The sequence below is a fragment of the Ixodes scapularis genome, unplaced genomic scaffold, assembly GCF_016920785.2.
Source record: "Ixodes scapularis isolate PalLabHiFi unplaced genomic scaffold, ASM1692078v2 ptg001518l_1__unscaffolded, whole genome shotgun sequence".
Classification (NCBI taxonomy): Eukaryota; Metazoa; Arthropoda; class Arachnida; order Ixodida; family Ixodidae; genus Ixodes; species Ixodes scapularis.
Window position 1 is genome coordinate 291,539 of NW_024610158.1, and position 72,089 is coordinate 363,627.

Consider the following 72,089-nt stretch of genomic DNA (forward strand, 5'->3'; position numbering starts at 1 on the left):
AAGGACGTGACCATGATTAACATCGAAGAGAACATCATTAGTCAAAGCAGAAGGACGGGGGACAGCGGCAAAGCTTCGGGTTTCACGGGGAAACTACTTTGCCACGAAGCGGGTACCTTAAAGAGTGTTCCTGCTCTGTTAGCCCAACTGTCCGTTGTCGCACAATGACTAAGGAACTTGTGGTTAATTTATTTCGAACTTCCTGATACGCTTCGCTTCGTCAATAGCCCAGGTGTCGACACCGGGCCTGAAGGTCATGTTGTGTGCCCACATGCCGCATAATTCACGGAGACCGGTATATAAGCGGACGGTGGCCACGCGAGTGGCCACAAAGGAATCCTCCGATACGTGGAATAACCTATCGTTGTTAGTTTCATAGTTTGAGACCTTAGAGTCAGCGACCCCAACCGTCATGATGAGGCAGCTTCTGGTCGTGATTCTTCTTGGATCTTCCCTTACGATTCTGGTTGACGGCAACGGTAAGTATACGATCTTTCAATTTTGAGTTTCGGACTTGCGACTTGCTGTGCCAGTTCCCGTACTTGGGTTACATCGCCTACACTAACTTAACTTAATTTTGACTAACGAGAAATTTAGATCGTCATACGCGACAGAAAAAAGCATAAAAATAATCGAAACTGCTAAAAAAAAAAGAACTTAGAAAATGATTTTTGTTTTCAGAACTGCAGCACACGTTTCAGTACTAGGCTTGAAGAAGCTAAGAACCACAGCGAGGCATCTGCTGTCGTACTTAGACTTACCAAAAGTTCGTTTTCAACTTACCTTATCCTAACCTAACATACTCAACAATACCCAATTCTCCCGACCTTATTTAACCAGTCTCTCTCAATGACTTTTTAATCCGATGGTTTTGTACCATACGTCGCCAATTACAAGAATGCAATTCGAATATAGGGTGGAAACGAGGTGGAAGTGAAATTCAGTTTCTTGAAAGAAACACATCACCGCACAGCTAGTGTCTCGTCTTTGAAAACCACTTTCTCCCTTTCCCTTTTTTCCTTCCGTCTTAAAATATCTCATGTATGCATGTTATACAAAATTTATAATCCTAGAGCCTCACTATGAAGTAAATAATTCCTGAACATCTCACATATTTCTGCACGAGTTGATCTTAATTCTAAAGTCGGCACACCCCATTTTCAAACGTCAGCATACACCGGCTCCTTCATACCAAGAACGTCATCTGATTGGAAACGCCCTCCAGCACCTCTGGTAGACATACCATCAATTGAGCGATTTTAAGAGACCTAACTAACCATCTTTGCTAACACGCCGGTCTAATTATTCCCCAGCAAAATTGCTTACTTTGGTTGTAATCTTATCGTGTTAATGTTTTCATATGAATTTGTATGCCTTCCCCGTCATTAATGCTCGATGGGCCCTCAGGGTATTAAATAAAACATATATTAAAATAAATAAATAATCCTAGACCAATCTGTAATAGACTTTTTCTGTTTTATTAACACTTTTAAAAGATTAATCCAGTGGATAATGTTAGCGTGATTGATTGCTTTGTCTTTTTACTGGTCTTTATGCGTTTTTTCCTGTTCATATGCAAGTGTAAGACTCTTTAGGCTTAGTGCTCTTTGCACCCAGTGCAAAACAAAGATAAAGATAAGGTAATCTACTCTAACTTTTAAACTAACACCGAAATATACATGACGAAAGCAACGGTGTCGATCCCAAACAAAATGAACATGCAATAACAACAGTTTAGGTTTATTTTACGAAATGTTGGAGTGAGGAACGAACAGTCACATAAAATATTAAGGATCACTCGCATGTAACTTTAAAAAAAATGCCCTGTAAATTCTTATTTTCTAAAATAATATAAAAAATAGCCTCTGGCTCTCAATTACTAAAATAATCTGAAGAGTGGCTGAATGCCTAGCTGTACAAGAAAAAAAAAAAGTTTATTTAAAAATACTGAAATATTTGTATGGTGTCCTTGGCACCTGCAAATCTAAGCAATTTGCAGGCTTCAAACATTTTGTTTTCCTCTTTGCTGTATGGGTGAATAGTTGACTTACAGTTTGCTAGCGTCGTTTTTTGTGCTAATTTTTCGAGTTTTGCCATCTTCTGTGCCATGTTTGAGCAGATATAAAGAGAGATGTGGGTTGTTTTGTCACTTCAGGGGCATGCTGCCTGGTTTTCATTTCCTTGATTTCGTCTTTTTATGCCGAGTTTATTTATTGTTGATGTTCATTTTAATGTTTTGTTTGCTCCGGCCATGTGAGTTTCCTTCCTCTGTTGAACATCCCTTTTGTCTGTGCTGGCTGAATGGTTTTACCGGGAAGGGGGCGGGGAAGGGGTGAGAAGAAGGGGGTTGTCGGGGCTTTGTCAGGCATTTCGTTGCGTCTTGTGACGTCCCCTTAGGCAGCTGTACTACCCGTCGGCTCTCTGGATAAAACTTTCATTGAATTTGAAGTTACACGAAAAGACGGAAACCTCATAAAAAAAGAAAAACAAAAAAAAAAAAAGGATTAGAGAGGGGAGAGGGAAAATAGTAAAGGAGAAGGGAGTGGTGGTGTACAAAAAAATAGGCGAATAAAACAATAAAAGCTTAAAGCAGCAAAATAAGATACAGATAAATAAGACAAAGAGTAGAAGCATGAGTTAAAACATCTAACATATGTAGACACGACTGAATACTTAAAGAACACATGCATAGGGAAAAAAACATTTTTTAAGTGGTGGTTTTCGCGTACGCCAAGTACAAATTCGTTTTGCTCCGTAAATATATCTCTAATTTTTTTTTGTTTCGTTGTAAATTCATATTTTGACATCCTTTTCCTATCCAGGTTGTTTTTACAATATTTTTGTCTGGCTTTGCATATGTCCTTTAAAAAAGAGCAATCTAGCAAACAAAAAACAAATAAAAAATAAAGCAAAGCGATTCTTTTTTTTATTTGCTTTGCCGGTTTATTTTGTAGGGAAAGGAGATAAAGACGCGGTAAATCCCTAAAAGTTATTTTACGACCAGATTTTTTTTAGTGTAGCTACATATACTGGACACAACAAATCTACAAAACAAATCAAAGCAAAAAGAAAGCAAACAGGAAGCACATTCATTCGGTTGAAAACCCCATAAATAAACGTTACTGAATATTACACACATACAAGTCCTGAAAGTATACAACAGCGAGGATGAGGACGGGAACAGGAATATTAGTCGTGTTACAAGTATTTAAATGTAAATCAATTATAAAAATTGCACATTTCATGAAGTTACGAAAACAACAACAACAGCAACACTGGAATGTAATAAATCTCACTATCACAACTGTCGAGTGATTCCTGAAAGATATCTCAACCCAGGGACACAATTGAACTGGTGTAACACTTTAAAAAATTAGGAGTAGAATATAGTCATATAGCTACGACATGCGAACAGCAGCATATAGAGATAAAATTACAATGAAAATATTCTTCAAAATAGGCTACGTACAGTGACTATATCAGCTCTACAATATATACTACACACGTGAAAATGCAAGTTCTTTGTCAGTTAAGAACCTCCGGGTATTGTTATAAAAATAGAATATTGAAGTCACTGTTTATATCTGTTCTATTTAACGTTTGGGTCACTAGAAAAGTTAAGGATTGTCGACCAAAGTTGGCTCTTATGATCGACATCCTTGGCATCGGGCTTCAAAACCCGTATGCTCTCAAGATGTCTGTAGAGTCTTTTTTATGTATCCATTGCAAGTCTGAAATAGTCAACTTAGGCTCATTTTCTATTCTTAAAAAAAGAAGCAATACAAATTTAAATACATACCATGAACAGAATTCATAGCCAGTGGCTAGTGACGGATTCTTTCCAGCAAATACAAAACTAAAGCGATAAATCAAAGCATGCACGAGTAAGCATATTTTCAGAATATTATTTACACTAATCAAGCACATGGTTTATAAAATATGCATCGTCTAGTTCCACGATAACTAGAACATAAAACATAAGGAACATCCTAATAAATTAGGACTTCTATTTTGTAGCTTATTGCGCATTAGTAAACCGTAAAGAATTTTTTTCAATATTTTTATGAATGATGAATATTATCTATAAACTCACATCATCCTACCCCTTAGGTACAATTTATTATGTCAAACTATAAAGATCCGCTGTAAGCATTTTGCATTTGATAAAAAGTGGTGTTGCCCATAAATTTCTTAAATTGCCTTTATAAGGTACCTAATATTTTTGTCCTCAAGATAATTAGTTTCTTATACTTCGTAGTTGTCGTCGTTCTCCAGACCAAAATACCATAACTATAGTCTTAAAAAAAATAAGGAAGAATATAACGTGTGTTTGACCCAGGTAGCGGTTAAGCTTAGCATTTTAGAAACACTTCCTCTTTCTGGGGATAAATCAGCCTTTTAGTCTTTTTATATCACAACTTTGTAAAATGTCGTCAGCAAACCACACACCCACAAATATTTGTTCTGCCACTTGCTTCGGGGGTGTACGTTCAAACGTTATAATTATAAAACCATGGTGTCAGTTCTGCTTGTATTCAAATGTACACAGTTTTTTTTTGTTGTGGTCTTCAATAATTTCAAAAGATGTGTATCATTAATATGCAATTAAATGCAAAGGTGCAAGCGTCATGTGTATCAGCCGGCTTTTCTACGTTATTTTTGTTACACAAGCAAAAACAAATTCCCATATTCTGCGTACAATATAATATTAACTGAGGGAAACTGTTATTGCCTTTCTACTATTAACACACACAAGGAATAACAGAGGCCATAAAATGAAGCCTGACGAACGTCATTTTTTTATTTTCGGTTTATTAGACGCATGCACATTCATAAATATGTGTTGATAACGACCTGCAAAATCTTTTATAATCTTATCGCAACTCTAGCATATAGTTTAGGTAAAAAAACAAAATAGAACACCGTAAGGAACAGTAGAAAACACTTTCCATAAATCCGAATATAAACATAAACCAAAACCAAGAAAAACGTCTTAAAAAAAAAAAAAAAAAAGGTCTTAATTTGTAAAGCACTTGGAGCACCTATCACCGATCTTTTAGAAATCCATTAAGCCTATGAGAAAGACGACCTGTTCGATGTTCGAATGGTTATGTGAAGGGGGGGGGGGGGGGGGATGAGGACGCCCTTTTGCGCTGGCCGCTGCACGGTTTGTAGAGCAAACTCGTGCGATATCAGAAATAATCAAATTACTCGTAAACGATTACTTCTTGGGGGAATCTTGCAATCATTCGAATGCAATTATTAGGGATTAATTACCACAGTGATCTGATCACTTCTGAAACTATGAAGATTACTTGTAACAGTTACAATATTCCCCTCCCTTTCTTAACGGCGTCCTTGGTTTCTACAAGTTTCTTACCAAAAAATCCTCGACCCAAGCCTCCGCAAGGAGGGTGGTTTCAGAAAATGAATATATTAAGAAGATGAGCGGCGTATAATTCGGTGGTTATATTCAAAAAATGGAAAGTACGAAAGACTTGTCTTCAAATCGGCAGAAAAAATCGTTATTTTTGAATATCTTAAGTAATAAGAAAAGTAACGATTACGTTTTCAAGTAACGACCGATTAGTTTTCTTCTCAATTCATCGAGTAATTTAATGCAATACCTTTTAACCGAGAGTGTTTTTAATTGTATTCGATCACATTTTTAGACTTACGTGTATGGGCCTGCTGGAGAGTGATACCCCTCAGCAGCGGCGTACGCAGGGTTTCCTATTTCCTTTCCGGGGTTGTGGTACTGATATAATAAATCTGGCCTTGACAAATATACTCACATTTTTTTTTTGTGTCAAAACTTCCGAATCATTAAGCTAACTTCCCACACTGAATTTCGATTAATAAATGGAAAAGATGTACCCTGGTATTTATAACATGGCTATCATTTTCATTTTTACAGTATACATCGTACTAATGTCTCGAATGTGTAGGCCTCGCATCATCCGCTTAGGAGCCCCTTTCGACGTCTTCCATAATCGGTAACCACAAGACCGCCACTAATACGGCACATATGCCATTCCACGAATAATGATAGTGATCAAAGTGGCCAGACTGAATTTCAAAAAGGGTCTATTCCACCAGACTTTATCGTACACTAAAATTAGCAGGAAAAAAAAAAAAAAGAACCAGGAGAAATTACGCGTTTGTATTTTCATTACCTACTTTACGATGTCTGACAGCCTAACAAACGCAGGGCATGGCGAGGGACATCGTAATATCGGTTCAAAGCCTGCTGAATAGGCCGATAAGAACGCCGAAAAACGAATCACTGATCGGGGTAAAAGGTGTGAACGTATATTAAAGCACGCCCGGCGTCGTTTCCTGAACTGTCGGAGTCTATAGGATGTAGTCAAATTAGCCCAATCAATTTCAGAACAGGCACGTAGCCAGGGGGGTGGGGCATGGGGCCCAGGCGCCCCCCCCCCCCCCCCCCCCCCGAAATCTTCCACGTTGCTGGGGCCTCCTCGCCCCCTCCCCCTCATACAACATTTTGTCATGGGCGGGCGCCCCCCGAAACAAAATCCTGGCTACGTGCCTGCTTCAGACACATGTGCACAGTGCTCAACTATACACGAGGGGACAGTGAAACGAAACGGACCATTGCAGCGGAGCGCTAGTGCCACCCTTCTCGTTGCAATAGTGAGTTTTAGAATTTAGTACGCGAGCAAACTCAAGCACTGCTCGCTTGCGTTAGCGTTGCGTGTTATACACTGCGCCTGGGCGGTGCCCAAACTGCGGCGGCCGAGCGCGCTCCTTCCTGGCGTGCGGGCCGGAGCGCCAGGAAGAGGGCTTCTCTGCGGGGTGGCGTTCCTTGGAACTATGCGCGTCCTCGCAGTCAATGGCTGTATATACTCCGTGCTCCTAGTTGTAACTTATGTGCAGTGCAGGGGAAGGCGACGCCAGGCGAAGAGAGAAAGGGCGAGCACTAGGAACTCGGGGTGGGAGAGGAGGGCGATCTAGGGAAAAAGAGCACATGAAACGCTAGAGAGGAAAGAAGGTTTCTCCCTTCCACCCCAGCCCTCCTAGTGCTTTTCCTTTGTCCCCTCGCCTCGCGTTGCCTTCGCCTGTACTGCACGCAACTATAGTGACACAGGGTATTAGCCCCGAGAGCGAACACAAGCGTCGCTGCGGTCGCCGCGTCCTGATTGGGTGAGGTGTACTGTGACGTCAGGGGTATGACTCCGCTCCACGATCTCGCTTCGGCTCGCTTGCCAGCACCGGTTTCCCGGTTTGACGTCGTGTGCCGCCAGCTCTTCGAGGAGCTGGACTTCGTTTACCCGGAGTACAAGACGTGGACTTAGGCCGATATTGACGTGCTTCCGTACATTTTATAAGCCTGCTCGTCCCTTTTACATTTAAAATTGGGTTACAAATCCCGAAAGCTAACGGCGGAGGCAATTCCGCCGATGAACCTCCCCGTCCGTCCATACGACACAAGGCAATTTTGCGATGGATCGTTGAAGCGGTGGCGCAAGTGTTTCAGACGCTGGAATTCTGTTCCTTGCATGTTCGTGATTTAGGACGATATTACATCCCGCTTTCAAGGCATTTGAAGTGGCATTTATATCATGGGCCTTTGGATGGTCGGCAAATTAGCTCGCGACCCGACTTTGCGCTGCCACTGTGTATGCGCTGGTTCGCAGATGTTTTAAAGGCTCTGTGTCTGATTATCTTTGAAGTGCTCGTGGAACAGGGTTGTTTTACATAAATTTAGCTTCTTTGTGAATTAATTATATAGTTTATACACGCATGCCGGCATATTTCTTAGAAGATGCACAATTACTGGAAATTAGTTTGTATGGTAGCAGCAAAGACGGCCGAATTGCCCCTAGTTGCCTGTATGATATGTATTGAACTGCTCAAAATATGCACAGCATTAGTGCTGTAATTTGGAATGTTTATACTTTTTCATCGTTTAGTCTGAATTGTCATTTCCAATTAAAAGAGACACTTCTGCAGGTCTCCAAAAGCTTCCTCAGCCTCCAAACTCCCTACAGCTGGACTCTCTGACAACAGAGGAAAACAGGGGTAAAAGCAAGCATTCGAACGTCTGTCCAGTGGTAGATGCAGCACTAGTAGCAGAAAATGTGGATTCTGTGAAGGGCGACACTCTGCGTGAAAAAAGCTGCGGGTATTTTAGCTTCAGGACAATTCGATTTAAGTAAAATCTCAATTTTAGGGCTTAAGGGACTAATAACGAGCTAGACATCTTTGCTTACGTTTGTTATAGATTACTTGAGGGTTGATATAAACAAATCCACAGATACCACCCGTGTAGTTCATTGAAATACTATCCGAATCCAGCAAAGGTCAAATGCGAGCAATGTTTACAATAAATGTTCCTTGTTTTTTTTTTTACTTTGCCCCTGCACTTGGGCTGTCTTACTCGGGATTCTCTCCCCATGGCCCAGACTGTATTTAGCATGTTGCTCGAGCAGCATGCAGCTTTCCTGCTTCGGCGATCTTGTTTAAAAACAGAGATACAAAAAAGAATAGTATACATAACCCGCCAATTCATTCAGACCAGCAGCAGCAGCGTTTATTGTGCGAGATGTAAATCTGTAGTGATGCTCCTGCAATTGTGGCCGTATTTCTTTATTTTCATTAACCAGCTCCGCTTCATGCGTTGCCTGCCCTGTCAACCATGCTCAAAATGTTGGTTGAAGTTTCGCCTGTAGCTACAGACCATACCTGAATAAAGGCACATATAAAAATTTACACTTCCTACAAAAAACACGCAAAAAAAATTTAAATAGAAAGGAGCGCGCCGACAGCTAGCGTCGTCACAGCCTCCGCAGGGCGAGCGGGGCGAGTCGGGGAAAAATTCTCTCCTCGCCGTGACGTCACCTCGGTTTGCCGTAAGGGGGCGCCACGCGAACTTCTCGGGGCTAATAGGAGCCGTGCTTACAGCGGTTACAGACGCCGCCGGCTCCTCACGAATTGTTCGTGGTTACAGACGCCGCCGGCTCCGCTCCATGGGACAGTTAATGTTTTAGCATAAAAAAGTCTGGACCAGTGCACCCTATATGAGTTACGATATGCCCGTCGCTTTCTCTCCAAGAGTTGTCCAGGCCCGATGCTTCACGCAACGTTACTAAAACGCTCAGTTGGGAAACTCCCATAAAGACAGCTTTGAAAAAGTGGCCCCAATCTGTCTCACGAGCATCGAGCTAATGACGAACACAACGCCACCATTTCTCCCGCAGCGGCCACTCGAGGAACTGCACGTTACTGCTATTTCGGCTTTAAGAACAGATGCAGCGGAAGAGGTTACAGGGGTGCCACCCCCGTCTCGGCGGCGGACGCGCCCCGTCGGAGTACCCAAGTTAAAATGCACCTAGGTCAGGACGCGCTACCTGAAAGGACCGCTGAGGCATGGTTGTATAAAAACAATATTAATTGTGCCGCAAAACCCTGCAAACTAAAGACTTTAAAAACATAACGCGCCCCTCTTTTTGTACGAAACTCCAATAAATTTCATACAAAAAGAGTCTTTTTCGTTTGTTTTTACGCAAAAACAGGTTTTCAAAAAGCTCAAGGTGACCACAGTACAGACAAACGATAAAGAGTGGCGCTGTTGTCGCATTTAGCTCGGTCTCGGTGGACGCCAGCAGCCCAGGTTTCGACGGCGAGTTTCCCAACTGAGTGTTTTAGTAACGTTGGCTTCACGTCACAACATGCACGAACGGCTAGGTTGCGCCGTCAAGCGGCTGTTTTTTTACTATTTATTTTTCTACCATGTATCATTTAGATTAGGATCGAAGATATATCGTATATATATATATACTTTTTTAACAACATCTGGACCGTTTTTCTGGATGTGACCAACCCGATTCAAAAGAGTTTCGGTTATATAAAATACCGAAACTACGAAACAAGCACGGCCAGGCGCCGCTTGTGCAGCACGAACGTGGAGAACGCTTGGCCGTCTGCTTCGGCGGTGTGGGGCCTTTGGTGGTCACCGTTATTCGAGCGCTCAGAAATGGTTAGCGCCGACTCGTTTGTTAATGAATGATAAAGAAAGAATAAGAAAAAAAAATATTCCGCTGAATACCGCGGGCTAGTCCCGAGCTCAAAGTCTCGTTCACAAGTTACGTCGACCCCGTTGCGCTGCGTTGCGTCCTGCGCAGGGAAACGCAACGCAGCGCCTAGGCGTTTGTGCTGAACGCCTAGAAGGCTCCACCGCGCATCAGCTACGTGTACTGTTTGCCCTCTTCCTTCCACTTGCCACTGCTCGGAGCCGACAGTCATTGTGTAACTGTGTAGGAGGCGCTGTCTGGACCCTTAATAAGAACATCCTGTATAACAGATGCGTGCCTGAAACCTCACCGGTTACAAGCCAGGCATCGAACGCGAAAGTGCGCAGCGTTCGCGTCGAAATGCTATCGAATTTAATACATAGTTGAATGAATAACTGAGTAACGTTTTTTTGGTGGTGGTGTCTTGGCGTGCTGCGACCAGTGGACACCATTCTGGAGACGGTGAGGAACCTGATCCGCCAGATGGTCCCGAACCCGGAGATGCAGCAGCAGTTCCTGGCCAAAGTGGACGAGGCCAAGGAGTGCCTCGACATGGCCAAGGGAATAAACCCCGACGTTGTGAAGAAGGTAAATACGTTCAGCGACCGTGTATAAGCAAATGCTTCTCTATACTTCGTTTCACCCTCCTGGCAAAACGCGAAGGCTACGGTCCCGGTGAGCCACTCAGAGCGTCAGAGGGAGACACTGCTCCATGTCACTAGTTTGCGCAGTTCAGTCGAAGTTACAGGCGGGAGAGAGAGAAATGCCATTTTTCTACGAGTTTTGAGCGACAGGCTGAGCTTCTAGGGGTAAAATAGCGACGTCTGCGACGCACAAAAGAAAGTTCGGGCTAAGAGGGGAGTTCCTCCTTTCCCTCCTCTTCAACTGCTTGGGTTACGCCCTCATCCCTACACCTTTGATAAGAGCTGTCTCATGCTTTGCCTCGCTCTGATTGACTCTATGGGCAGTAGCATTTTCTTTTTGCCAAGTTTATTCATTTATTTGTACATAGTGCGACCTCATTCGAGCTCATTGCAGGAGGGGGTTACAACTGCTCATCGTAACATAGAACAAAATAACATAAACAACAACGCATCATAGAAAATAACAATTCACCGATTAAGACACACAAAGATGCACAATCGTTGAAATTAAGTCATACTCTGCAGGCATGCGCGTCGGGCCGTCGACGATGTTCGACAGCTCAACCGTACGTTAGTTACGGTGAAATTCCGCATATAGGAAGCGATGGGAAAACCCTTCATCCGAAAGAAGGCATGGGCACTTTTCACGCTGTCGCTCTTTCGCGCTGCACTAGGGAGAGGGCTGCCGCCGGCACACCGAGATACCGAAAGCCCAGGCGGCTGTCTCCGCTGCCTCGACGGGCATCCACGGCGATAGTCGGCGGTAGCCAACAATCCCCTATCAAAGGGGAATACTCCGAGGGTGCGCGCGTCCAGTCGATCTAACTGCGCAAAAGCTGTCGGCGTCAAGGCCTTTAGATTTTCGCGGAGTAAGAGGCGTTTCTTTGTAAAGTGTCTGGTATAAACCCGTTACGGGTCGGGCGAGGGTACTGAGAACGCCAGAGAATGTTTTAAGAAGGTTAAACATAAGGTGTGGAATTTGGTATTCTGCTGGCAAAAATAATATTGGCAGCTATAGGAACTATAGTCACTTGGGATCATCCCATAGTCATACATGCCCGTTCGTGTTTGCGTTGTCATCCCCTCTTTGATGACACAAAAATCCTGGGGGGGGGGGGGCATGACAGCAGGTTCGGCAGGGAAATCATAGAATCATTCGCCATGACCACAGCAAAAAACAACGTGTCAAACCCTTCCGTCCTGCTGACGAAAACTGAGGTTGAATTTTTAAAATCCGAGATAACCCTACCACCCTGACTTGCACTTCGCGTTTCTTATCTTTCCTTCTCTCCCCCTTCTCTCCCCTACTCCTACTGGGTATAGTCGGCTGCTCGCTTTTGAAAGTTTACTCGTCTGTTGCTAGTTGAAAGATGTGGTTGTGTTGTCGCTGTTTTAATTGTTTTATTCTTTCTTCATCCATGACTTAAACCAACACCGCTCTTCTCCCAAGCATAATAAACTACACCCGCGTTTTTTAATTCTTTGCTGCCCAGCGTTTTCGAGGAGCAAAAACTCAACTAGGATTTATTTTTTCCCGGGCCACGTGCGCTTCAATAAATTTAGCGCCCCATGTCGCATGGGCGAGGATATTTGCATTAGCAGTGGACGATCAAAATGCATCCCCAAAACATATCATTCGTCCTTCAAAACCGAAAGTCAGAACCAATTACGACAAGAAACAATTTGACAATCAAGTTTCCTCATTGTTAAATAAAATTGAAGGCGAGGTAAACTTTCAGTGTTTCTTTCTTATTTTCAAGAGAAATAGTAAAAAACTCCTGATTGCGAGAGATATAATTTATAAATGAAGATGCAAATGTGAAAAAGCAATTTAGGCGTAACTAATATTATTTTTAATCGCGTTTAACCTCGCACGAGTGTTTTTTTTTTCTAAAATTAATTCGCTTGGTTCTGCATCTGCATTTGCACATGTCCTGTTTAGTGCTGTACTTTAAGGGTGAACCACTGGCCTCAAGACTGCGAGAAGAAAGATCGGCGCCAATATTAAAATTCGGTTATACTTTTCTCTACTGTGCAAAATTCAAAATGCGTCTGGGTCTTCTCACATGTCGGAACTGCTTTCATTCGTTCAACGTGAAGTATGGATGGATGGTAATGGCTGTACCTCTTGTAACGGGCGGCAGCTTGCTCCACCTAGCCTAACAATTCGTCATTCCTTCTTTTTTAAAATTTGTATAAGTTTTGTTCTCACACAGCCCTCCACCCCCCCCCCCCCCCTTTTAAGGTGTTTCCATTGCTTATTTTACCTGCACTTTTACCCCTCCCTAGATCTTTTCCACCAATCTTCCAATCTCCTCTTAGTTCTTAACTAGTTAGTTAGATAGTTAGTTAGATAGGTAATTCTTCCCCTATCCATTCGTCCATCTATGTCTGCGAATCCCAGTGCCCCCTCCAAATCCGCAGTCACCCCCCGAAGAGGGTGGGACGAAGCCCCGAGCACCTTAAAATCCCATGTTCTATAGTTTTTCTTTCGCGTTTGCATATGTCTAGAGTGTCTATTTCCAGGAATTCAGCCCTATAAGTTTTCGTTCTTAGCGCCCCCTTTCTAGCTTCAAGCAGCAATGAGCTCCCCAATGAATTGTCATACAACTGTTCCTTCTTTATTTCTTGATTTTGTGCCCTGTATATTGTTAAAGCTGATTTCCACTGCATTCTCCCTTCCCACAATTTCCTCTCTGATTTTTTTACTCCCTTTTCACCTGATATGCTCTGTTCGGCTCCATCTGAATGAATGTATTTAAATCTCAGCTTGCGGGTTCGCTTTGTCCAATTAGTGTTTAGACTTTTCATATATAGATACTTGTACACTTTCGCTGCCCACCGTGTATCCTCAATTTCAGCTAGTCTTTGTTCAAATTTTACTTTACTGTTCGCTTCTCTACTCTCGAAAGATGCCCAACCCATATCCTCCTGTACTCCCTCATTTGGTGTATTCCCATGTGCACGCAATGCCAATCTACCTACACTCATTTGCTGTATCTCTAAGCCTGCCTGGATTTCTGGCCTGATACGCAATTACGCATTCCGAAATGACACTCCCGGCACCATGACTCCATTCCATACACCCCTAACGACTTCATATCTATTATAGTTCCAGAGCGCTGTGTGTTTCATAAAAGCTGAATCTCGCTTCCCTTTCTTTATTGCAATATCTTCATGTTCTTTCAGATACTTTCCTCACTCACTTAACCATACTCCCAGATATTTGTACTTTTCGACGTCTTCTATCACTGTGTCCTGTATCTCCAGGAGTTCCCACGTCTCGTCGCTGAAAATTTTTATTCCCGTCTTGTCCCTACTGAAGTTTAGGCCTAAACTGTCCCTTTCTCTGCTGCAAATCTTAACCAGTTCCTGTATTGTCTCACTACTTTCTAAGCATTCGCGGCCCAGTAGTGCCGCGAATGCCCAATGTTGCCCACGAGCAACGTTTCGAAAATATGCTTATATATAAAAAAAAAAGTAATTTGTTTTTTCGAGAACAGATTTCTGTTATTGTGTGTATTCTAAAACCATACCAGGGTTTGTAGGTCTCTAGTATTCCAAGTAAAGCTTTGGGAATGAAAGGGTTAAGCTGCCAGTAACATTTCAATACTCACCCTTTGGGCGCTTCTACTGCGGGTTCTGCGCAAGGTACCGGGAAAGGTATCTTGCGCATTCTGAGCAAGCGCAATACCTTTCGTCTGCCGAATATCGAACGCCTCGCATGGGTTCGCAGCCAAATGACTCAGTATCTTTTACCTGGGCGATGAGCGTTTGTAAAGATGCATATGCGCCAGTACTCTGAAGTGCGCGCGATTCTCTTTCAGCTCGTGGACGGTATCATTCCCACCGCTGCCAGCTGCGCAGCCCAGACTGTGGGTGTCTCCGACATGGACAAAAGGAAGGAACTCGTGAGTGCCTCTAGCATTACACATGATGGACAAGAGTATTAGAATAGCGGGCCCCAAACGCTTTGGGTGCCCCAAACTTATCCAAAGCGTTGGGGCCCCTTATTTTAGAGCTCCCTAATAATTTACACCGACAATCGACGATTGTTCCGGTACACGCATTTGCGTTTGACCATGCACTCTAAAAAAATGTCTGTCCGTAAGACAATTATAAGAGGTTTTTCGGCTTGTCTATATTTTCCACCCTAAAACCTTCTTTTAAGCAACCCCTAAAACTGTTTTTTTTTTGTAAACAACCTATAAGGGGTTTTTCTAAGCTCCTTTTTTGATGCGAAATAGTTCTTCATCGCCCAGTTGCCTTTCTAGTGGGCCGAAGGGCGATAGTGAGTGAGGCGAAACCGTTCTTCACGAGCTGAAAGAGTTCTTAGGGTGTCGAACCTTTCAAGTACGGATATATATATATATATATATATATTAGAGTGTACGACTGACTGTTTTACATTCGCTTGTGACAGTTTACGACGAGACAACATAAGGGCGCCGTCTATAGGGTAGATCAGGAACATTTCACATCGGTGTATATTAGCGAGGTTTAGAATAGGGGGTTTCAAAGCTTTGAATGCTGCAACCAACTTGGGTGTCCCGCCGTGCCGCCGCAGAAATTCTGCGCATGTGCAGTGTGGTGCCCCCAGCTGTTTGAGGGACCCGAAAGCGTGGGGGCCCCCTACTCTAAAGCACCCTAGTAACGAGTTTTAGAGTAGCGTACCAAAAAACTTCGCGTACGAAAAAAATAAATAAAAAAGGAGCTTTGTCGTTGTGCGGTTATTTAAAGACGCGGTTTGGGTTCGGGGTATGCGAAGTGGCGACGACACTATTTCTTTGCGTGCACGGAGCTTCTGGGTACGCTATTCTTGAAATTCCTATTTTACGCGCCATTCTTTCATCGTGAGTGTGAAATAAATCTGGAAATGTTACAAGGAACCGTTTCTCAGAAATAGCACAAAAGTTTGACCTCGCAATTGCCGGAAAAACCTTCAGTCTAGTTCTACTAGTATGCAAATATAAAGGGTTCTAAGTCCATACCTGCGCCAACGTGTGTGTCCTCTTGGTGTATAGTGTCGCATACGGTCGTATTGCCATATTGTCACGGGTGGTGACTAATAAACAAGAAATAAACAGGAATAAATAAACGTTTAATGTGGCGAACTTGTGCCAAAAATAAAGAAGGAGACAGAAGAAAGCAGAGCGTCGCGGGCGTCGAAGTCGGCGTGTCAGCAGAATCGAGCGCTAGGGCGAGACTGACTCGACAATCCCGCGAGCGGCGTCTTATCTAGAGTGAGTCACTATCTCGAAGATTCGGCGGAGAAGGTTCGAGCGTAGCGCGCTCGGGGCGAGAATGAACACGCACTTTCTAGAACAACATAAGCAGGGATAAACGACAGAAGTTATGTACGGAGCAAGAATAAACAAGAAAGTTCTAGAAGTCCGTGACCCTGCGCGCGGCAATATATCGCACTCAAACGCAATTGTGTGCACCAACCTTAAGTTGTCATCGCGAGTAAAAACAAAATATAGCATCGTTAAAGAAACATAAAAAAACGTGCTTTTTATTTTATTTTGGGCTGCGACCAAATGAGATGTAAAGGAATTTAGGATCAGCTTTGCATCTCTTCGGGTATCCGTCGATCTCGGCGCCCTCGCACTTAGCGAGGTACCACCTTCGTGACAATTGTTTCCTAAATTGAATTGATGCATAACAATACAAGAATTCAAGTTTCCGTGCTGTATTTAACGGGATACAATAAACGGGAAAACGTTTCCCGCTGACCTTAGCGGGGAAAACTAATTTGGCGTTCTCTGACGATTTCCCGCCACATTCAACTGCAGTCTTAAAAAAGCCCGTGCGTCTACTTTCCTGCACAACCCTCGGAGAGCCAATCACCGTAGCTTACGGACGCCGCTCAGCGAATGACGATGCCGAAACATATGTTTAGACCAAAGAACGTAGTCTGAGTTGTGACATTAAGCAATGCAAAACGTCACGCTTGCATTGCTTTATGACAAACCCAGACTGCGTTTTTGGTCTAAACATATGTTTCGGCATCGTCATTCGCTCAGCTGCCTCTATTCGCGACTCCAGCAAAACGGACGCCGCCAAGCGGGAAAACCGGGAACCAGCCGGTCCAGGTCGCTCCGCGCCCCTCCGCGTCTCTGATGGCTTTCGCGGAGACGTGTTGTCGGCGCGGTGGCGAACGATGTAATTTGACGAAGGTCCGAATATTTCTTGAGTTTGCCTGAATGTTCGTTAGCGTGGTAAAGCCTCAGTAGATTGTTTTCTTCTATTACGTGTTTGAAAGCCCGTTTACTCCACAGCACACGGTCGCGTGCTTTCGATTTCTTGGATGGGGAGGAATCACGGGAAAACGTTCTGATTTCTTGTCTGTCTCGAATCACATTCAAAGTGACGACTGCTTGGTAACTGATACTGGAGGAAACACCAATTCTGCAGTCAAATGAATGGGAAGGTTCGATAGCTGTTTTTCTTGAGTTTGGTTGCGTTCGGTTGGCTTCAAGTTTTAGCCACCTACGCCGGTCTGTGGGTTGGCTATTCATCTTGGCTGCTTTTCGCCGAAAAAGCCTCTGGACCACACTGAAGGAGTTGGGCTGATTTCGCAATTACTTGATTTGGGAAAACCTGCTCGCTGCATACGATTAATCAGGGAAATTATCCGTTTTCAAAAGGTGGGGGACGAGTTTCGCGACGTTAGAAGCTGTCATGGCATTTTGATCTATTGCGCCTCCCAATATTTAGATTATACCCCCGTCAAAACCAACAACAATATCCGTTTACAATGCTCAGGTTGATCGGCCACAAAAAATACTCATTTTCTCCGTTCAGGATTCGAAGCAAAGTTCAATGCAGAGAGGTTCTGCGTGAATTTCCGATGAAGACTCTCTTCACTTTGTCTTCGTGCTGCCGGCTAGAACTATATGGCTGAGTTTAGGTAGTATCTCTCTGTCTGTCAACTATACCTTTATCCAGCAGTTCACCTTATAGCTAGTCGACTAAGCTCATATTTCAACCCGAAGAATATACTAATATCGCTTTAGTGGGACATAGTACGTAATAACCCGCTCGTCAAAATGACTTCTTGATTGCTACTAAAACCTGAATTGAAATACGAGTATCAGCTGCTTAGTGGGGCGCCGGCGAGTTAACATGGTCCTTGGCTCAAGAAGCGGTTGCTTAATTTTCGTAATTTTCCTGCAGCCTGTGTTGTTGGCCGAGCAGACTGGAGCTGTTTTGTAAACGCGGATACGCACAAAAGCTCGATTTCGCGGACAGATAAGTCGCAATGGTCGAGGCATGCGAGTTAGCTGTAAAGTTACTCTCTGTGGAACAATTCTATAGTCATCGCCGCTTTCCTTAGATGATCAAAACTGATTAGTATATTACCGTCTCTCCGGAGCCCATAGTTTCGGTTTTGAACGAAATCTCCGAAACGAAAGTTCGACAAGAAAAGAACAAAAAAACACCGGCAAAACAAAACTATGCTTTGCAAGTTTATCTGCACCGGCTACATTTAACCGTCTCAGTTCCAATACCTATAAAATTGGGCATTAAACAAAAGAAAATCTGTTAAATTGAACGCGCCACCTGTTCAGGCGGCCTGGCCGAGCCGCCGCGACCTGGACTCAGCCGCCATGTTTGTTTGGTGGGGGCGCCCCCTATAGGTCGCTGGAGTCGCGAATAAGTTGCGATGATTGGCTCTCCAAGTGTTGTGAGGAAAAACAGACACACGGGCCTTTTTTAGTGTTTGTAAAGCCGGAATGAATGGACGCACATAATTTCATGGCCATAAACATTCCATCGCATTTAAAAATTACAACGAGAAACAATACATTAGGTAAACTTAAATCGGGTGAAGCGGAAAATATTTTTTTTTGGTTTTCTGTGGTTGAAGATCAGAAAAAAACGTAGACAATGCGAACTTTTTGAGATATTCATGTCGTCTCCGCTTTTTGTATTAGAATTTTCCACCCAATACGCAAGGTTAGTGTTAATTGTTTAAACCTTTTTTTTCTTTCCTGCGTTCATCAGTCTTAGGATGCGGTAAATAGTACTATTATTATTAGAGTAATTTAATAGTGAGTTTACCGAAGATGTATTCTGCTTAAAAGTTTGCTTGATCTAAACAAAGTACTGTAGCGACGCGTCATACGTTTAGAAACAAGTCTACAATTAGGTATAATTGCCCATCTTAAAAAGAGCGCGCCATACCTAGCAGCTGCTAGGGTAATTATGAGAGTCCGCCATTGTTTGGACACGTATTCTGAGCATATATTGGACACGAGGGTTGCGTCAGCGCTCGGCGGAGACTCGGGTCCAACCCACACGCTTCGTGCTCTAGAAATGGCAACGGCCAATGTTGCTCGATCAACTTTCAAAAACGGTCTCTTGACGTTAGCTTCCACTGGCGGTGCGTATTTCAAGTTCCGGGAACGGAGTATAGCCGCAGTCAACATTATTTGTTCATACTTCGTCTCATCGTACGATGGACTAAAAATCAAAGCCACGGGCGGTCAGGTCCAATCACGTTCCACGCTAAGCCAGGACACGCTTAACGTTGACTAGCGGCGGACGAATAATGCTCCGAATAAAAAAGCGCCGCATCATTTCTATAGGTACGAGACAGCAAAGACCCTGTCTGTCCTGGCTTTCTTTGCAATGTAAAATCAATGAATCAATTCCGTGCTATTCGATTCGAAGCACTGTACGCCCATCCCCATCTGTGATCCGAGACGCGTGCACCGATACGTGCGCGTAAGCGAAATACCACGCAATTTCAAAGTGGCTCGTGATTGGATCTCGCGGTTCGTAGCTTTTGCCTTTAGTCCATCGCAGGGTGAGACGAAGTATAGCATACTGGATGAGCTCAATTACGGGACCGCTAAAAAACGCTGCTTGCACGAGCAGTACCCCCCCCCCCCCCCCCCCCTTCCTGCCGCCATGCTTCACCTCCCGTCGTTCGAAGCGGCTGACGGCTGTATGCTAACTACCGTGTGTCCTATGAAATACGTACGTTTCCAAGCACAACGTCTTGATGACGTTGCACCGTCCTATATAAAGCACCCAGTTTTGAAACGAAAATCTAGACGGCGCTTCGAACGACGGAAGGCGGACCGAAGTGACCGAGGCGGGGAACTACCCTCTGCGGGAGTTCCACAAATGAGTAACGTTGGCCGCAGCTACGCGCTATCCTTCTGAGAGAACGAAAGCAACTACTAAAAGAATAATACATCAACCGAAAAAAAAAATCGCGTCTTAATATTATTTTATGTTTGACCTTTTGATGCACTACAACGAATGCGACGAGCCAGCTTCGTCAATACAGTGCTCTATTCGTGTCGCGTGACTCAATCGCTCCTCCCAATTGAGAGGCCACGTGACAGGCTCCAAGCGTACGCTAGGGTATATCGTGAGGGGAAACGAAACAGAGACAGTATAGCGATCATGCAGGCTAAAACCCACAGTCTCACTGCTTATACATCATACAAAAGGCACGGTCTTCTCTTTAGACATGATGGCATAACTATCTGCACGTGCTTCAAGTGCATGCTCATAGCATGTTTGCTCTGTACATGCTTCAGAAATGCCTGCAGACAGTTTTTCGTGACCAATGCGAAAAATCGTCGTACAAGGAAGAAACACGGCTTGGACCGTAGAGAGTTTTAGTATACCGTTTTCGCCCATCCGATAAGGTAAGATTTGCCCTCCGGTACGCACTGCGCATATGTAAGTCTTTTTTGGTTGCGCATGCGCAGTTCGTACCGGAGGATCATCGTACCGTATCGGATGCGCAGAAACGATTTTCTAAAACTCTCTGGTGTCCGCGAACTGACATTTGTGTTATGTATTGGAAGTATGTCCGGGGTTTCGGGAATAAAACGGGAAACATTAGAAAAAAAGGAATACAAAAACACTCTGAACGAACGGCGTAACGAAAATAGTTCACTATCCGTATAATTTGAGTTGAGTTTATTGAGTTGGTTTCACTAGGCTCTTTGGAGCCTAGTGAAACCAACTCAATAAACGCCCACTTCTTTGTGCGCGCAGCCCAATGCACAGTAAAAAAAAAAAAAAAAAAAAATATTTTTTTTTAACTATGTGAATTTTTGTTGGCAGCGTGCGGTGTCATTACGTGTGACTTAAGGAGTTTAAACGTACAAAAAATAAGGTGGTTGGTCTGTGGCATAATTTGAAGTTGCGCGGAATGTGAGACGAAATGTTTTGATGCTTGTTTCGTCTACATTGATTTGTTTGTCAACAATTTGGCGAGAAGAGTTTCCCCGTTAAATTTAGCGGTGAAAGGCCCCCTCCCCTTTGAATTCGTAATTTTTGGCAGAAAATTTTGAGTTCAATTTCTCCGCTAAATTTGCCACGACGTAATTACGTGTTAACCCTTTGACATTAGACTTTCGGGGCAAAGTTTTATTTTATAAAACCTTAGCTCCGAACGCATTCTGTATAAAGAGAACCTGGCTGGTGACCAAACTAATATCCATAAAACCGTATATGCACGAACAATCGCCTTGAAAAGGTGACAAACAGCCTGCGTTTGTCTGTACCATTTTCTATGTAATCCAGGTACTCAGGTTTCTATAATTTATTTATTTTCGAAGGCAGCTACTCCGTTTAACACGAAGTCTGACCGCAGCCGTCGCCCAGGATCCAATACAGCCAGTCGAGCCGCGCCAAAAGTGCCTCGCCATTGCACTCATCGTCTTTGTGCGCTTGCTAGGACCAGCTAGACCAATTACGTACAAAAAAAATGAACACGATCATGGTAAATTCGCTCTGCGTGATTGTCTCAGCCGGGGATACCAAACGCACAAAGACGGCCAAGGCCGTTTGAGTGGCTCTATATCGCATCTCAGCGTCGGCTGCAGTTTTTGGACGAGAAGGTTTGCGACGTTCTTGTTTTGTTTTTCGTCAATATTTATTTTGTACGTGAGCATACTTTCCTACGACCCACCGACACTACAGCGGACAAACTAACGCGACTGAATGTTGTTTCAGATGAAAGCTTGCTTCAAGGAAAAAGCAGAGGATTTCAAGGTAACGTTGCCTATCTTTTTTTTTTTTTTTTGCTAATTTCTATGAATGCCGACGTTGCTTTGAGACCTACGTGAATGCGCTATGGATAAGTGAACTTGCACGAGGAAACCAATTCTGCAAAGACGCCGATATAAGCATCGGTGAATTAGTGCTCGTTCGCGAGCTTTTGCTGACAAGCGCCGATGTCAGGGACCGTTACGGTCCTGCAGATTATCTAATGCTAGTTTAGGAAGGAGAGGGAAAGCTATCGGAAGAATGAACTTGGTTCGTGTTACGAGGGTCGTTTGAGGTTTAATTGAAATATCCGAAGATCTGTAGCGTGGAGGAAGTCAAAGTGATCCTTCTTAAATATGCAACGCTCGGAACGACGTATTTGAAGCATGCGCAGCAATTCCAGTTATCATAGTGTGGGCGATTTGTGTGTGTAGCCGTGTGTAGCGAATCGTAACGAAATGTCGGGTGAAGGCGAAGGTTAAACCAGCCTAAATTTTGAAAAAAAAATTCCAAGCACAGTATGAGGAACAAACGATGTTACGAACAAAAGTGCACGAGTGGTGTGAACAGTTTTGCGAAGGACTACAGCCGTTGACAAGGGAGCAACAAGGACATGGTCATCCAGCTGCAGTCACTCAATCAAGTTATTTCAAATCCAAATGAATTAAGTAACTGTCGAAACGATGGCAGGAATGCCTGGAGACCCCACGGGGATACATTGAGTTTGAAAAGTTGATATAGTTTAAGACTTGTCGGATTGTTGAGTTTTTCCCGTAGGAATAAAAGTCCCGGTCAGCCTCGAATGACCCTCGCATGAGGACCGCAATAGTCACTCATAGGACGACAAAGGCGGAACGTTTTTCAGTTGTTCCGCCTCCAGCGCAAGCTTCCTGTTCACCAACACAGTAATCGCCTTCTGCTTGCTGACGTCTTTGTTTGCTGAGCTGTGAAACGCGTTTAGATCATTCGCTGTAGGTGGGCTCTTCGAAATACCAGATGCCGCGCGTGCGTCCGTCCACAGCCCACTGGCTGGGCACCTTTTTCCCTAGTGGTAAACTCTACAAAGCTGCAAAGTCACTAAGAACCTAAGAAAGGGGAAAAAAAAAAAGCAGGGTGAGGGAGCTCCCCGAGCATCTTACTATGGCTCACCAGGATATGAGATCGCCCCATATAGAGCGCCGACAAAGAAATCGCGAAGCAATAAGCTTAAAAAAAGCCATTCTCTGCGTCTTGTGAGGCTTGAGCGTGCAAATGCAGCCAAAGCACGACGGAGGCAACAAGCATGCGCTGGAGGCTAGGCACCCGCAAAAGATGCCCTGCGATTTTCGTTCCAAAACTGCAAAAAACTGTATGTTTTCGATACTATAATGAGAGTCGGCGTGACGTTAGAATGCGGAGAGCAAGTCGTCTACTTCTTGTGCAGGAGTTACGGTGACGTCAGAAGGGTGCCGAGCTCTGATTGGCTTTGATTGAAAGGATAGTGTTATAAACCTCAATGCTAGATACCTTGAGCTTAGCACACTATTTTTGTCAATCAGCCAACAAGAGCTTGGCGTCCTGACATTATCGTAACCCCCCTGCAACAAGCAGACGAACTTGCGTTCTCCATTAGAATAGTTTGGTCTAACGAGTTTTTTTTATTACCTATAGAAGTCAAGCGGCATGACCGATGAGGAACTCGCCAAGTTTGAGATGGCTGGGGTAAGTTACGCTCTGTTTGTCTCTCTGCTGAAACTATGAGGCATGGAACGTGCCTCCAGCTGGTGCATCTACCGCCCTGTAAAAGGTGGTCCCTCGGTTATCTATCTCATGACGTCATAGAAGTGTCATGTCACCGGCTGCGATCCTGACGTTGTCAAATCAGCGATAGTGGAAGTGGCAGGCACTTGTTCTTTTGCAGGTTGCTCTCCAGTTTGACAGTACACTGAAACGTCGGCAACCATGAGTTGGGACGCTGCCACGACAGCAAAACACGCGTCGGCTCGTACTTTTTTTCCGGGACCCCTGTCATCAACCGCCAGGATCGCGACAACCGACTGCATGACACTCCGGCTTGTGTGACGTCATTTGTTGCCACCACGGGAACACTTTTGATGTATGGGCGGGATAGACCGCTAAACACTCCATTCGAAGACTCGTTTCAGGCAGCGTAGCTGAGGCACTGAACGTAATAATAATAGTTTCTTCATTTTCGAACAAAATCAGCGTTGGTAGAGGCAAGGAGATAAGCTGTCGGATACAACTGGATTTTCCCCAAGCCCCAAGGATATAACTGCAGTAGAGGATGCATAAAGTGTCGTGGTATACATTTACAAGTAACCATAAAAGCACATCGGCGAACTTTACTTATAGAAACATATACACTGCATACGCATATCGAATGAAGGGCAACGCAAGTTCGACATAACAAGTGACTGAAATTAGAAGTTTTGGACATATATATTTTATTCCGTAAGATGCTTACCGTTATATTATCGATTTCAGTGTTTCCTGCGCTTCGCCCTCTTCATAATTGTTAGAAAATTATATGATACTGCATAATGATAATAAATTGTTCTAACAAATGGTATTTACCGAGGTTCCATACTTGGTTAGATTCTTTTGTTTAGCTAGTTGGCAGACACTCGTGATGTGTTTGCTTGAACTTACACAAACAGAATCTTGAACTTCCATACTTCTTGTGGATAATAACTCAAACTTTAGGCATATTCTTGTGCAGTATGCATAAGAACTTATAAAATGGAGATGGTTTTCTATCTCCCTGGTCGTCTAAAATCCGTAACTGCACTTTCTGCGGTTGTGGCAATGCGCCTTGGCTGCATGCGGCAAGCTTAGAGTCACGTTAATTAATGTATATATATATATGAACGAATATGTGCAGATGAATGAACCGTACTTAATCCAATGAATTAAAGAATCCAAGTTTTCAGGAACCCGCCGAAAGCCAAAAAATGGCGAGCCAGGATTTGAACTCTGGGCCTCCCAATGTCCGGTCGGGTGTGCTAACCACTACACCACTCCACCATTAATTCATCTGCACATATTCGTTCATATCCTCCTCGGAGACCACGTACGATGACGTGAAGTGCCCGTGTTGTATATATATATATATATATATATATATATATATATATTTAATATGGCAGGTTCATCTTTTTCTTGTGGTGCGATTGTATCTAATTTATTATTATTGTTGTTTCACTTCTTTTACAGAAATGTTTGGAGGAGAAGGTTCAAGCTTAAACATTGACGGCTTGGTTTCTGCCAAATGCTGTGAAATCTTGTAGAAGCAAGCGTTGGCAACAATAAAGCAGCAATAAATATTTAAGACGACTTCACGATCTCTAATGCCAGAGTTTATGTTTCCCATGGAAGCAGACGAGGGAACCATGTACCTTCGAGTATATATCCTATTATGGTGCAAGGTTTCTTTTTTGTCAGCCTAAAAAATCAAACCTCGAGATAATTTGGGTTTCTGTTTGTATAAATTATAACAAGTATGTTTTGGGTGTCTGCTATCGCCCTCCCACAAAGAGCGCCAATTTTGTTGCCGAGCTTCACGATGTCGTTAACGCGGTCCATGTACGCTTCCCAAATGTTCCTGTAATACTCTTGGGAGACTTCAATTACCCAAACATTGTATGGACAAGCGACAGCCCTTTCCTTAACCCATTTTCTACAGAGAGTAATGATTTTTTAAACTTCTGTACCGATTTTAGCTTTTCGCAGACAGTAGTGCAGCCTACACGGGTTACTAATTCTACAGCCACTATATTAGATCTAGTGTTAACCACGTCAAGTGAACTTATTTCCCCTCTCACTTATTTACCCGGTCTTAGTGATCATTCTTTGTTGCTATTCTCCTTAAATATCCCAAAGTGTAAATCGTCGAAAAGTGTTAAACGCATATTTGACTATGCTCATGCTGATTTTACAGCCATCAACAACGATATGGGTTCGTTTTTGGCGGAATATCTGTGCAACTTTTCCGAGCGTTCCGTCGAGGCTAATTGGTGTTTATTTAAAGACAAAGTGAATTCCCTTACGAACATGTACATTCCTGTGCGAACTATTCGTTCTTCCACTCGATCCCCATGGTTCAATGGAGCGCTCAGAAGGCTTTCAAACAAAAAGAAACGGTTGTTTCGCTCTGCGAAGTTATCCGCTTCATCAATTGCTGATGTACGCTGGGCGGCATATCGCTCCGTCGCTGCTTTATATAAAACTACCGTCAGTGAAGCCAAACAGCATTTCTTCGGAAGTACTTTGCCAGCAATGTTGCTCAACAATCCTCGTCAGTTTTGGAATGTTGTGAACCCCTGTGAAAAACCTGGTGTAAGGCTTACCAACTCGGACGGGGAAGAGATACCAGAGAGGGAGTGTGCATCCGCGCTAAATGAAATGTTCGTCGACTCCTTTTCCAGCCCCAACGTTCTTGACTACCCTGATTTGCTCCCATCAAACTTTTGCACTATGGATTCCATTACTATAGAGTGTGGTGGCATTGTCAAAATTATTGATGGCCTTAAACTATCCTCATCATCTGGCACTGACAATATAAACTCAAAATTTTTAAAAAACACTAAAATGTACTCTTCTGTTATTCTAACTAAGTTTTTCCAGCAATCTCTCAATCTTGGTACTCTTCCCGAGGACTGGAAGGTGGGGAAGGTGATTCCGGTCCATAAAAGTGGCGATAAATCTAGCCTGAGTAATTATCGTCCGATTTCATTAACGAGCATCCCCTGCAAACTTCTGGAACACATAATTTATTCTCATCTTGTTGCTTTCCTTAATTCTAAGTCTTTTTTCACCCCGGCTCAACATGGATTTAGGAAACTATTTTCGTGCGAATCTCAATTGTTAACACTTACTCACAATCTTCATGTCGCTCTTGATCGTTCTTCCGCGGTAGATTGTGTATTTTTAGACTTCTCAAAAGCATTCGACAAAGTTTCACACCGGCTTCTTCTTCATAAACTCACTGTCCTTAACATAGAACCCCATATTCTTGCTTGGATTGAGTCTTTTTTAACTAACCGCTCACAATTTGTTCATGTTAATGGCTGCAACTCAGATCATTCACCAGTAAGTTCAGGCGTTCCCCAAGGTTCCGTACTAGGTCCTCTTTTATTTCTTATTTATATTAATGATTTACCTACTCATGTTTCTTCATCCATTGGCTTATTTGCAGATGACTGTGTCATCTACAGGGAAATAACCAATGATTCTGATATTCATTCTCTTCAGTCAGACCTTGACAGCATTTCCCGGTGGTGTGACTCATGGAATATGAAACTTAACATTAACAAATGCAAATCCATGAGAGTATCACATCAAATGAACACATGCCATTCTTACAATATTAGCGGCGTTGTCCTTGATTCTGTCTTATCATATAAATATCTCGGTGTGCATATAACAAATAACCTCTCCTGGGATACTCACATTCAATACGTAATCAACAATGCAAACCGCATGTTAGGCTATCTTAAAAGAAACTTCTCTCTTGCTTCCACCTCTTTAAAACTACTTCTTTACAAGTCTTTGGTTCGAAGTAAACTTGAATACGCCGCAGCTATATGGGACCCTGGTATAACACTTGCGTCATCACTTGAAGCCATTCAAAACCGTTCTGCTCGATTCATACTGCATAACTATCACCGTACATCCAGCGTATCAGCAATGAAATTCAATCTCTGCTTACCTGATCTCTCTCTTCGCAGGAAAGTGTCACGCTTGTGCTTATTTCACAAGATCCATTATCTTAACACGTCAATGCGCCAGCTTTTGTTAATACAACCGTCTTATATCTCATCGCGCGTCGACCATCGATATAAAGTTGGCATTGCTCACTGTCACACATCACGTTTTTTTCAGTCTTTTTTGCCCAAAACGTCACTGGACTGGAATCGCCTTCCCGCAGCTGTAGTCGAGATTGCCGAGAGCTCTGATTTTCGAATTGCTGTCTACAATTATTTTTTGCATCCTCTATAACTCCCTTGTTAAGTGAATTTGTTTGTGTATATATTGTTTCAAATTATATTTTTGTCCTGTTTAACTCACTAGTTAGGTATATTTCTTTTGTTTGTATATTGTTGCTATGCCCACCCCCCTTCTGTAATGCCTTCGGGCCCTGAAGGGTATCAATAAATAAATAAATAAATAAATAATACGGACATTAGTGAAGAGCTAGGAGCACGAGCGGGCAGCTGAAGTATGGCTGGTCTCATCACATGAACCAGACCTTCAGTCATGGCAGGTTTAAAAGCAAAACGTTTAAAATCATAGCATTCATTAGCTTCGGGCTAGGTTAAGCTTTTTGAGGCACATTTGGGTGGGAAAAAGGGGTTGAAGGGGTGCAGCTCGCACGCCAGGCGTGGGACTACACCGCCAACCTCGTTTGTACTAACTGCGCGTAACAAAGATTAAAAAAAAAAAATATCAGCGCCCTCGAAAGCTCTACTGCATGCAACACCATCCTTGATGGTGCTGACTACGTAGAAGGAAGGACTAAAGCCATGGAGTAGGAAGCTTCTGGAAGCGGCATGACACCACCAAAGGAGAAGCCAGAAGTGTGGAGGGACACGCTTCCAACGATGACCAAAACCAAGAGACGCTATTGGACGAAAAGGAGAAGTGATTTGGTGCCAACAGCTCTTTTGGTCAACCTTGAGAGTGTTCCCACCGACCGCGCGTTCTACTTCAGGATTGTCTTGTTTGGCTGGCTTGAGCCGGTATGTCGCCTTCCCTTATGTCTACCTCCGTGGCTGAAGCACGAATAAAAACAACAACAAAAAACATAAAAAAATCAGACAAACATCGGAACATGGGAAAATCATTTCACGCTATTTTCGAGAAAGTAGTGTTTGGGTTGCACGCAAACTACATATATAGGTTTGTTAAAAGTATATTCCCAATTTTTGCACCGCAAATTTCCCAATGTTTTTGTAAAGGAAAAAAAAATTACTCTCACTGTGAAAGTTGCAACGGTTTTTTGGTCAAAATGTCAAACGAGAAAAAAATCACATGGGGTAAAAATGTCTAATAGGCCACGTGACACCCGTGTCAAAATGTTCATCGAGACAAAAATGTCCAATTGGGTCCAAATGTCCCTTGAGTCAAAATGTCCATCCAGGCGAAATGTTCAATCATGTCAAAATGTCCATCAAGTCAAATTGTCTATTGAGACGAAATGTCCAATCGGGTCCAAATGTCCAACAAAACAAGATTTCCAACGAGACAAAATGTCCCACCACGTAAAAATGGCGACGTCAAAGTGCTCAATCCTGTTTGAATGACCACCCACCCCCTCTGTAGTCCCTTCAGCCTCCCCGTTTAAAACAAAAAGGCGCTAAATTTTTTCGTTTTCTTTTTTTGTCGGCCAACGTCAGTAGAGGCACAATTTTCTTCCAACGATTAATTTTCACTCCACAGTCAGGTACAGTAGGTCCGATCGGCCGGTGACCCCGTTTAACAGAAAATGAAAAAGACCCCGTTTAACAGTACGACAAGATTCGACTGGTTTGCGCACGGTCTGGCACGTTTGTTGAGGTTCACAATTACATCGACCGAGTTACCAGCATTGGTGCGCTCCAAGACTCACATTGAGCTTACCAATGGCGCTTAAAAAGCCGTCACTATTTTTGCATGCGTTAAGGGGTACTCCACCGATTTTTTGAGCTACCTCAACTAACTGTATTTTCTGACTCCCCGGCCTTAACTCTCTCCGCTATGCTATTTAGAATCGCGAAATTCATAACAGGTATTGTGAAATCGGCAAATGAAAATGATGCAAAAACCAACATTCAAATATACGCGCACTTTTCAGTGCCGTGACGTCAGTGGCAGGCAGGCTTGCCAGTCGAGCAAGCAACCAAAAAATAGAATATGCCAATCATTTGTTCCGTGCTGGAGCGCGGGTACTGCAGCGAGCTTCCCAAGCATTCATTTGACACCATGAAACTGCTTCGAATCAGTTTAAAACGAAATCTACAGCCCAAAGAGTGAACTCCTGCCTTCGACTGACGTCACTTTCTCATTGTTGCCAGTAGAAACTTCGAGCTTGAAAAACACGGTGACGACCAAAACTGTAAATTCAATAACTTCGCGAAAAAACAATATTTTGACCTAATATTTGGGACACTATTTTCGCGATGTTTGTTGGTTAGTTTAGCAAAATTTCAAGCAAATCGGAGACAATGAAAAAACCTGTGGAGTACCCCTTTAAATAAAGAGATTTGTATTGAACCATATGTCATTTTCAGTCCGTTCCATGCTGCATACACGCAGTACGGTGTGCTGTTCGCGTTAAAAACACTTATTACCAAAGCTCTTGCAAACCTGTATAATCTTGCTTATATCAGGTATGATCGAGTCAGGTATGAATGGCAACGCGCGCAAAAATGCGTGAGGCACAGAATGCGCCGACCCCTGTCCCACACCTTCTGACAAGAGTGACTTTAACTCTGACGGGAGCGCAGCCATCTGTCCTTTTTAGTGAGGGTGGGAAGTTAGGGTGGCAGTGTACAAACTATGCGGTGCCATATCTGAAGCATGCTGGGTCTCTTCGTACACACTGAATATGCTCGCCCTGTCCGGGGGAAAGATTCGGAGTGGACTATTAAAATTAAGTGATGACGAATTCACATGCAATTAGTAGAACATGGCCGTTTTTTTTTGTCGTTTGTGTCTTTTTGCGTTTTGAATTTCCTTTGGGTGTGAACCAACTCGTTTATCCCAAGTTTTAGTGAACGCTATTTGATCTTTGCTTCGACCACCTTATCCTAATTACAAAATGTATTATTGCATTTGCTGCCGTTATTCATCACTTTTAATTATATTACCTAAAGTGGTCACCTAATTTACAGGGTCTTAAAACCTCGTTCTAAGCATCGTAATAATAACCTTCCTATTGCGGTGAGCCTTAACCTCGTGATAATATAACTCCAGTGGCTGAAGCAAGGAACCCAAGTCTTCAGAACATAACGTTGCCTGATTCATTTAAGGCAATGCTCGGAAATGCTAAGCGGTGAAATAGTGGCCAACAGAGCCCGCGGATAAATGAAAATGAATAGCGTACGTTAACGGAAACAAACCCCTATTGCTTATTTTAAAAAAAATAATAAAATAATTTCAATTTATTAGCCAGAGCACCAATCTTGAATTTGGCACTTTCTGCTAACCACTAGACCTACATTTTCGCGGGATTTCAGCGGTTGCAACGTATATATTGGATTTTTTAAATTTTTCAGAGCATAGAAAATCTTTTTTGTTCTCCCCAAAACAAGAGTTAGTAATATTTTCGCAAGTGGTTAGATTACTACCGTTTTAACTCAACGGGAACTTGCCATGGAATAAGAGTAGTTAAGTACTTCTAATAAAATGTCTAATAGGTCCTAAAATTTATTCGAAATATTTTTTATATATAAGGGAAATTCAGAACCAAATTCGTATACAACTTTGTTCCTACCCCACAGGTTTTTACTCCTTTATATTAATTACTATATTTTTAAGATATATTTTTGTCATTGCGTTGAATATGCCGAATGTATGCTATGCACGGCATCGACTGGCCCTCTTTCTTGATTTGTAAATAGTTTCTAAAGATCTGCATTTTTTTAGATAAAAGAATCATTAAATATATTGCACACGAAAATAACGTCATTGTTACAAAAAGCTTTGAGAACCGTATCACCTCTACTTTGCCTTCTTTTTAATCACTTCATTTGATTGATTCCCACATTTTTTGAATGGGTTGTATTGAAATTTCTGTAATTTATTAGTGTAACAGTATTTTTGGCCAGTCTTAATCTTGCAGTAAACAAAGTACGTAGCTTTCGAAATTTACCTCTTTTTGACGCATCATGCTTTTTAGTTCTACTTTTCTTTTCCATTAGCCGTCGTTTTCGTGAGATAGTGTCATTACCTCTTTATTTATTGACCTATGCATGCGTATGCTTGTTTTCTTTGTCAGTTTTACTTTCTTCGAGCATTATTTTTATATAAACTTCTCTTTGTTAACAAAATAATTGTTGATAACAGTATGATCATAAATGAGCAAAGACCGCCAATTAGACTTTCTTATAATTTTGTGAATCCTACTGTGTTAAAGATGCTCTTAAACTCAACCCGCTCCGATTCCCAGAAACTCAATCCCATTATAATCAGAGCTACAAAATAATGATTAGTTACCTTTCGTTTAATCACCCATGAGATTGAGTTCAGATCACGTCCTCTATAACTAATCTGGTCAACACAAGTATTCGTTATTCAGCACCCTAAACGTTCGTCCTCGTATAAGCCTTAATTTCATTTTCTAATCCCTAACCTCCAGTAAATTCTGGTGATCGGAAACACCATGCTTGTTTTTTATTTCTTATATCAATGTTCAAGTCAATGTCGATGACCAAATATTTATTACTATTGAGTTTATTTAGGAGTTCAGTTAATTCATCGATAAACAGAGGTACATTTGCACTGGGCGGTTTATATATTGCGCACAGCGGCACACGAGAAATGACGCGTCTAGACTAGACACATGAATCCTCCAAAATCTCAGCGTGTTTCAAGATACGTACTACTCGATAAAATATCCAGTTATCTCTTATGAATATGAGAACATCCGCGCCTCGCCTACCATTTCTGCAAACGGAATGTGATTGGTAACCAACAAAATCGAAAGAACTAACAATCGTTGTATCAACATTTATTTTTGTTAAAATTAATATATCTAGACATGATTTTAACTATGCTAGTAATCATATTATTGGTCCCAATTTTTCTGCAAACTTCTGATATTGATATATAAGGGATTGAGACAAATTCTACTGATCTTTGCGTTAGCTAGCACTCTCTGAGCATTTGTTTCCTAGTCATTGAATAGTGGATACGAACTGCTTATCTGCGATAATAATAATAATAATAAATTTTATTTCCATCGATTGTGATGGTGGGACCCGTGGAAAAAAGCAGCGATATGCAGCTTGACTGGTCCTCGGGTCCCTACAATGGTCAGCAGCAACGGAACGGAAATAAAAATGAAAAAAAATACACACAAAAACTAACAATAGAAAGATACATAACTACGCAATTGCCTGTTTTTTTGAAGCAAATAGACAAACATAAAAAGCAACTATTAAAATTTACAAAACTATACACTCTTGCCTAATAATGGAGCAAAATAAAACAGAAAAATAAAAATCAGGTACAAATCAGGAGCAAAAATACAAACGCAATTCTTTAGAAGTTTTAGAGTCAAAATCTACACCATCAATATAAAAATTATTTAGCAAGCGTGGCAGGGCAAATTTAAGCATTTGGAGACCATAGTTCGTTCGCTGAGTGACCATCTTCAACTTCTCCGCTCCGCGAGTGGGGTATGCTGGTGAATTTTCCTGTAAACCTGCAAGGTTTACTAAAAAACATGAGCCCCTTATTTTTTCCCTCCTGAAACTAGCACATAGTCTATAGTCGTATAATTTGTAAATAGTAATTATCTTAAAATTTCTAAATATTTCAGAAGTGTGAGCATCATAAGGGACATTACATACGCTTCTTAATATTTTTTTTGTAACAAAAACAGTTTTTCCATATTGGTTAGTGTCGACGAGCCCCATACTAGATGGCAGTATATTAAGTGAGAGTAAAATAGAGAGTTGTAAACTAGCAATTTAACATTCGTGGGCAAAAAAGAACGGTTGCGATTTAAGATCCCAATTACTCGGCATAATTTTGGAATAAGATAATTTATATGACAATCCCAGGACATGTTCTCATTAAAAAATACGCCAAGAGTTTTGAAGGAACTAACTATTTCAATTGGACAAGAATTTAAACTCAGTGATCTAGATAAAACCACAGACTTGTTTTTCGGACGAAAAATTATTGCTTTTGTTTTATTAATGTTTACCTTTAAAGAATTACAATCGCTCCAGGATTTTATCTTTGATAAAGTGTGGTTGGCCATATCTATTAAGTCATCACCTGTTTCGGAAGAAAAAAATATGCTATTATCATCCGCGTAGTTAACAAATTTTGCTTCCCTGTTAACGTTAACAATATCGTTTACGTATAAGTTAAAAAGAAAAGGTCCCAAAATACTTCCTTGCGGAACACCTAAGGTGATGGGTTTTACCGTAGATGAGTTACTATTGATGCATACGAATTGTTTACGATATTGCAAGTAGGACTGCAAAAGCAACAGTGCCTGTCCACGGATACCATACATTTCAAGTTTTCTTAAATAAGGCATGATGACTTAGGCAGTCAAATGCTTTCGTGAAATCTAAAAATAACCCTAGCACTATTTTTTTGTTTTCAAAATTTTTCAAAATGAATTCTTTTTGGGTAAGTAACGCTGTTTCAGTAGATCAGTCCTTCCGGAAACCAAATTGAGAAGAGGTAATGAGATTATGTTTGTTTGAAAAGTTTACTAAACGATGATAGATTAATTTCTCTAAAGCTTTAGAAAAAACGGGCAATATAGAAATGGGCCTATAATTGCCTAGCTCATTTTTATCATCTTTCTTATATAAAACAGACACCTTTGCTATCTGCATTCGTGTAGGAAATACACCAGTTTCAAAAGAAAGATTAAATATATACGTTAGCACGGGAGCAATTATATCAATGACATATTTAATTGGACGAATTTGCATTTCATCAACATCACAACTTGCACTATTTTTTAGCTGCATTATCACATTTCTAACTTCTGTGCTGGTAATTGGCTCTAAAAAAATAGAATTGCAGTTCCTTTGCTGAATATATTTGCAGGAGTCGGAACCATCGACAGTGCTACCTAGATTTACAAAATGATCATTAAATACATTTGCTAAGTCTTTACCGGTTACGTAAACACCTTTGTACGGTAACGTTTCAATGGTGTTTGACACAGGAGCACCTTTTACCAAAGAACCTAAATGCTTCCACATAACATCGGTGCGGCCACTTGATGCTGAAAAAAGGGAAGAGTAATAACGTTTTTTTGCATTCTTAAGTTCTTTATTTAGGTTGTTTCGATAAGTCTTGAAAACATGAAGAGCGTCTGGATCGCGGTTTTTAATAAATCGATTATATAGAGCATCTTTTCTGCGAATCATTTTGAACATGGCGCAGGTTATCCACGGCTTTCGAATCTTTTTGGATTGTCTTATGTATTTATAAGGAAAGTGATGTCTATACAATTGAAGAACCAGTTCTAGAAATGTGTTATAAGCATCATCGGCAGTACTTTGCTCAAGCACGGCGTCCCAATTTATAGCTGCTACGTCCCGTCTAAAGGCGTCGAGGCTGTGGATTTCTACTCTAACGCAGTTTCGACAAATCATGTTACTTTTTCACGTAGATACCAGCCGACCCATCTTTTTTGCGCATTACAATTTTTCCATTGCCAATCCATACAACTTTGTGTGCCATTTCTCTTGCTCATTGTTAAGTTCACAAAAGTTGTCTTAGCAGAGTAAAGTTTTCAATCATGAATTTTTGTTCATTTTTTAATGACCATATTTGAGACATCCAGAGGTCTCTGACTGCTGAATTAACGGTGACTCAGGTCGGTCAGCACCAATTTCGGAATATACCTATATACATGAAGGTAAGATCTATTCAGTTTATCAACGAAGCAATAATCAGGTCTGAGTGCTCTCTCCGTGAATCGAACAATGATGGGTGAAGTTTTACCTTCATTTAAACCAAATCTGTGCACTCCCTTAATGCTGTCAGGTCATGAGACGAGTAGTTGCAGTTTAGCATGAAGAATCTGGATGGTTTCTAACTGGTTTTCTTTATCTTCTTTTTAGACAGCGTGCATTTCAATGTTCTTTTTGCTTGAGTACTGCTCAGCCGCATCTACGGCGGTTTTCATCTTCTGAATTTCCAGTTCTTTTTCGGAAACCATCCTTTCTGGCTGGACAGGTTTCTTGTTTAGTTCTTTTAATTCATTCTCTTAAACTTTGAATTCCAACGAGTGTTCAGTGCTCTCTACGTTTTTTTTTTTTTTTTTTTTTTTGTAAACCCAGCTTCACGATCGCGTTATACGATCATAAAGCGTTCTGCTTTTTGGAGAGCATATCGATTGAATTCTCGATGTTCTTCATTCGGCGTAGAACTCTTAAAGGGAAGCTGAAGCGGTTTTTGAATTTGATTTAAAACAATTGAATTGTTTCAGTCCGACTCCAAGCATCACGAGCATCACAAAAAGTAGTCGATTTCATGCCCGCATCACCTTTGAAGTTGCATTGAAACTACGCTCCTCCGCGCGGCAGCGGGAGGGGGGAGCAAAATGAGAAGGAAAAGCATGACTTCACGAAAGGCTCCTCGGGTGTGCTCCTCGACTCACAAAGCCAGCGTCGTGAGCTAGTTGCTGATTCACGCTTCTGAAAGATGCCAGCTGAACGTAGGAAGATACAGGAAGAGAGAGAGAGAGAGACATTAAAGAAGACAACCATTCTGCTGGACTAGACACCATTTACTGATGGGGGCCGGGAGGGAAAGGGGATCGGTGGCCAAGTGGTTTAGCGCATACCAGCTCGGAGCACGTAGAGCGAAAACTCGCGCTGCAGAGCCCAGGGACCCTGGTTTTTCAATTCTCACCTCTGCCCGTTTCGATCTGGATGAGCATCGTACCGGCGCGCGGTTGTGTATCACTACTGCGTGATTCACGTTAAAGACCCCAGGCTAGCGGTTGTACTACACTGGCTTAATTGAGAGACAAGTCGCTCGTTGAAGGCAAACTTAAAAGCTCTATAAGCATATACACCAACAATTTTTTTAAAACCATTTACTAAAAATTTCTATCCACACCCATTATTTGGAACAAATGGATCTTGGAACAAATGGGTCTGGAAGAAGTTTATTTCCAGTAAATGTTTGCTAGCTGAGCAGTTCCGAGCATCTTTCTGCCAAAGATGCAGGAACCACAGCGAATTTGAGGAGCTTACGTGAAGCGGAGAAGAAACGAGGTAAGGATTTCCAGTTGATAGTCGTGCGGCAGATGCAATGAGAATCGCGCCTGCTTATTTAGTGACATCCCGGCTCGACCAACCAAGTACGTTCGGCGGCGACGAGCGGCTGCATATTTTTCATTTTTTTCATGTTTATTTTTGTTTTGAGAACAAATTATGGCAATATTGAAATTCTCAAAAAAATACTATGCGCAAAAAAAAAAAAACTTTAACAAAACAAAAAGAATAAACGTTTCAGCTTTTTTTTATTTTTTTTTGTTCATGGTCAGAATATATGTTTCAATAATGCTGCAATATTTGGTTCTGCGGAGCATTCATCAGTCAGGCAGAGCTGTCTAGATTCCAGCGAGTCGGTTGGAGTCCCGACCTGCCGACCTTCGTGGGTTCTACTGCCAGACCAGAAGGTCCTTCTTTATAAAAGTTTTAAAAACAGGTTTATAGTGATCCTGGCGCATGTTTACACTTGACAGTCATTTTTACAATAGACACACGTCAGTCTGAGACTGTCCGCTGGAATCGACTTCGGACGGTGGATACATTCCACAGGCGGCATTTTGGATCAGTAGCAGTCCAGCGAGACTGCACGAGGTGGGCGTCACCGCGGGCCGGACGCCTTGCCGAGTAGAGTGACCGTTGCGGAAATCAGGTTCCCGCAAAGTCAGCTTGCCGCGGTCGGAGAGGAATCCGCACCCTCTGCCGGCCCCGCTTGCGTGGCTTGACTGACGGCGTTCTATTACGGTGACTCAGGTCTGGCAGCATCAGTTTCGGAAAGGGGATGCACAAACAAAGATAAGATATAAACAGTTTATCAATGTGGATGCTTGGGCAAGTTGGTAATTCATGCTTGGATGGAACAGCGCGGATGAACCTGTGATGTGCCTGTGAGTGTGACTGTTCATCCGCGCTGTTCCATCCAAGCAGTTTATCAAGGAAGCAGTGACTCTGTCTAGCATTCATACTAATGTTTGTGAGGAGCTATAGCAGTTTGTGTTTCCTCAGGAGAATGTTGGGTCCGGGAGACAGAGGTTTTGCCGAAAAAGACAATTTAGAGCATAACAAGAAACGGGCACAATTGTTGCAAACTGCAACCGGGTAGTTTTTACATTCAAAAATGCCAGAAACGTGTGTCCCTGTCAACGAAATTCGTATCTCGCTTCATCACGTTTCAGTGGCGAAAACAAGCTTCGACGACACACACACAATTCCTGACAGACGCCCGACTTCACCGACGCACTCAACTCCAGGTACACGCGGGAGAAAAAAAGTCAGAAGGAAGAAGAGGAAAAAAAAAGATGAACGCAAGAAAAATATTAGCAAGCAACTAGCCGGGGAAGTCTTACAGCTCAGATCGGACAGCAAGCGACCCAAAACCAAACGGTTGGGCGCGGTTCGGCTCGACTCCATGGAAATCAGCTGTCACCAGCAACTGCCGAGTTTTCTTCGCGCCTTTCGGATTACCAATTTAAATGCAAAAGGTTTCCCTCGCGGACGCCACTTCGTTCCCTTTCCCGCCTCCCCCTCACACCACCCGTTATTTATGTGCGGCGAACAACGACGATTTTTCCCGCTTGTAATTCTGCCCGCTGAGGAGGACCGACTCTGTACTCCTCCTCACCTTACCGCGAAGCGCAGTGGACGCTACGAGCCATTCCGGCCAATCCAGTGCTGCGAAGAAATCACGTGACTGCGCTTCCCGCACGTCGCTGTGCCTCTCCCAGTGGGCATGTGACACTCGCTCGGCATTGGATTGGCTCCGATGGTTCGCAGGATCCTCTTTGGACCGTCGTGAGACGGAACGGAGTGTCGGTGGTCGGTCCTGACAATTGCTCAGCGATGCTTTCAGTCATTTTCAGGTCTTCAACTTGATTTTTGTTTTGTTTGGATGGATATACATATATATAAAAATGAAAAGATATGAAGTCGCCGTGCAGTGGTATACGTGACGCGGGTGACAAATATATACATCTATATATATTTGTATTTCTTACAGCCCGACTAAATTGAGAAAAAAAAATAAAAAAGGTGGCTCTCTGCGACCGACAATGCCTTCCGAATTATGTACTTCAAACGCATATCGCGAAAGTGAGGACGGATTTTTACGGTTCAAAAATTCTCCGCGACGAAAACCTCTAACTAAAAACAAATAGGAGTATTTTATACGCAAAGAAAGGACGGAGTCGGTGCGGAACAGAAGAATATAAATGCGCCGCTACACGCCATCGCTTATACACACCCACACGGTGCGGTAGTGACAAGAAAAATCGTGTGAGAAATAATTATGACCACATAATATTCCTAGCTCAAAAAAAAAAAAAAAAAAGAAGGTATTCTTGATTTAGGTAGAAAACACACACAGGCACAAAGAAATATTCGAGTCCAGTTTTTTTTTAATAAATTGTCTTTATGGGACAATGAAGTTGAATGAAAAGCAAATGTGTTTAAAAACTGCCTCGGTTGTTCCGATTCTGTTTTGGTCTTTGTGCGGATGAAAGAGGCGCGTCAAAAAACTCGACAAGTGGAAAGTGAAGAGGCGGAGACTCGGCTGTGTTATAGTAAATGACGGGAGTGTAAAAAAAGAAAAAAAAAAAGGTATCTAGGAATAAACAAATTTTGGCGGCGGCTCGTTTCTTTGTTAGGCTCGATTCCAAACGGGCTATGATCCGATTTTGATCTGTCCATTATGCGGAACATGTTCGCGGGTAATATTGTGGGTGGTCGCGGGCTCATATATATGGATATATAGGGACAGGGCCATGGAGTTTCGCCATCTCCCGATACGGATTCCGAAGTCACGAGAGATGGGTAAAGCGAATAGCTGAAAGAAACAGAGAGATGAAAAAGAACGAAGAGATAAAAAGAAAAAAAAAAAGAAAGGGGAGATAGGATGAAAGAAAGAACAAAGTAATTTATGAGAGAAAAATATAGTAAAAGGGAGTACAAAGAAATTATATTTTTTGGTAACACAAACAAAGGCGACGTTTGCCGTAATGCATCACTCTAAACAAGAACAACAAAACCAACAACAAACAAAGAATTTTATTGGCTAGGTGGCGCAACCTACCACCCGTTATGTATGGTAAAACCTTTAGCATTCATTCATCCTGTCTTGATCGCTGACAAACTTGGGGAGTACAAAATGTGTCGTGCGTGTATTATGAGGGCGTTATTATTATGGGAACAGCAGATTCACGTGCTGCCATATTTTATCAGAATGCTTAACCCAAGTCTAAATTTATTCAGGTGTGGAGTTTGCGAGCGAGTAGAATGCTTTACTGAGAAGTTCCTTCGGGCTCTGTGTCCTACGAAGTTCCGTGTTCCGTCTTTAGTTCTGCGCGCTTTTGGCTGCGAGGAGCAAATCTTGGTAACTCAACTATGTCGCGTGACGGCTTGTCGCAAGTAGAGGTGGTTTATGAGAAACTTTTCGCGAGTCATGTGCAAGAGCTTCACTTTGCTTTGCAATGTGTACTGTCACTCTGAGCGCGGATTGAGCACCTCTCCGCAGGGCCCCCAGTCGGCAGAGTATACTGTCTACGAAACGTCTCTGTTGGGTCATTGCACCCGATATGCTATGTAGTGGCTACTGTGCGAGGATGGGAAAGACCTGCTACGTTGTGAGATCACATGGGAACCTACTCTTTGTAAGTCGTGATGATTCGCGCGCCGACGGTCGCCTGCTCCCGCAGGATCCCTGACTCAAACTTAAAAGTTATCACAGCTGGCTAAGTTCGAGTTAGCCTCCTCCTCGGGGTTCAATTGCCGCAGCACGGCTTGGTCAATATATATAAGTACGAATAATTATAATAAAGTATGATTAAGTATGACAAAATATTTCTTCTATATTATACCTACTTTCATGCACTGCCTGTTATGGAATATGCAAGATTCATGTTCCCTTGGCCTGCGCGGAACGTTTTTTCGTTACGCTCGAGCGTAACGCTCTTCACACGAAATCCAGCCATTAAACAAAATATGTGTTAATAATTTGCTACATTGCGTTTAGAGGAGAGCTACACAGTTTGTTACAGATTCTGTTCACCAAAAACATTCGGGTGTAACCAACATCACCTAGAAATATCAAAGCCCATTAACAGTTTCCCTGCCTCCACGGAAACTCATCACACTAGAATCGCTGCAGCTCGGAATTTAGAGGAACACTATCCCCCCCTCTCCCGAATTTGTTTTAAATTTTTTGCAGGCAATTTAGTAGGGTGTCAGGAGACTACTCAATCAATATTTTGCTACATAGTCACGTATATTTTTGATAAGGATAAAAAACCCAACTGCTCGAAACCAAAATCAAAACACGAGCACTGAAGCTCATGGCCGTAAGTCACGTTACTGCATCCGACCACGTTGTTTTTTTTTCTCCGCTTTTTTTGGCTTGTGAAGCAGACGACTAAGTTGTGTGCACCGTCGTGGGATTGTTTCACACTGTTATCCCTTCCGCTGAATGTCCTGCCTTTAAAGATCCATTGACCGGTACCACGAACGACAGTTCCGAAGTAGCGGCCCAACTTCCGTCGTGCACCGCCATCACGTCGTCCAGCCTGCAGTACGTCGCCGTATTGAGAATGACGTGCACATGTAGTACTTCCTGTGATCTGCGCAACATATTTTTTTTCGATCAATGTATTTGCAGCTTCTTGGAGGCCACGAAAATGGGGATCGTATTCTTTTCTGTTTTTAATATCGAATATGTGCCTTAGATGACCCACGACTCTTAATATATTTGGTACAGATAGTTTTAACTCCATGTGACAACGGAAAAAAAAAGTGAGCGCGACTGAAACCGTTTTTTTCTCGAGCGGCTGTTTTCGGGCGCAAAGATAACGAATTTCTAGTTACAAATTGTGTTCTGGGTAGTTGGGTTCTTATAGGTCATGTTAAGAGTAAAACCTCGGCGAGCACAAATACCCTGATAGAGTCCCTTTAAGCCCGAGCTAGATGCAGAGCGTCCTTTGATGCATTGATTGGACATGAGCCGAGCGCTGACGTAGCCCTCGTGGCCAATCTATGTTTACGCCTGATCTCACTGAGATCACGACAGAATGCACGTTCTTTGAGTATTCTAGCTAGTGTTCGCAAAACCGAGAAAAACAATTAAATGTATCGGAAAAAAAAAACTACAACAACAGCAGCAACATGATTGTACACTTCAGTTTTGCACGCGTCTGCGCAAGTATACGTGCTTTTTGCCCGGACGTCTCTGAACGGAAACCTGCCAACCAATTCGAAACAATCTTGGCGGTGACGATGATGCATCCGAGGCTACATGCCCCGAGCGTAGTAACACGCAGTATTTCTGGGGAGAAAGAATCAAAAGTCAGCACCTTGGACTCTATTAGGATCAACGTTCGTACATTGCCGAATACCTAGCTGGAACGTCCCTCTGCATGCATCGAGTCCGATGACCCGGGCGTCCGATCAACAGAAGCTGTACTTCGTTTCAAACTTAGAGAGACGATCGCGCTTTCCACTTTTCCGCCGCATTCACCTCTCCCCCTTCTACCTTATCCACCGTTACCTGTTTCCTCCTCCCGCAGGGTGAGGAGGATCTTCTGCCTTGCAGAACCTCGTGTCTTTTCGTGGGCCTTTAGGTCCAGACGCAGTCGACGCTACGAGCTAATGGATCAACTAAACAGTGTCAAAAGCCAAGTAAAAAGGCCTCTTCTTTTTATGATTGGTTCAGCGATAATAGAACACGTACAGAAACTCGACGCATACCCTTTTGGTGGGCTTCTGACGCTACCTGACTGATCTTATCAGCTTGTGGCGTCGGCTTTGTCTGGACTAAAGGTAAGGCGAAGAAAACGCAGGTAGCTCTTCCGACGACGATGAACGTTATCTATCTTACAAATCCTACCTTCGCCCTTCTAAAGGAAAATTAATTGCGTACAGTTCACGAGTGGGAGCTCAATTCCAGCTGCGGCACATGGTAATACATAGTCCACTTCTTCCGCCACTATCACGTGGCTTCGTCTCATTGTTCGAAATAAAAATCAAAGATTTCCCTTTTCAATGAATTTAATAGTGTTAACTGCAAGTTGTTTTTGATTACTAAAATTTACTCTTCTTACATTTTTAACTAAATTGTTTGAACGGTGCATTCAAAATGCTGTACTGCCTTCAGGATGAAGCGAGGACTGGTGGTATTCATTTTCAAGACCGGGGACAAATATTTCCGGTGTAATTAGCATACCACCTTAATAACCAGAGTTCCCTGTAACCTTCTCCAACAAGTAGTTGCCTCTCATTTTGCCTATTTTGGAACATTATACAGCTTTGCCAGCCCAGTTCATCATGGTTTTTGAAAAAAAAAAGAATATTTTATTTCCGAAACACATTTCGTATCATTCACTGATGATTAACAATTTCTCCAAGAACAAGGATCCACTGCATTTTTCTGAATTTTGTAAGAACGTGTCACGAGGTCTCTCGCACACTTCTTCTGCCTGAAAAAATTTACAAGCTTGACTTACCCACTAACCTTCTTGCATGAATTCTATGATTTCTACTCCATGGGTTGCAATTTCTTGATGTCAATAGTAGTAATTATTTTTTTTCCTGATGCTTCCCGCTTTCCCAAGTGATCTGCTTTAAAACCGTTGCTCTTTTAGTATAGAATAAGGAGCTTCAAACACAAATCTTTACATATATCTGTCTGTTTGCAGACGAGTGTGTTTTTTTTTATCGTGAGACACTAGATTATTGTGATTCAAGTGTACTTCAGTCTAATCAGATATCAACGTTGTCTGTCGGGGATATGACTTAAAGTATGACACTAACAAACACAAATATGCGAACATGTTTTTTCAGTCTTAGAACAATCATACTTGATACAAGTCAGACAATTTTAGAGTTAATATCTTAATACTCATATCCAGGCGTGTGATTCATATTCAGTACATTAACCGCTAACGATAATTCATGCTAGGTACACCAGAAGTGATTTTTACATGGCACCTGTTTCACTCAAGTTAATTTTCTTCATAAACCCCTAGTTCGTGTTATGTTAGACGTTATATCTTATGTCTGGTGTCCTGGACAAGAATGTTCTCGAATTTGACGCAATCCAACACAGATCTGCTCGTTGCATTCTCACAAACTACATATGAACTGCAAGCGTCACACCCATGAAATCTCCTCTGTTAATGCCACCTTTGTCCGCCCGACAAAAACTTGCTCGCCTTTCTTTATTTTAGGAAATTTATTAAAGAATGAACTGCCGTTCTAACGGAGCCTCCAATCCCAACCTCTTGTCCGTCCTTTCGTCCATCCGTCCTTCCATTTTCAGCCAAACATAGCGGGCAAATTGACGTCATGTCACCTATACGTCAATTGAGTTTCCCCGCTAAATTTAGCGGAAAAATGCACGTTTTGTGACCTAAACACAAACTCGAATTCCGCGCTAAATTTAGCGGGAAAATTGACGTCACGCGGCCGATACACCAATACAGTTACTCCGCTAAATATAGCGGAAAAATTGACGTCAAATGACCTAAACACCAATGCAGTTTCTTCGCTAAATTGAGTGGAAAAAATCGGCGTCACGTGACCCGATGTCACGCTATCTCAACATCTTAAAGGGGCGGTGCAACGATTTTCAATCGGAATGTTTTTCACTTTGCACGATCTTACTGACACTAATGGGACTCAAGCGTACTCGCACGCAACGCCACTGGCCCAGAAACTCCTGGGACATTCCATGTGAAACGTCCCAGACGTAGCGCTTGACGCCTTCCAATTTCTAAAAAAAAAAAAAAATATATATATATATATAATGCATTTTGTCGCAATGTCCGTAGCCATATGCCCTGAAATATTTTTTGGGAAAAAACTTTTTCGATGACGTGAGCGCGGTTTTAACTTAAAGAAAAGCGTGAAACTAGGCATCACCAATAATTGATGAAAAATGAGCTTTTTAGTGAAACACCCAACAGTATTTTTTCTTAAATTTTCACGGCTTTTGACTTACAATGTGGTTGGGCTTGTAAAGTTTTGTTTAATTTAAATATTAAAAAAAAAAACATGAAAATTTTAACATTTTTGTTATTTTATCAAAAATATCTAAATGCTCCCGGTATTTAATATACCTTTTTTACCGGCTGCCCCTGCAGGTATATACTATATAAAAATGTTAAAAACCGCTCAATTAAATATCTCGCTCTAAACAAAAATCCTGAAGTTGCAAAAAAGTGCGTTTTGACGGATAAACAGCCGTTCATTTCACCCTGAGGTGGTCCAAGTAAAAATACTAAATATGGTGGGTTTGGAAGAACGATCGATAATCTTTTGATTCTGAAAGGCTATTCAAAGTAATTTTTGTTTAAAGCGAGAAAACAATTTTTGGAGTTGAGCTCTCGCACTCACCCAGGGTGTCGAACCGGAACCGAACCGAACCGAAAACCGAAACAGAACCGTTATTTTTAGCCGAACCGGAACTGAACCGAACCGAAATCTTGGCCGCCATCTTGGAACTGAACCGGAACCGAACCGAAAAGAAATATAACGGTAACCGGTTGAAAACGGTTCAAGGTAATATTTCTTTTTTCTTTTTTGTTAGTATCACAAAATGAACATATGAGAATAAAAAATTGGTGGCTGTATTCATATCTATTGATCAAATAGTCATATAGAGAATTGCAGTATATGATAAATTTTGGGTTTTCGTGACACCTTTGTATTGGCACTAGGTTTAACCATATGTCACTTTGTCACGTGATGTTATGGTGTCAATACATGTTGTCAAGTAATGTCACGTGGCCTCGTGACGTCACGTGACTCACTACGTCAACTCGATAAATTTGAAGTCGTTAGATGTATTAACCTTGTTGACAGCATGACGTAACATGACATTACGATTTCGCTCCGAGAGTCACGTAACACCGTGACGTAAGCGATTTTTATACCCCCTAGTTGAGTGCTGTGGTTCATGACAATCAGCATCGCCAGATATTCGGGTAATGGCTCATGTCAAATAAAGATGAGAATTAATAACCCAACTCTAACAATATCTGAAGCTCAGCCCAAGGTTTTGCTTTCCAAACCCTAGCCGCCTAGGGCATGACTGCGATGAACACTGGCGGTATATAATTAGCGTCAGATCACGCGGCCGCTTGTTCAAATTGCGAGTTGAGAAGATATCGACAGCTGTCTCTGCCCTTTATTTTTTCTGCATCTGTTATTAGGGGAAAACTAATAGATGTTGCCGCAAGCTATCAACGTCAGGAGTTATTTTTTAACACTATTTATCGAAATACAAAAAAAAAAGAACTGTTGCAAAACCAATTTTACATTATTGAGGCACCGAAACATTTTTTCGTTGTTGCTGAACTGCATCCGAAAGATGTCCCTGAGAATGGAAGTTGTGAAATGACTAAATGCGACTTATTAATGTGACGTTACATAGAACTACACGTGCGTACGGAAGGAATACCTAAAAAAAGAAGATATTTTAGTGACCTCAGAGGAAGAGCCGAACGTTGGCAGTCGCTGTAAGTCTCACACGAGCGCCGTTCAGAAGTTATTGCCCAAGTTTCGACCCCCTCTGTATTTTGCTTAAATGAGCTACAAAAATATTTCTATACATTACTAAATACTACTCAGGATCACACCCAAACGTTAATAACTGATTCAACTTGGCTTTGATTTTTTTTATAGGCAATGGAAGTCGCCCAAAAATTAGAAAAATATGAGCATCGTTCGCCCCCTCAACTTGGAGCCGGAAGCGGCCACGTGGCCTGGTGCCTATCCTATGCCGTCAACGTTAATCATACCCCCGCGCTGCGGTTGGAAAGCAGGAAAACGCGTGCTGAGCTCCAGGCATTGTTAGAGTTCGGCTATTATCATCACCGCAGTGGTTGGACACGAGCCACTACCCAAGTGTCCACCGAGGCATTGATTGTTACGATTCGATGTACGGTGCTCACGCAGTTCTCCTGTCTAATCCATGAGCCGCGCTCGACTGTCGACAGGCGGGTGGTTTTGATCCCGCAATTGCGACACCAATCTTTGGGAAGGCAGGACTAAAATAAATAGTTTCGTTTAATCGTCGCCATTTCACCGGGACGAAAAAGCTTCTGAATCAGTGGTGGCCTGTGCGAGCACACTTGGGCCAGAGGACCAGTACGCTTTGGAAAAGTCATGAACATTCCAACCCCATATCGTTTTATGACCCCTTTAAACTTCACAGGTTACAAAATAAAAGCAATGAAGAGTTGCGGTCAAATAAAATTGTCGAATTAACAGACACAAACGGAGGAGGCAATTCCTCAGGAATACTTTCAGCCTTTCCACTCTGGTGAAGAAGGAAGACCAGAAAAGCTGTACTCTGGTGGGAATGAAGTAATGGCCGACCGCAAGTCAGCAAGCCAGAGTTTAAAGGCTGGAGGAGTTGCCGCCATCTATGCGCAACGGCGGCAACGAGACAACCGGCAAGCCGGTTGTCTGGTCGCCGTCGTCATTTATAGATGGCGGTAGCTCTCTAGAGTTTAGTGTCATCATTTGTTTGCTGACGGACACGACACTGGGGAAACTAGCCCTTAACAGCAACGCTGTATAAAAAAGTGCGTCTGTGTGTTTGGGGGGGGGAGAGGGGGAGTTTTAAAAAGATACTGTGTTCTAAAGGTTCATCTTCCCTGCATCTTTGGCGCAGAACAAAAAGCGTGACCCCGGAAACTAGTTTGTTTGCAAAAACGCTCTTGCCAAAAAGCACGTTTTTGTCGTGCCAGACGCTCGCGCCGTTCCTCACAACGATGCACTAAGAAGAGTAATACGTGCCTTTCAAATACTTGGCTTTCACTGAGCTTGAACCTCCTGCAGCGTTCCTTTTGCACCGTCGAATTCGATTTTCTCAGCAAGAAGAAATCAGAATGACCACCAGCCTAGAGTGTGATGACATCACGTGCATACCATGCGAAATAGTTCAGCTTTCTGGTGAAATGTGATATTCGCAACGCTAGCAATAGGTATCCTAATTGTAAAGTTGTGCAGTATTTATAGCAGTCTCGCGATGAGATATGGCAGCCTAGAGAAATGTTAGAGCGCATGACTATTTTAGCATAGTGTTGTAAAGTGAGGGCCCGAAACAAGTGCAGGTAAAACCGAATATAACATTAGCCTCTCGAGGCAGTATTTCGCGAAGTTTGGAGCTCGTGAAAGCTGATGAAATGTAATTTATACTAAGATTTTAAGAATTTCTGTCTGCCCTTCGCGCTATTTATGTAAAATCACGAATTCCAATGCGTGCATCTTTACGTATCTCTTTTTGCAGTAAGGCGTTCTTCAAGAGATTGTTTGGAAAAATATCATTAATTATATATTTCTTTTTGATCATTTCGTGTATTTGACTTCAAATTCATCATGTGAGCACAGAGTCCTTTTTAGCGTGCCCTGCAACCCGATGTTTCACCCATGCCAATCAGAAAACAGAAAAACCCTTTAACGCATACTCCACAGCTCGCGTAGTTTCGAGTATCGTCCTTCTGCGTCGGTCTCAGCGGTTATGTGAACTTTATAAAATAAAATTTATTGATAAATATGAATATATATCTAATAAATAACTGAATATTTGACAACATAAATTACCCTAAAGCAATGCCCCCCAAATTATTTGAAACGTGTTCTGCCAATATTTTACGGCGTTTTTATCCTCGACAGGCACGTTGTAAGTGACATGTGGCGGCCTTACATACATTTCTGATTTTGAAGGTAATTTAAATAACTATTTGTTTTTTATTTCTCACACATATAACTTCTCAAACATATAGAAGTTTGTTATTGCCTCTTTTATGTGGTGAACATTACTTTTATGTGTCTGGGGGCTGAACAAATACAAAGTGAACAGGGGCGCACGGCGGAACTATTATGATTACGTACGCAAACCGCCAAAAAGTGTCCAATTAAGTAGCTGCCATGTGGAGTGAAACATAAGATACTACTTCGTTTTACTTAACAAAAAAAAAAATCTTGAAGGACGCTTAAGCTCCTCCTTTAAAAGTGGAACGCGATAGCGTCAACGGGCCTCGTTTGCATCGCATTCTCATTTGCCGCGCAAGCGTGCCTCGCCTGGCCTAGTGAAAAGCGTCTGACTCGCAAATAAAAGGGTCGTGGGTTCGACTCCCGCCTAAAATTCTTATTTTTTTCTTTAAGGCAAAGTAATTACTTTCAAAAGGGAAATCATTTGAGACACACGGCAAGCTTTGACTCGCATTACATGTCATGTTTTAATCACTCTAATTCCACGCGTGATGTCACGTTTCACGTAAGCATTTTGGATTGTTTGAAATTCTTGCGCGAGGGTATGTAGCTCTGACGTCATGAACCTATCGACCAATCAGGATTTTCCAGTCACGCCACCAACATCGGCTTTTCTGCGACATGAGCTCCTTAACGCTTTCGTGTTAAAATCATCATTAGCAAGGGTGATGCTCATTTGCAAATTAAATTGTCCGGCATCTTGTCCAGAACAAACCTCAACAGCGAGGCTATTCCAGCTTATTCTGTATAAGTAAATGTTCACTTGGGCAAGCGCTATTTTGGGCCAGATTCGATCTGAGTGCGAAGGTGCGTATAGATTAGAGTGAATAATTGCGATTCCTACTTGCTGCATGATTAGTCGCATGCGTGCGGTGCTGGTGTGAACAATGTTTGGTTAGAACAACAGGCATTTAGATTGTCGCTTGGTGTTTCTATAAAAATAGACTGAAAGGAATTATCCTAAAACTTTTGTTACATTTTGAAAATTTTTTTGCTTTTAGCTCAGTTGGGTCGTCATCATATACATATATATTGTGAAGTGTATTTCGTGAACCTTATTTCATGATATATATGGCCACGAGGAGCTCATTTCATAATTTTATGTGATGTAATTAATTCCTTAGTTCAAGAACACGATTTCATTTTTAATACTGCGACAGAAAGTTGTACCAATCATGAGTATTTTAGACGACCTACCACACTTCGCGACATTTTATACCGTGTAAATAGATCAGCTTGAAATTTAGAATTTTACTTAAACACGAAGAAAGGACAAGAAAATACAGTATAGTTCTAAATTCGAAGCTGATCTATTTACAGGTATGTGCCAATAAGCTCAACTCTTTACTCTTGTACTTAAACATTTTGATTCAGGTAAAATATAGGTTACTGGTAAACAAAGGGATGTTAAGTCGTATGAACACGACGTTATGTATGTTAATGTAGATTTTCTTCTACTCTTGCGTCGAAATTAAATAACTGAATTTTATATTTTTGGCACCTAAAAACAGAAGTAAATTGCACGGACGATCGAAGAAACTATATAGTTAATCGTTTCACGGCGTAAATAGTGTATATTGCCAGAACAACGCGGAAAATATAATCTGAATTTAGCGGTTCAAACCGGTTCAAATCGGTTCGAACCGGTTTGAACCGTTATTCTTTGCTCCCCGGAACTGAACTGGAGCCGAACCGAAAGCCGTGAACCCGAACCGGAACCGAACCGATAAATATTTTGGTTCGACACCCTGCTCGCACCACAACCCGGCCCCGCTTCTTAACGCCTCTTCGCCACACAGCACGCCACCTGCGACGATAGCTGACACGATTAGGTCCAAAGAAAAAACGGTGTTTTCTGCCGCTTCCCCTTGTCCGTCTTTCCGGCTGGAAGAGAAGAAATGGCGGGTATTGTGTAATAATGGGAGGTGCCGCCAGCGCGTATCAATAGCAGGCCCGTTGTGCCCTTTGCACCCGAGGGCGGCTCGAAACGCGATGCCTAATACGGGCATCGGCCAGGAGGTCATTTATTATTCTTGGATCAGTGCAAATTTTAAAATATATTTGCTCTATCGGGTGCAAAATAGTGCCAATGTTTGTTTTTTATCCAGCCAAATTTAATTACAAATTTTAAGCACGAAGATACTTCCATTATGTGCCCAATTTACGTAGTCTTTATGCTTCTTTTATTATTAGTATTATGGGACTCCATAATAAAGCCTTTTCTAAGTTTCGATCAGTACTTAGAGCCTGCTTCCACATATACCACCGCGCTGCCTCAGTGGCGGATCCAATGGGGGGCGAGGAGGCGCCCCGCCCCCCTTCCCTCCCCCCCCAAAAAGTCGGCCCCCTTCTCTTCCCCCTTCTTGGAGGGCAACTTGACATGAGTGGACCCCCCTTGCACAAGAAAGAAAGGGAGAATAGTATCCTTAAAAATTTTCCGCCCCCCCCCCCCAAAAAAAAAAAAAAGAAAAAAACAACCGGAGTTCTGGATTCGCCCTTGCACTACCTCAGCGCCATTAGTGAACTCTGGGAATAGCACTGTCCTTGCTGATGATGCCGAGCTGTGTCAGTGCAAAGTTAGGTTCAAGTCAGCGCTGCGTCCCCGCCATTCTTACGGTTAAATTTCCGCTCTGATGTATGCGTAAGCTTGCCTTCGGTATTATCGTAATCGTTATGTATCGATAATGATATTCCCCCAAACCGGTTACAATTAGAGTTCGAGGTCCGAGGTAACATCTTCCTCCAATCGTCGTAGACAAGTTCTCTCCTTCTCAAGTGCATTTACCGGTTGACAGTTGATTAAAAGCCACACGTGATAATTACGCGCCTTACTGCGTATGGCATCTACAACCTGCTTGATGCATACTATTTTCTCACACTTGGCTCAGTACAACAAACTCCGGAGCCGCATGGGTCTCATTTTATCTACTTTGGGGCAGTAAGAGAGAGACCGTTGAACTCAGAAGGTTGTGGTTGAAACAGCCAGAGAAAAGTTTACACTTTCCCAGGTAGTCAAGTCGGTCTCTGAAAATTTCCCAAAAAAGTTTACGAGCCTTGATATGACAGACTAAAATAATTTCGGTTCGCATTTGACGGTGAATATTTACAGGTGCTATCGTTCCCAAATATTAGGGTAGAGTTTCCTTGGGTATTCACATTACGAACATGTTCTGTCCCCCCCCCCCCCCCCATTTTTAGTTATTGATATAGGAAATGTAGGCGCTCCTAAGGTTAAACCTATGGTCACACTTATTATTTCTTATTTTATGACTATACTTCTTGACGTGCTTACGACGTATAAACAATTCTACACGCGTCTTGCTTCAGGAATAGAAACTGCAATAGAAAGATGGCCGTCATTACATTACTGTAATAGAATTAAAACAATGAAACTAGTTTTTGCGGTAAAAGGTAAATAAATAAGTACTTTTCTGTAGTTGGGGCAACTTTCTGTGGCTATGAAGTCAAAGCTCTCGATGGCCGTGGCTCGTACACCTTGAGCGCCGATTAAAGCTGCGAACGCCCACTCTTCACTTCTAAAATTCCACAATAGGTTAACCCCCAGTATACACTGGTAATTTAGTAATGTAATGAATTAATTTCCAGCAGTAAATTAAAAAAGAATTAAAATTATTTTGCAATTACTTTTTTTTTTAAGAATCACGTGAGTGCAAATCCTGTGAGGCGGTTTTTGTGAGCAAACACACACACGCAAAATTCGAATCGAAGTGGGCGAAAAAAAAATTCGTTTGAATAATCAGCTGCAAATCAACAGCCTATGAAACTTCAAACAAGACGGATTCACGGCACCGCGTCATCAAGGACAATACCGAGCAACAATGTGGAGGGCACGTCACTAAGAAGATCAACAAATTTTAAAAGCGGATACATGAAGTTGGTAGTTAATCTCGATTCCCCTGTCAGTGGGTTAGAATTTGTAGTGCGTAGGCTTGCTCTTGGAAGGTAAATATTCCTTTTGTAGTCGGAAACTACAGCTCTTCCCCTTGGCGAGTTTAATCGAGGAAAAGTGAGAAAAAAGCAAACGCGCAGACATTGCCGCTCGTTCGCTAAAGTACACTATTTACGAGGTGCCCGCCTTCTTTAATGGTGTTTCTGTCCAAAAAAAAAAGAAGAAAAAAAACAAAAAAACATCCGGTCCTTTTGCCTAACGTGCGATAACTTGTGCACTTCTGATGTTCTTGAACAACGCAATTCGAGAAGAATTTCCGGGTAGGCGTCGATCAATACTTTTAGGAGACAAAGGTTCGACTGCGTTCGAGTCAGAAGAGAAGAAATTTCCAGCATTTTCCCAACCCTATACTAAATTAGTCCGTGAATGATGGATTCCGTTCGACACAGGCGACAGACGAGCAGTTGAGCACATCTCATTACAGTCGTGACGACTTCGTGTGAAAGCAAGCTACCATGGTCCGACCAACCGAAATGGATGACGACTTCTCGCAAATAAGGAGGACAAAAACACATCACCCATTAACCAATAAACTTCACCGTTGAATAAACAGCGAAACGGGTGAGCTGTTTGTTTTCAGTCGCATCTAAAGAAGCTGTTTATCACGTTTATCAGTTCCGCCGCCCCTTTGCCGTTTAAACGAGAAAGCCTTTCGGACGCCCACTTCGAGAGGCCGTTGGGGCATCAAGATATGAGTTTTAGAATAATAAGAATTAAATAATCGCGAATTAGTACCTGAAAAAATGGAAAACTAATTTTACAGTCATTTAAGTACTATTTAAATGTAATCGCGATGTAATGAAATTAACTTCAGTGTGTAGTAGTTTGTAATTTAATTACATTTGCCCATTTTTTAAATAATAACTCCGGCATATTTGCCCGATTTTAGGGATTTGACTGTTTTTAATAAACGAAGGGTCACATGAATTACGAGGTGTCATTTTTTTCTTCGATGCCTTGCGTAGTTTTGTAGATATCATATCTCAAGGTCTGCTTTCGGGAGTCCAAGGCGTAACCGTAACTACTGGTTAGAGCACGATGGCAACACTTGTGATCAGGTGCATGGTAATCGTGTGACGCAAACTTCGTACCATGGTATCGCTAAATGTACGACTAGCTTAGTCGCTAGAGCAGTATTCAACCAGTCAGGTAAGATCCTACGGTTTTTTACTGCTTTACTTCGTAGGTATGACACACCTGTAGCAAATAGTAATGCACATTCATAAAGTTGCCGGCCGAAAAGCGTGTTCCCCACGATGGACTTAGGCTCAGCGCAGGTTCAGAACGAGCCTTCACTTATCTTCAGAAAAGAACTACAATTTTTGTGGTATGCAATGCACGTTGCAGAAGCGTTGCATGAAGCTAATCGTAAGCTCGCGCTGAGCAGGAACGGACTAACCCATGACCGCCAGTGAATCCCACCTTCGGCACCACGACACGCTTGAGCGAGCAGGGATTGAATAGTTTTAGTGAGCAATCGCTGAGGAGAACTTACAAAATACAGCCGCTAAAACATAACATAACAAGCAGAAATCGACAACTAGAACAACTTATACTTAGTAAAAAAACAAAACAAAAAACAACACACACGGCGAAAGAAACGGTTGTACGAACAAGTAATGTTCTTGAGAAAGAGCATGATATCGGGGCAAAAAGTTTCTTGAAAAACAACCAAACCTCTGAACACCAACAGAGAAGCCGGTGATAACATTTTCAATATCTGTTTTTGAGTGGGCCGCGATTTCCCATTAACGTAATATTTTGGCAGTGTCCCTATTTGGTTTTCGTAAATCGTTATGAGTCATTTATTTTGGTTTGCCCTTTGACCGGAGTTACCCTTTAAGCAAAGTAATTAGGAACATAATTTAATTCCTTTTGAATAGTAATTCCGCCATCTCTGCCGCAATGCTATACCTTTTGCCAAATTACCAACGAACCAACCCGAACCCGGAGAATGTAGCTATACACGCACTTTATCTGTATAAAACATAAATAAAAAGGCTCGAGGTATACCTAAGTACTTCTTATGAGTTTTGAATGCGAAAGCATGCGTGCCTTTCTTCCACTCCCGTGTCTCGTTTGCGGCGTATTCGCGTCGGCCGTGCGAGCGCTCACCCAGCTCTCCTCACAGCTCTGACCTTGGACGCTTCGTGTTACAGGCGCGCTCGCGGCGGGGACACGCAGCGCCATGGGGCGGCGGTCGTTGAAACTTACGTGCACAGCTACCAATGGGAGCCTCGTAGACGCGCGCCAGTCAATGCGGTTTTCGCGTGGTTTCATAGCTGGGAGTTGGCTTCACTCGGAGAAAGGATTTAAGGTGCCGTTTGGCGCGCTTCAAACTGATGACGTCGGCTCGCTCGATCGGATACTTAATGCTTTCGCATTAATAAATTCTCCAAATAGGCGCTGTCGAACGCAGGTGCAAAGTACCCTTGGTTTTAGATTTTCGTTTTAGAACATCACTGTAGCACTCGTAGATCTGTAACTACACTCGCAACATGAGCATGGTGCTTGTGTAATTTAGTAACAGGTCTATTAGGGGCCTATATAAGCGAGAACGGATAGCGAGAGAAAACGCTTAGAAGGGGCAAAAAGCATTCTTGTTATGCCTTAGTCTCACTAGAGCTATAAACAGGAACAACCGACACCGACACCCCCAGGCACGTTAAAGCATGCACACGAAGATAGTACCTTTGACAGGCTTGCACCGTCTCGGTGCTTGTAAAGTAAGCATCAGTGATTGCAGGCTTTCCAAAGATACATTTGCGCACACGCGGCACATTGCTTGGGGCATGTCGGTGTTTGTTGTTTTTTGTATACCGCTCTAGTAAGACTCGGGCAATTGGGTCAACAAAAACTTATTTTTTGTGCGTTCCTCCCCGCAAGCGTGCTTTGCCGCAATATTGAGGTGCGTTAGGAGAAGACGCTCTCTCCAGTCGGGTATTTTCTCCAAAGGTCCGATGGCCGGATTGTCGGCGAGATGTTTACTGGCGTCACAGGCTCTATAATGCCATTGAAACCGGAAATACTATAAAGAAACAGGAGTAGCAATAAAAGAAAACTTGGCAACATCTCAGACACAGTTTATTTTTCGTACACTTTTCCGACGCGAAACAAAAACCGCAGAGGTTCACAATCTTGGGACCGGGTAGCCTGACACGGAAACATAATGAAAAAGAGTTTTCTGACAACGACCTCAAAATATATTCAAGACGCTGAAGTGGAACACTAAAGGTTTTTACTACGTTTTTGAGTTCTGAGTTGCGACATTATCCAAGAGGAAATGTGGTGACATCGGAAAATATTAGTATCAAATTACATGAGTACTAAAGTTTTTCGACTATGAACATAATACGGGAATCAAGTACTATGATCAGTGAATGTAGAAAATTAAAAAAAGAGCATGGAAATATAATATATAAAAGAGAAGGTCGGGCTAGAGAGGACACTAAACCCAAACAAACATGCATGCCCTTTGATATTAACATTCCGAGAAAAGATACACACCGCTTATGAGAAAAACCGAGACGCACTAGAGTTGCAGGACTGGGCATCCCACTGATGAAATATATAAAAACATCTGCACCTACACGATCAGCATCTCATCGCCATAACATTACAAGACCCATATGAATAAAACCTGAAAATTCATCAGTTTTATCAGCAGACATCACAATAATAAGTGGATAAAGACACTATCGCGTATATAATACACGCACGAAAATAAACTTAAAGCAGGTAGGTAAAGGTAATTTAAAACATGAAAGAATAAAACATGTACGGACGAAGGCAGGCAGTACAGTTCTTTCAACTAGCATCCGACATCTAAGGATACTACCCTCATTCCTCAGCCCTTCCCTTCCCTGACCCTGAAATCCCTCGGAAAAAGAGGGTTTTCTTCTTTTTTTGAGGGAGTTTTGTGTAAGAAAGTGAAAGGGTTGATGGACTGAGGGCGGCATCAATAAACGTCGGTTGCTAGTTTAATGAAATACTCTGTCTGTTTTCGCGCCTATATGTTTTAATGTTTCTGTTTTCTAAATCTTATACACGAATTCTGCATAAAAACTCGAGATATTGTTGGTGCTGTGGTCCACATTTACTGAATTGAATTGTAGCTAATTTCATATTTATTAGCGACAGGTGAAAGAAAACAATACCACTTAAGTACAATCTGACAGTGAAACAGTGGCAGATAACCAATTAAACACGCAACTGACCTGTGCAGGTTTGATTGAAAAAATTCATACGCTATGTCATATAGTGTTGTTTCGAATGTTATAATGGAATATCGTTCGCATGGGTGCATATAGTTAAAAAAAACGAGATGTGTTTATGGGCTGGATTTTATAAAAATGTGTGACACTGGAGCGTGAAAAAAAAAAAACACAAAAACAAATAAACGCTGCACTCAGGTTAGGCAACACAAATGTTGCATAGTCCGTAGCAGATGATATAATCATTTTAAGCAATAGAAAGAATATTCAGTCTTAAATATTTGTACAAAATAATAACTAGGAACATAAGATCGAAACGAGAGAGAGTCACTAAGGAGCCCAGCGGGAGTCAAACCCTGGGCTATGGGATTCGCACTCCAGCACCTTTGTTCGGCGCTACAAGTAGTTTCTTTTTTCTTCTTTATTTTGGCGCTACAAGTAGGAGGTGAACGAGAGCACAAGCAACAAAATTAAGTATGAGTTACCGCCGAAGGTTGCTTGCAATAACACACGACTGTCTGCTGCGAGTGATACTTCGTCCAGCATACTGAATCCGCACACGACCATCGGAGGCTAGTTAAACTTAGCGAATTCAATCTCTATTTGACCGTCGGCGCCGTGTCATGCTTAGTCCACTATACTTGGTCCGAAATTGCAGTCAGTGCGCAGCGAGCTGGTGGAAGCTTACCATAAGGATTTTAGCCCGAGACTGGCCAGAAGGAGGAAAATGTTTTACAGTGGAAGTAAAAGTAACAAGGACAGACAACGTCTCTAACTCATTTAAACTTTGGTTTGGGCTAGTTGGTCTATGGTAGGTATAAGTTTAAAAGCGCAAACAGAAGGGACAATAGAAAATAACACAAACGACAGGGACAAAGCGCCTTATCCTTGTCGTTTGTGTCATTTTCTATTGTCCCTGTCTGTTTGCGCTTTTAAGCCTTATATTTATCTCTAACTCAGCTGATAATTTTATTAAAGCACCCTCCTTATATTGTCACGCGCGTGGCCAAATGGCTGCCGTGCTTGGGTGTAGCGTGGAGGCTCTAGGTTCGTTTTTGGGGAGCGGAATGTTGGTTTGTTTATCCTTTCAACTCGGCCTTCTAGTATGTTTGAGCACATTTTCAACTGATCTAGTTACGAATGTTCTACGCGCCGCAAGTTCTACGCAGAATGTTCCAGAAATCCACGCTGGTACAAAAAGTGCTCCGCGTGGCAAGCCGGAGTCAGTTTCGCCCCAGCGCTCGATCCTGCTGTTTCATTGACATCGACGCCTGCTACACTAACCTTCTTCTATCTTGTTTTTGGGCATAAGTTCGCCCCATTAAACGTCCAGTTTATTCAGTTATTTGCCGCCTCGTCATTTGTTATATACAGGATAATATACAGGACCCATCCGCCACAGAACTACCGAACATCCGTTTTTCAAGGTCACGCGCGCAACCTTCAACATCACCCACATCACAAAATGAACTATGTAAAATAACCTGCAAAGCACAACCACCCACAATTTTTGCAAAAAAAAAAAAAAAAAAAGAAACGAGAAGCCTCGGATTGTTTGAGGTAACAAAAAAATATAATGCGTTTGAGCCGCGACACACACACGGTGATACCCTCGTTTCAGACGAAAAGCTTGTGAACTCGTATTTCAGAAGGACACAAAAGATATTTTAAACCGCGACATGCAGCAAAGGTTGATCCGTGACATAGACTCTTAGTCCGGTAACGGCTAATGAAACGGCTACAGCCTATTTAGGCGTGACATACGGTGGATTTCGGCATGACAAGAGAGTGACCCTGACAGTCCAGCGGTTCCACGTCACCTTAGACCACTTAGCCGTTACAACATAATTTACAGCCGTGACATTAAGAGCTCCTCACATCATTGGCGTTACAAGCTGTTTCTCACGCTGATAATGTAACGCCGATAGAACGAGTAACGGCTAAATTCAGAGCACAAAAATAATAAACGTGCAATTTCAAAGTTCGGGTCTCGCCGGAGGCAGCGTGCATTGGCAGGGCTACGAGCAAAACAAACCGACAAAGCGCCGGCCCCGGGGCCCAAGCACGGTTGACCTTGAAGGTGTGGCGCGAGAGCTCTCGGTTTAACGACGGCTAAGATGACGGAACGTGTTAAGAGGGACCTCTCCGTTATACCTTTTCAGGGGGAAGGAGGGCGCGGGGGAGTCGGCAAATCGGCAATTTTTGGACTAACCCACGGCTTATTTTTTTACCACGGGAAAGCGCACAACGGAGTGTCGGACTCGGATTCGGTGCCTCGCCATTGTCTTTGTCTCCGAACTTACGGACCGGAAGGAAGATTTGCGCTGCGATGTTCACGCCCGCACACATTCGTAGCGTAGTGCGCGGCCATTGTCGCCATGAAGGTTGCGACTGTAAGGAGTTTGAGAGACAGGCGGCCCCAGTGGAAGTGGGAACGTTGCATCTCCGTTTGGCTGGTGCTTATACTGTGGTCACGCGCCTGCAAGCCATGGGCGTCTTGAGTTTCTAGTGAGCGTTTGGCTGTTTCTAAAATTTACAAATTGTGCTGAAACCCGCCGAAAACTTTGAACCTCGCTGGATTAATATTTGAGGCTCCGCAACATCCTTCAGAAACTCCACCTTCTTCAGAAATTGAATGCCGTTTCTTGTTTGCATTCTGTTCACCGTTAAAGACAAAGGGCTTAAGCATCTCATAAGTACAAAGAACGAAATTGCCGTGATGTACCCCACTGTCGCCACTAATCATAAAATTTAAACTTTTTTTTTTTTTTTTTTTTTTTACGTTTGCAATGAACTGTTGAAACTCAGTTATTCTCGTTTTCGACCCTTGTTAGTTTATTTCGAGTTGACATACGATTTTTGCATATAGTTTCTTATTTGTGCTCCGACCGCCATTAAGAAAAAAGAAACAAGCTATTGCAAGCGACTGTGATGTCTTTTTGCCCAAGAAGCGCAAAGCACGCGGGGATAATACTTAGCCATTTGTCCCTTTGCAGTTCGCATCTCGGGTTCGAAAGCGTTTACCGACATTAGCATTTTTTAACAGATTTGGGATGGAATGCAGCCGTCTTGCTTTTTAGAAAAGGTATATACGCACAACGGTATTTTTCATTGTAACACCAATTTTCATTGCGACCAATTGGCTATTTGCCGTTGTGAGGGGTCACATTTTTTACGTCAATTTAAGCCTAAAAGAGTCAGCCGCCTTTAACGCCTATACGGCGTCACAAAAGTCACGTCAATATTGGCGTGACTTTTGTAATGCAGATATCTGCGTGTAATATAACGCCGCGAGTAGCCGTTAAAAAAAAGGCACTTTTTCACGCCAAAATAGCCGTTACCGGACTAAGAGTGTACAGCCAACTCTTGACGCATCAATTCACACCCTGATCTTTACAAGACAGGATGTGGAGTGACACACCACTCTACACCCTGACTTGTAACGATCAAGGTGCAGAGTGATGCTTGGCTCATCACCCTTTAAGATTGGCTGTATGTCACGGTTCAAAATATCTTATTTTTTTTTAGTGTGACTTTTTAATATAGGAGTTCAAAAGTTTTTCGTATAAACCAAAGGTTTATACGAAACACCCTCTGTGTTTCGCAGTTCAAAAGTCTTGTATATAAATTTTTTTGTGCGACCTCAGTCAGTCTCGAAGTTTTTTTGTCTGAACCGAAAGGCGGTTGTGTATTGCAAGTTGTTTTACTTTGTCTGTTTTGTGATGTGGGTGAAGATTGCAGAGCCCTCACCCACATCAAGGTCGCCCGCACGCGAGACCTTGAAATGCAGGATGTTCGGTGGTCCTATGGAGGCTGTAGTTTTGTAAATATGGAAAGTGGTTGAATAAAGTTTTCAGTTGAGTTACTGACGCTGTCTGTCTCTGTTACTTTTCTTCCACAGTAAAAATTCTTCCTCATTCTGCCCCGGTTTCATGTTAAAATCATCAGGGCATAATTAGTACGCAGGCTAAAGGCGCTGCTGAGTTATACTTGGTTCAAAATACTTAGTCTGAAGGAGATCGTCGGTGCCAAATCATAACTTAGTCCCACATACCTGGTCCGCAGGCGATCGTCGGCGGGGAGTCACACTTAGTCTAGCATACTTTGTTCGTATGCAGGGTGTTGTTTAAAGGTTTACAGATTTGTATAGGGAAAAATTAAGGACGCGTTTACTATTCTCTTTAATACCTAATCAGAGCTCAGCTCTTGAGAAGGAAAAGGGGAGGACTTGCCCTTTCTTCCCCTTCGTACATCCTCCTCCTCCTCACTTGCTGCCCTCCCATTTAGCGGGAAATCTTGGCTAAGTTTCCCACTAAATTTAGGGAAAATATCTCCGCTAAATTTGGCGGGAAAATATTCCCGCTAAGTTTGCGGGGAATTTAGCAAAACTTTTCTCGTTAAGTTTAGCAGGGAAACTGACTTGGTGCTGAGGTCACGTGACGTCAATTTCACTGATAAATTTAGCGGAGAACTTAACACACTAAATTTAGAGGAAAAATTTCCCCACTAAATTTTGAGGAAAAAATTTCCCGTTACATTTAGCGGAAAAATTTTCCTGCTAAGTTTAGCAGGAAAATTCACCCGCAATATTCAGCGGAAAAAATATTCCGCTAAAATTAGCGGGAAGATTTCCCATAATGCAAAGCGCGCGGTTACGCCGACGCCGCTCAACCCGGAAACCGGCGCCTAAGAGCTGCGCTCTAAAAACTCGGTTTGTGCAGGTCAGTGATACGGCTAGGGGGACATAGTGCAGGAGGCTAATCGTAACGATCGATCGGCATTAAGTAGAATTTGGTGATTTTCTTTTTTATTAGTGTAAATATACATGATCACTATTTAGAGACTTGCAAAGCGTCGTCGAAAATCACTAAATCAACTATTTTTAAAGGGATATAAGGCAAGGGAAGCAAGCATCTTACTTCGTACCGTAAAAACGCACCATTTCGAAATTTTGGTTTCTTATCGGCGCACATCTCATGGGCCGCGGTCCTGCTCCGCAGTGGCTGATACACGAACTCAGCTATGTTACGTCACGGCGCGGTGGTGGCGCGTCGGGTGCACTCCCGGTCTGGGGCTGTGGGCGGAAGTCACCATGCGGGACGTGCATTCCTGTCTTGTTTTTGAAAGAAACAAGACACAATCCTGCCTTCTCGTCAAAACGCCGCGACTGGAAGGGGGAGGGGGGGGGGGAGAGAGAGAGAGGTGACGTGAGAAAAGTAGGGAAGGTTGTTCTTGCGGGAATGCTGCACGAAGCACTGAACTCAACTTGAAGCCTCGTCAAAATAAAAAAAAGATAATGATAAATCAAATGACTCCCAACGAAAAGAAAAGGGGTGATATAAATTGCAAGAAGATTGTCGGCCACTTGGCGTTCCCTCAGAGCACCAGTGAAGCTAACTAGCGTATGCCTCAAAATACACAAAACAGGAGAGCATGCGCTCAAAGAGACATGCACACAAACATGAGGAATGCGCCACATCGGTAGTCTAAAATATCAACGACATGTGGGCGATCGTATACGGGTGTAGTATTATAGTTCCACGTGCAGAATCTTTGTACACGCTTGAACCGCCGTGGTTTCATGTCATAACCTAATATCTTGAGGGTCTACAAATGACGGCGTGATTACCTTCCACGCGCTCGCGTGCGCACTAGCTGTCTCTTAATTAAAAGCAGAATGCTCCGCCGTCACAGTGAGGACCAGGCCACATGCTCTGGGAATTCGCGTCATGGGCTTCTGATAAAACTAGCCCTTTGAAGGCAGGGCAAAAGGGCGGGTGTCAGTCGTGGGGCATTTGATATCGGGTGCTTTCGTGCACCACCCGATCGCACATAGGGCATGAACTTTCTGTAAAGCGGTCTTCTTTAGAGAACTTGGCAGTCCACTGTGATAAATGTTCGTACGACCCTTTGCTGGATAAAACACAGATTCCGGGCAAGTAGGAACAGAAAACAGAGGGGAAAAATTTCGAGGCGTTCAAAATCAGTGTAAAGGACGATGACAGTTGCATCAGTGCATCGTCGCTCCTTTCATCAAATAAGAAATTCAGATTCATTTGGCTTGAGGTATAATAAAGTGTGTATCAGTGGCGTAGCCAGGGAATTTTTTTCATGGGTGTTTTTCTTTGCTTGAGCTGTTTGAAAGACACAAAGAAAAGAAGAGACCGGGAAAAGAAACTGCCCAAACACAATTTTGTTTGCTATTTTCCTGTTTCTTAGACGACAAAAGTCCAACCTTCTTTTCCACCATCTCGTTCGTCCAGTATTTAAAAAAAGGAGAATTTAATGTTAAACGACGAAGGAACGCAGTCAGAAAATATTATAATTGACTTCGAGCAAAAAAGTCTAAACAGGCTCACAAAAAATTACGGTCCGTGCACTTCAATGCGGAATACTCGGGTATCCAATGACTGAAAACTATGGAAAAATTGCCAGAGAATAGCGAAGTTTAGAATACGATTAAACACAAAAACTGCAATGCGCAGAGGGGCTATGAGTGAAGTGAATCGTGAAGCGTCACGCTCATTGCTCCTGCGCGGATCACATTTTTTCAGAAAATATTGTTGTATAGTCATGTTTTAGGCTATTCCCGTTCTTCGTTGTTGTTTTACGAGAAAGTGTGAGAAAAATACCAGTTTCTATCATTTTGTTGGGTCTAAACATTTAGTGGAAGCCGCCGTCTGTCGATTGGAAGAAGTGAGGCCTGGTTCACACTTACAGCTAATCCGCTGCCGCCGAAGCGGAATTGGCCGCGGCATTGCACAGGGGACGCTACGCCCGGCGGCCGAATTCTTGCAGATTCGCCCGCCGATTCGCAAGTGTGAACCAGGCCTGAGAGTACCCTTTCGGTGCTGATTTGCATATTTCGGTGAATGTTCAAAAGCGCAGCCCCTATTAGAGGCGAGATGTTTTGGTGGCGCCCTCCTATGGTTTCCTCTCGTGACGTCATTACCTTACGGACAACAAGTTCGACGGTGTTTATAATTAGCATGGTGGAAGCTATTGCGCTAAGCAGGCGGGTTACATTAGGATACAAAGCCTCTAGGCAAATGCAAGTTGCCTGTACCGCCGAGACGCGCTACGCGGTGCGGTCCCTCCACATCTCTGTCAAAACCAGTACTTCCCCAGGAAGTGTAGTTAATAAAACCAGTGCACCGCACAGGCCGACGATTTGATCGAAGTCGAGGCTTGCGACATAGAGACCGACGTCGTTGGCCACAACATCGCTCTCGCCTAGGGCGGACGATGCTGCCTGACGTGAATGTGCCGGCTCTAGCTGTTGGAGACGGTGATGACACGCTTGAAGTTGTAGGTCAATAATCATTCTTAAAAAAAAAAGAAACAAAAAAAAAAAAAAAAAAGAACGTCAAGAACGGCTTGGCTTTTGAACTCATTTTTGAAAAAAGTTCCACGACTCACGTGCTGAACGCAAGCATGTAAACATTACCCACTTCGGCGATTAAAGAAGTCAACTAGATACGCTTTGAAACCAAGTGATTATGAGCATTACAAATATGCTTCAACAGTGCATATGCTGTCGCTTTTCTCTGTTGCTTCTTTTCTTTTTTTGACGATGGCGATGTTTGTGTGTGTGTGTGTTTTGCATTTTTGTGCCATATTGAAGCTAAATAAGCGCAAGCGAATAAACCCCCCCCCCCCCCAAAAAAAAAAAAAAACGGAGCAAAAAAAAAAAAACGCTAAGCTGTTTGTTATTTTGTCGTCCGGTTTTCTCCGCATTGTAGGGTTCGTAAAGTCAAATCATTGCTATTTTGGAATTTTGTTGTGCTGCCCTGAAATTGTCGTCGAGCCCTTGACACTCAAAGGGTAGGGGAACTTTAGTTAAGCCGCCTGCATCCCTCGAAGCGAGGCCAGCGCTTTTCGAGGTCAGGATTTCGCGGCTTTTATGATGTCGGGAGCTAAGCCATTCGCACCTGCGAGCCTGAAGAAAGGCCTCGGTTACAAACGTGGCCGAGTTTGGAGAGGGCTGTTCGAAGAGCCGGAGCCGGAGATGTGTTTTTCACGCAGTCCACGGACAGCGTCGTCTTTTTCGTTTTGCTTCGGTATGTTGTGGGCATGCACCACCCCTCGCCGCAGTGGATTGTCGAAACGAAACACACACACAAAAAAATACTGACATTGGAAAAGCGGAAGGGGTAAAGGTAACAATGAAACTTCGGCGGTGTTCCGACCCTTCAACACCCAACACCCCGTACCCTGGCTACGCCGCTGGTGTGCAAATATGTTCGTGTTTCCCAAATAAAATTGAGCTGCCGGTAGCCGCTCTGAGCTTGCACTACTACTTCTTTCAGTTCGGTTGTTTGTTTTTTCTGGCGCTTCTAAGTATAGAGTCTATTCACATGACCTCAGACCGCCTTTTAATGTCGAGTCATTACACACAAGCATGGCCGCCGAATGCCATAGCGGTTTGCCGATAGGCGAGTTTGCTTTGCCTTCTTTTATTTTTCACCAAACTCACGAATAAAAGTTCCGCTTTATCGCTCGGCGGCCATGTTTGTGGGTGATGACTCAGCAAGTGAATAGACCCTATAGGTTTGTTGCAGCTGACGTCACTTCCGGCTAAACTGTAGGTCAAAACCAACATTGTCGTCTACTATCAGTGCCTTGTCACCATGTTGGAGGCAAAAATAATTCTCCTGACACGAAGTGCAGTCCATAAACCCGTAGTTAGGGTATGAAGCTTTTCTATCAAGATCATAAGTCAACATAATAATCTAAAGCGAAAGTCCCATGCGTTTGGCCGCGACGGGAGGGCGATGCAGACGCGGACATCGTTCGGCCTCATTTGGTGGTCCCTATAAGCTCCTATCGCTGGCGACGCATATGCACAAAGGAGCAGCAAAAAACCACCTGTAGATTCTGCACTTTTTTTTTTAATTAGCAGAAAAAACATTTGAATTGCGCGTTGCCAAATTTAATATAAAGGTAGGCTGTATCAACTCACTTATTCAAATATCCCTGTCCATCTCCCCCCCCCCCCCGCCCCCCCCCCCCCCCCCCGCCCAAAAAAAAAAGAAGCGGCTAGGGGAAAAAAAAGACCTTCCCCGGAAAAAGAAAAACACGACAACAACAAAAATCTGCGCCTAGCAGCGTCGAAAATGCGCCGACCCCATAGCGGCGCCATCTGTTGACAACCCGTGATATCGCGAGGAGAAACTAACTCTAGCTACAGTTACTCTAGAGCTCGAGTGAGGGTTAAGGGAGAGTACCATCGAAAGAAGCGGTCGCGAAAGAGTAACTTTGATGAAGAGAGGGTTAAAGTAGGGTAACTTGGGGCAGTTACTCTCCTTTGACACCTTTTTTTTTTAGAGTGATGCATAATCGCGCGTTTGTATTTTGAACGGATGGCTATATTTTTCACCCTGAGGGGCCCGATTGGGCGCGCGCTCAAAAATCAGCCATCGGTATAGATGACCACCCGTCCCGCCACTCACGATACTGTCCCGCATTGAGGGCGCTCGTGCCCCGCGTCCCGCGAGAAAATCCCCAAATCTTCAAAATGTCCCGCATTTAACACTGTCGTAAAATTCACTTTGCAACTCATGGTGCTGCCGAACAGCGGGGCACGGGGAAGCGCGGAGGTCGCTGGTAGTCGTGTGAATCACAAGGGTACACCATTTTCTATCCAAGCATTGCGGGAAGCGACCGTCGTTGCTGACGCGCATGCGCCGTTGCGCCTCTCCTCTTGGTGGCAAAATATTGTAACAAAAAATTGCTCACCAAAAGTTCAAATAAAGATTAGTATAAATTATTTTCATATCGTTGTGTCAGCGCAAAAAGGTTTCTCTGGAATTTTTTTTTTGTGAAGACCAGCCACATAATGCAAAAAACCTGCAACTCACAACGGTCGAAAAAGAACATAACGTTAAAAATGTGTGTTGGACCATGTTGATAAAAGTAAGCGTTGACAAGAAACAATAACCCGAAAAAGATTTACTGTTTCTAACTCCATGATGCACTGAGTTCTCCTGCAGTTGATTTTTATTTTTTCAACTTCGACACATTTAATTACATATACTTGGCATACAAAATATACCACTGGGACCGAAAATTATTTTAGCTTTATTGCTGCAATACAATTTGCAGGTGTATAAACAGCAGAGAATATTAAATGTGTTAACAGAGCCTCGGTTCGTGGTGTGCGTGTTCATAAATTTCCTTACCACACCCCCCCCCCCCTCCCCCTGCCCAGCGTGTCCCGCATTTTGCTAGCAGGAAGGTGGTCACCCTAGCCATCGGAGAGCGCGATACGCCTTGGGATATTGGGCGCATTCGTGACGTCACTTGTGCCAGACGGGAAAGGCTGCGGTGCGGATGTTGTGGTTACGAGCGTTGCCACTTGGTGGCGCGTCGACGATTTACGACCTGCGACAAGTGGCCGTTTGAGATGTGCAAGGGCTGCACACACGCTGCACCACGGCAAGTCGGCAATCACGGTGCACCACTGAGAGAACCAGCTCTGCACTCTAAGAAAAAAGGGTGTATACGGGTACTCCCCTCAGGGGAGTTAGACCGTGTCCCATATGTGACTCCCCTGGGGTGTTTGTGGTATCCTCTCAAGTTGGGGATTTCAAGTACCCCCCAGATATACGGGATCAAGTAGCACCCCCCTCAAAGTCCACGGGCCTCAACCGACACCCCTTACTTCGGGTGCTGTTTGGCGCCCTCTGTCACATTCAGGTACTTATGTTACACCGCTAATTAGAGGAATTGTTTGAAACCATTTTCAACTCTCGGGGAGTCAACGGATCCCTTGTGAATAGGGTGCTTTTCGACGCCTTTCGTTACACCCAGGTACTCATGTGACACCCGTAAATTCAGGCATTATTGAGAACCGCGTATAACTTTCAGGGAATCACTTGATCCCCCCTAAATTGGGTGCTTTTTGGTGCCCTTTTTTACATCTAGAGACTCGCGTGATCCCCATAATTGCGATTGCCGTCGGACACCATACATAACCCCCGAGGTTTTCCGCGACTCCCCACTTTGGGGTCACTTTTGTACACCATGGATCTCGCGGCCGGCTCCAAACAGTGAGGGCACTTTTTCAGACCCCGAGATTCAGCTAACTGGCTCGTTCAGGTGTGCTGGAGGGGCGATGATTCCTGAAATCAGCTGTCATTCGAGAGAGTTCTGAATTCTTTGCGTGTCAAGTTCCTTAAGGAGGCACTTCGAGGAGGTTTCAGGGATAAGAGAATAATACCCACGGACAACGTGCCGGCATCAAAATTTAACTGAAAACTTCTAGAAACACACAATCCAGATATTTGAAAAAAAGTCCTGCCAGTCATGTCAGCCAACAATATTGTCAACCACGTTTTTATTGTAAAATCAAAAACTTGATACAGGTCAAAAGCTTAAAAAATAATTAGTAAAAGCTTGTAGCCTGCCAAGAAGCTTCAGGGCAACCTTTTCCAGTGGTGTTTCTTTCAGCCCGATCGTACGTTCAAAGAGAGCCAAGGCGGACTTGATCCCCGTTGCATATTGAATATCCAAAGTTCAATAGATCATGAGGCTGAAGCCATGGATGACGTCGCCAACATCCACCGACAGGTCCTCCACCTGGACTTGGACAGCTGCAGAATAGAAGACGTCCTCTGTAGAGAATAGGACCGTCGGATGAGTTTATCTTTTTCCTGGAACCTGCAATATAATAAAGTACCACACTTAAAAAAAGTATGCAAACATGGGTCATGATTATACGTTCTATTATTTTTCATATTTAGATATAATAATCAGTGATTGCCTGCTTCCGTATGCTGTGCGAGTGCATAATTCTTCTTTTAATGTCACGTAATGATTTCGATGTTCGCAGCCATTAACTTTGCATAGGCTGTTGAGGCCTTTCACCAAATGCTCACATATCACAAGATGAAGTGAACAGGTAGTGTTTAAATTATTTTAACATACATATGACCTTCATGTGCCTAGTACGAAGCGGGCACATGTTTAGGGGAGGCATATAATTCGAATATGAATTTAGCTCAATTTGGACAATTAGTGCTACGCCAATTCTCGAAACGTCGCACACGATTTGGTCATGTACTAAGCTAGAAAACTGGGCCAGTTTAACTTCGTAATTTGTGAGGACTCGTAAGGAACCCCGCCAGGCACGCACAGGAAAAGGAAAATATTGTCCTGCGCAGATCGCGTTTTCGATTCAAACAGAGTTATAAGGTGCGTCATTCGCTTGAAGAGCTTTGTACATCAAAGTGAATAACCCACCGCGTATTCTGTGAGGACATCGACACGAGTTTCGCTGCATTTTTGTGATGGGTAGGTTTTCTTGGTCGGTTGCTTTAGCTATACTCTGCTCCAGCTGCGCATGTCTGAGGAATAGCGAGGCGTCCTTCGTGAGCCCACCTTCTCCATGTCAGTTCAAGGATCTGCTAGGACTTTGGCTCAAAAAAAAGTGAGGCTTTCATAAGGCATCTTATCACTGCGCTGCTCAGATTTGTTGAGAATCTGTGGAAACAAAAATGATTGTCTGAAATTAATATTGTTGTTAGAAACAATTAGTCTAAATCTGAAGAAGCGTAAAAGGTTGAATATAGTAGATGTTAAGCATAGATAAAACAAGGACCCTACTACCTAGTGAATAAAACAACAATCTCTTCGCATTCCCTCAAAGTCCTGAAGAGATCACCAACGATAAACACTTCTTCGCCGTAATGCAAGTGGAAGATACACGTGTCCCAGTAACGTACAGCGCCTGGCGAGAGTCCGTTTAGCGCATAATCAAAGCAGTTCGCTATTGCCGGAGAATATGAAGGAACCTCTTTGCCTCCACGGCTGGAGTAATAAATTGGGAGTGTGAATGCCTTTTGGCTGATTTCAACTACACATCAAGGTTGATTTAAAATCCTGAATTGTATATTGCGCCGTTTATAACAATATTCAGCGAAAGCAAAATATCCCATTTTAACTTTTTTAGTCTATTATTCATGGTAATAAACGAAACCGATTAATCAATTAGTTAATTGAAAGAGAGAAAATATTTAATCGTGCTAACATGTTTTTTTACCGACGTTTTGCCCTGCTAGTAACCAAGCGATTGAGATGCTTTGAAAGACTAATACATGAATGGTTTACTGAATTTCCCCTGAGAGCTCTTTCATTTTGTAGTCTTTTTATTTAAGCAAGAATTTTCTAGACAAGCCAATATCTATGTCAATATTTCGGTATTTAACATTTTGGAACCTAAATAAGTATTCCGAGAATATTCCTGCTCACAACATGAGCTCGCCAATTTCGGCAAGCCATTGACTATGCGACTTTTGTTTTCTAGCACGAATTATTCGACTATAACACCAGTCGACACCAGACTATTCCGATGGCCTTAAATATAATTTGACGGAACCGGTACGCTCTAAGCAATTTGTACTAAGAGAAATATGAAGCGCCACATCTTACCTGAATCATCAGTCTCATTGACGAGCACCTTGAGGGCCGATTCTAAAAACGCTTGGCGCACTCCTTTCTCTGTTCGACTGCCACCAACAACGATAATTTTTGTAGATGTCTTGGAAGTCACGAACAAGTGACACTGGTGCACGCTGTTGAAGGTAGGACGGGAGGAGGAAGCAGACGGATTGACGGAGCGGAGAAGAGGGAACATCCCCTCTCTCCACCATTCCGCCTGCTTCCCCCTCCCCAGCGTACTTTTCCCTCGCCCTGAACCTCTAGTTGTTGCTTTTTTATTTTTTATAACTTTTTTTTGCTTTTATTACAACACCCGTAGCCGTACCACGTCGCCGGTGACGCCATAAGGGTACGGGATGACACGGCTGTGAACCGGACTTTAGAGGAAAGTCAATGCTCATCCAAGGGCAGAAGGGAACAACAAACCTGTCGAGTCCGTCCTTCCCCTAGCTTAGCAAAATCGGGTTGGAGGACGTAAGGGATTATAGAGGAGCGGACGGGTGCTGGCGCACCTGCCTCCATTGTGAGCGTACGCTGGGAAAGCTTCAGCGAAAACATTTTAGAGCCTCGGGAGAGATCACCTTGACGTTAGTTTTCATAATTACTTCGTCTTCTTTAGGCCGCGCTCTCTATTCTCCATCGTGATTTTATGGGAGAGCAGAGCAATTAATAAAACATTGACCAGACTTGTTCTGACGTTTTGTATATGGAACCACGCCTGTGTAAAAAAAAAAAAAAAAGTTTTTGCTTTGAGAAGCAAATATTTATGGAAGTTTTAAAATTATTTTTAGCTTTTATTAATTATTACAAAAATTATTTTTGTAGAATTACTGAGTTACATCCCGGCCACTGCCCGTTTGGATTCGGATTATCACCGTACAGGAGTGCGATAAAGGGACCATAAAGCTGGTTCCTACTATCGTCGGATACCTCCAGTTTATAACCTATCAAACACTTATTAGCTTTTCTGGCCACGCACGTGTAGTCGCAAAAAATGTTGAATAAAAACAACTTGCTCTTGCACTTTGAACCGAAAAAGCGGCCACGAGTTTGAGACTATGAGCAGTGTTGTCTGTTTTTTTTTTCTATTTTCTCCGTCCCAAGGTTTACAAATACAGCATGTTCTTTTCGAACCAGCTCGCCTGCCCTATGTATTTCTCTCAGATGATGTGCCGTGAATGATCATTACGGCAATGCGCAGCGGTTGTCAATAAACGGTGCACGCGCCGCACTCCGCGCTCCGTACATTTGGCTGTTCCTGCCGTCACTGCAGTGATTGGGCTCCAGCGAATATTTGAATGTCCCGCAAGGCATCGACTGCGGCTAAGCCCAAGTGCAGTGTCAACGCAGTGCTCAAGTCCAACACATCAACCCCATTCAAATATCAGTCACGACAGCTCAGAAGGTATACCCGTGGTATATCAACATCGTGGTTTCCCGAAACTGCGTCAGCAAGCTTTGCGTAGGAGTGACTGCAAGAGAAGTTCGCTTGTACTTTTGAAACTAAACGAAGAAAAAAAAACGCACCGTTCAGAGGCACTGTATGTTAGAATACAGTTCACATACTTCTGTCAGCATTATTTTTGAAGTGCTTAATCTTTAAGTTCAGTCTCGTTTCATGGCAAAATTTATAATTATTGCATCATGAACGTTAAGATCCCACGTTAGCTTCCGCACTGGGGTGGCAAAACTGTCAGTCTACAGTAGGGACAGTTTCAATCCAGAACAACTTTTCACTGCCTAGACCTCCTCACCGAAAATATGTCCTTTTGAGTTTGTGACATGTCAAATAGAGTGCATTGCAGCAAACACCCGAAAACATAAACTGAATTTTTTCAACTTAATCACGGTGTTGTTTTTGTTCTGTTTTTGGAGCATGTGTTTCGAACTTTCTATGAATGCGTGGGATTCCTAGATTGCTGTAAAATAAGCATCTGAATAGCCGGTCATCGCACTAAAGCAAAATGTTCTAAAAATAATGGCGTTAAGTACGCAGAAAACATTACGTCATCCAAATTGTCTCCTTTTAGCGGACACAT

The 72,089-nt window shown here is 42.9% G+C and overlaps 1 protein-coding gene across 1 annotated transcript; it reads left to right on the forward strand.

Moving 5' to 3' along the window:
- The first annotated feature begins 432 nt into the window (after nt 1-432).
- LOC8034537 lies at nt 433-25,026 on the forward strand. The gene is made up of 6 exons (XM_029987138.4): nt 433-479; nt 10,480-10,625; nt 14,509-14,592; nt 21,671-21,709; nt 23,354-23,404; nt 24,917-25,026. The coding sequence occupies exons 2-6, from the start codon at nt 10,521-10,523 to the stop codon at nt 24,944-24,946; spliced, it is 309 nt and encodes a 102-aa protein (XP_029842998.4). The 5' UTR covers nt 433-479; nt 10,480-10,520; the 3' UTR covers nt 24,947-25,026.
- The last annotated feature ends 47,063 nt before the right edge of the window (nt 25,027-72,089 follow it).

What these genes read in the sequence shown, in the direction of transcription:
- LOC8034537 (XM_029987138.4), top strand. Translation starts at nt 10,521, where the DNA reads ATGGTCCCGAACCCGGAGATGCAGCAGCAGTTCCTGGCCAAAGTGGAC. An exon ending in ACCCCGACGTTGTGAAGAAG is followed by an intron (nt 10,626 to 14,508) that starts GTAAATACGTTC and finishes ATTCTCTTTCAG; the next exon opens with CTCGTGGACGGTATCATTCC. An exon ending in TGGACAAAAGGAAGGAACTC is followed by an intron (nt 14,593 to 21,670) that starts GTGAGTGCCTCT and finishes ATGTTGTTTCAG; the next exon opens with ATGAAAGCTTGCTTCAAGGA.